Below are 67,951 nucleotides of genomic sequence, written 5' to 3' on the forward strand. Positions count from 1 at the left end.
AGTGAGATCACGTGGTATTTGTCCTTCTCTCACTGGTGTTTCACTTAGCATTATACTCTCTAAAACCATCCATGTGTTGCAAATGGCAAGATTTTCCTTTTTATGGCTGTGTAATATTCGTGTGTGTGTGTGTGACATTATCTTTATCCATTCACCTATCAATGGACATTCGGGTTTGCTTCTATATTTTGGCTATTGTAAATGATGCTATAGTAAACATAAAAGTGCATATATCTTTCTAAATCAGCATTTTTGTTTTATTTGGGTAAACACCCAGTAGTGGAATTACTGGGTCATAGAGTAATTCTATTGTTAAGTTTTTTGAGGAATTCTCAAACTCTTTTCTTTTTTCTTTTTAGAAGATTTTATTTATTTATCCTATTTGACACAGAGAGAAAGAAAGAGTGTGCAAGCAGGGAAAACAGCAGAAAGAGAAGGAGAAGCAGGCTGCCGCTGAGCAGGGAGGCTCTATCCTAGGACCCCAGGATCCTTTGACCAGCTAAACCTACCATTTGGAATAACAGCCAGAAGTAATTAATCAGCCCACCTATATATTTAGTTTTCTGGTGGTAACATGGAAATTAATACAAGTAAAGTAAAAAACAACACTATTTACCTATATGAAAGTTCATCTGTTGGATAATGTATATATTACCTTATATTAAGTGTATATACAGTTTTATTAAGTGTATAATTTCCTTGTTTTCTATTTATTTTTATCCACACTGTGTCATTGGTGTAGTATCATGTGTCTAGAGAGGAGAGGAAAAAAGAGGAGATATGTATAGCTACTGAGGGCCACCAGAAATTATTGCTGAGTTCCTGAAGATCCATAACATCAGGTCTATAATGAAACTTACAACTAACTTTTGTCATTCCTACAGATTCTTATAGAAACCGGGGCGGAAAATGGGCAAGTGGTCCTAAGAGGCCTTTAGAGGAGCTCTTTCACGTGTAACATATCCATGATCATGTCTGTTAACAGTCCAGTCAGTACTTTAGACCAAGCCTATCAATCCACTCCTTCTGTTGCAAGGAACTAGGCTGTTTCTCTCCTTTCTCATATACTCCTCATATTCTGTATTCTACATCAGCTAGAACTTAATACTAAGCCAGGGTTAATAAATAACTTTACCTTGGTAGATAAGCCGAGGCTCTCCTTTTATTTTCTTAACAACTTTCCCTCCTGTTGCAAATGCCTTATGTTTTGATTTGTACGGACAGACCAGAGAGACAGACAGACAGAGAGAAAGAAATCATTATTCTCAGATCAAATACATATAGCTGACTCGGGATATTTTTCAAGTGGTGTTTTAAAGCTGTCAAGATTAGTAAGGATGTGATAAGTGTTGACTTTTCTAACAGGAGTTTGAGTCATTCCAGCTGCCATTGGGGTGGGGATGTGGTTGGACAAGACCTAAATCTTGGATAGTAAAATATTTCAAAGCAGCCTATTTTCATTTTTAAAGCAATATCATAATGTAAACCACATATTCATGATATGAAAAACAATTTCACTTTATTTTGGAACTTGGATCCCAAGTAGTTGTGCTACGTTTTATGAGGAAGGTGTTCTTCTATTCAATAGTTTTAAAGTCATGAGGGGAGGAAACAATGTTACCTACTTCAATGTTTTGGGCTTATAGTGAGTTCTCAGTGAACAACTGTTCATTGATTGGATCCAAAGTAAAGGAATTAGAAATAGCAAACCAATAATAAAATACTCAAATATCCTTCTTGCCCTGTTGCCAAAATCATGTTAGTCATCAGTCACCTTATTTGTTTTTCGAGAAGAGCTGGTATGCTGTCTCCCACACGCACCCCACACTCCTATCATACAAAATATCAGTATCGGTATTAGAGGCAGCGATTATCGTTCAACATAACAAGAACTTTAAAATTTTTTCTCTAATCCTTATATTCACCTACAAGGCAGAAGTTACTTTCTTTTTTTAATCACAGAGTAAACACACAAAATTAACTAGCTTACAAGATTATACAGCTAGAGAAGCAGTACCGTACGGCATTTAAGTTCATGGACTGTAGCATCAATCACACAGTCATATATTTGAAATCTAAATCCTCTTTTTCCACTGTAAGTTGTTTCACCCCTCTAAGCTTTTTATCTTCCCTTTTGAGTTGTTTGGAGATTGAGTGAGATACTCAATGGAAAGACATTATTAAGTCTTTTTACTTTACTAATGGGGGGGACATATCGGGTGCAACCCCCCCTCCCCCACATACACACACACTCATGACCATTATGGCAAAGCCTGTTATCGCAATCATATTGTTCTCAGACATTTATGCTTCCCCTTGAGTACTATAGTCTCTCTACACTTCTCTGGTTTTGCTTATTTATCTGCCTTTCACCATCCAACTAATGTTTCTTTTCTCACACCATAATATGAGCAGAAATAATTATGTTCTCATTCACCCTGCAAGTCAAAGGATAGTTTCTTCAAAAATTATTCCTGCATCTCGAAACTAAGCTAGGTCCCTGTAGAATCCAATATATTATTCTCTTGTATTACTTACCATGTCCTGTAAATGTGCCTACCTGTCTGTGTCTGCCAACAGAGTGTGAGATCTCAAAGATAAGGACTATGCCCTTTTATTCAATATCCCTCAACCCCTAACACAGGACCGGAGCCATGAAACATAACAAATATTAGAAAAGTGGATGAATCACAGAGGGCTACCAAGGCTGTCATCCATGTGGACATTCCAAATTGGAGTGAGCTGGCACTGAATAAGAAGGTGAACCAGGGATTCAAGAAACATGTTGCCATTGCTGCAATTATGTGGTTTTTTCCCCTTTGGGGCGAGGTGCAAATTTAAAGGCCAAATGCTACCAAAGGAAATGCATAAGTGCAGAGAATTCAGAATTATTCCCTCTTTCCTTCCGAAGTCTTTGGGAGCCTAAATTTACCCGACAGCAGAGACGCTAGGCCCCTCCTAACACTAGAGTAGTAAGTGGCATTGCCATCCACAGGTCACTGGAAGTTCCTCGGAGAACAGAGCTCCTGGGAAGTGCTTCTCAAACTTTATGGACAAAGTTTATAACAGGTGATGTTCAAATGCAGGTTTTGATTCAGTTGTACTCTGTCTGGGAGGGAATTTCACAAAAGTTATGAACAGTGTTTAAAAGCAAACAAACAAACAAACAAAAAAGGGGACGCCTGGCTGGCTCAGTCAGTTAAGCATCTGCCTTCTGCTCAGGTCATGATCCCGGTCCCAGGATGGAGCCTCGGGGCCTCGGGTCAGGCACCTGCTCTCCCTCTGCCACCCCCCCTGTTTGTGCTCTCTCTCTATCAAATAAATAAATAAAATATTTTTTTAAAAAAATAAGAGGCATTTTATTCCAGATCAGCGTTTCTCAGCTTTGGCTGTGCATCATAAAGACCTGGGAGCTTCTTAAAAGTAGGACAGCAGACCAACTGCGGTGGCTGCCCCCACCCCCGTCTGTCACTGAAAACTGGGCGGGGGGGGGGGGGGCGTGTACTTCTTTGGGGTGATCCTGACGTGCCGTCTGTGTGGGGACCACTGCTGGCCGGTCTCCGTGCCTCTGCAAGTCTGGCCCAACCCCTGGGACAAAGTGTCTGCCACTGATCCGCGACAAGATACCGACCCAAGCTGAGAGTAAGCCTTTAGGAGCTTTTGCAGCAATATGACAAATCAAGTTTCTATCCAGTGACTCTAATGATGAAAAGAGATGGAGTCACCTGGAAAAACCACTGACATCTCAAGCAGCCTTTTGATTGCCGCTGGAGGAAAACTTCTGAATAACCAACGCCCACGGCTGGCGTGGGGCTCCGCGGCCCGTGGGCAGGCCGGGTGGGCAGGCCGTGGACGGGCGCATCCCGGGCGCGGCGGCCGCGGTCGGCGCAGGCGGGGGGCGGGCTGGGGGCGGCTCGGGGGGCCTCGGGGCGGGGGCTCAGCCCGCAAGCTCCCTTCCCTCCAGCTGCCCAGACACGCACAGTCTCGCGTAGCACAGCAGGTGCGGGCCCCACGGAGCGCGCGGGGGGGGGGGGGGCGCCAGGCGACCCGGGGCCGCGGGGGTCACGGGGGCGACTGGGCGGAGGCGGGGGCCCTTCCCGGACCCCGAGGGCGGCCGCGCGGGGCGACCCTGAGCTGCGGGGTGACGGGGCGGAGGCGGCCCCCCCTTCCCGGGCCCCGAGGGCGGCCGCGCGGGGCGCCAGGGAGCCGCGGGGCGGGGGCGGGGGCGGGGGCGGGGGCGGGGTCAGCCGGTGTCGCGGGCGCCCGCGGGGCCGGCCCGGGTCTCCCTCCGCCGCCAGGCGCCACGCAGGCAGCCGCGGCCCGGCCGTCGCAGCAGCGCCCCCAGCCCGCGGCGAGCTGCGGGGCGACGGGGCGGCCGGCGGGCGCGGGGCCGGGCCGGCGGGCGCGGGGAGCGGAGCGGCGGGCGGCGCCCCTGCACCATGAACAGGCTGCGCAAGTTCTTCCGAGGCAGCGGGCGGGCCCTGGCGTTCGTGTTCGCGGCGTCCGTCCTCTGGCTGCTCTTCGACATGGCAGCGCTGCGCCTGTCCTTCAGCGACGCCGGCTCCCGGCTGCTCCAGGCGCGCGGCGTCCGCAGGGAGCCGGTCGGATTCCAGGCGCGGCCCGGCCCGGCCCAGGCGGCGCCCCCGCACGGCGGCGGGGAGGGCGGGAGGCCCCCGGCGAGGCCGCGCGGGCGGGACCCGGGGCCCCGGGAGCGCCCTCGGGGGGCGGCGGGCACCGCGCTGCGGGCTGACGCCGCCCCGGCCGCGGCCCCGACGGACGGGAGGACGCGCCGCGCGGGAGGCCGGGTCGCCGCTCGGCGGCCCCCTGCGCCTCTGCAGCCCCGGGCGGGGGCTCGCGCCGGGCCGCGCACCGCCCAGCGGGACCTCGGGCCCGCGGCCGCGGGGGGCACGGCTCGGGGCACGGCCCGGGGCACGGCTCGGGGCACGGCTCGGGGCACGGCTCCGGGCACGGCTCGGGGCACGGCTCGCGGGGCTCCGCGCACCCCCCCCGCAGCCGCGCCCGGAGGCCGAGCGGCCGCGACCTCTGCGCGCGCGGGCCCCGTGGGCGCACCCGCCGAGGCCCCGACGGCTCCCGGGCTCCGCGCTGGCCCGCGGGCGCCGGCGGCCGGGCGAGCCCCGGGGGAGGGCGGCGGCCCCGGGGGGGGCGCGCGGCCCGGCAGCCCAGCGGTGCCCGAGCCCCGGGGAGCCGGCGCCCTCGACGCAACGGGGCCTCCGAGCCGAGACCTAGCCGCGAACCGAGGCGGAGCCGGCGAGACCCTCGCCGTTTCCCAGCCCGGGGCCAGTTCGGGAGGCCCCCGGGGGCGGCCAGCCGGGGAACCCGGGCGGGGAGCGGGGCCGGCGGGGGGCGCGGCCACAGCGGCTGCCGGGGGGGCGCCCGGTTCCTCCGCAGGCCACGTTGTGATCGTGAGCAAGGAGGAGCAGCCAAGGCCGGAGCCCAGGCAGGTGCCTGGAACAGAGGCGGGAACCGAGGCCGAGCCCCCCGCTGCCCTGGGGGACAAAGCCACCTCCGGGAAGGGAAGCCAGGCCGCCGCCGCCGCCGCCGCCGCCGCCCCCGCCCCGGCCGAGCCCCCGCGCGCAGGAGCGCCCCCTGCAGGCCTCCGCCCAGGTCGCCGAGGAGCGCCGTCACCTGCACAGCCCGCCGTGCGCCGGGTGTCGGGGATCGACGCCACACTTTCTCCCAGGGACCCCGAAGCCCCGGGCCAGTTTGGACGGCCCGTGGTCGTTCCCCGTGGGAAGGAGAAGGAGGCAGAAAGAAGGTGGAAAGAGGGAAACTTCAACGTCTACCTCAGCGACTTGATCCCCGTGGACAGAGCCATTGAAGATACAAGACCTGCTGGGTAAGATCCGTTCCTCTTCTCTTTCCTCCACCTGCAGTACTTGGGCCTTTATGTAGAGGAGAAGATTCGTGTCTAGATAACGTTGCGTGATTGTTGGTCACCTGGACAACTAGAGCAACACCACTCGCTGCACACGTCCAGGTAGTCCACGGAGAAAACTTGCGACCTCGCATACCCGCCGTGTTCCCCCTCCACCTCACTTCCCCGACAGTTGGGCTCTCACCCCTACTAGCTCAGGTTCCATTCCTTTCCTCTACTGAAAACCTATTAAAATTATTAGGCGGGCTTCATTCCTAATGAGGTATATATAAATGGCGGAGCTTAACATGCCATCCCATTAAAATAGTGACAATGAAGCGAATTCTCAATTTCGGGACTTTACATCATTAGCGAGTTTGGCAGGGATCTATTTGGGAAATGAGCACAGAGCAGGTGCCTTCTAGGCCTCCCCGGAATGGTAGCGTATGATGAGTGATCACCATAATGGCAAGTGAAGAAAGGACTCCAGGTCCCTAAAATTTAATACCCTTTGTAGGGGGGATGGTAGACATTTCAGGAGTTCAGTCATAGAGGAAAAATAATGTTGGTACAAGTCAATCAATTCCTAAACTGCGACACCGACAGGATGTATGAGAGGACATAAGTCACCACTTGTATGTTTAGAACTTCACCGTTTACAAAGAGCCTGCTTACACATCACACGAACCTCGTAAGAGCCCCGGAAGGGAGCCAGCAGATATTAGGGGTTCGAATTACTAGATGAGGGCACTCAGAAACTGTATCACTTTCCTAGCTGTCTCCTCTGAAGGTGCTCAGTGAGCCTTTCGTGAACCAGTTCATCAATGAACCAAACTCCTGTGACCACATGACCAGGAGGTGGCTCAAATCACAAATATCTCATCTGATTCTAACGTAGTTTGGTTCCTGGTTCTTTTTGGCCCACTCATAAGAGAGGGTACCTTGCAGCCATATGTTTACTATCCATTAGTTGATAATACAGTTCCCCGCATGCCCTGATATTCAATTCCTGAGCCAAACAATATTTGCCTAGAAGTTGGAATTAGGTAATGTCAAGATTTGAACTTAGCACCTGTGGGGTGCAGGCCAATGGCCTTGTCTGGCCTCTGTGGCAAACTCTTGTTTGTGGTCTGTGTGGTCAGCGTCACCGGGTGGAAGGCAGATGCAGATGTGCCTGTCCTGTTAGTGACAGGAGCCTCTTCACTGCGATGTCAGCTAAGGGAAGCCGTTTTCAGCTCTCTCCGTCATCGGCAGGCGGCTACCAGCTAAGCACCGTGCCACTCATGTCCCTTACCCTGATAAAACTCATAACCCGGGAGAACACAAATATGCCCAACATTAAGATGATGAAACTGAGGCCCTGGGAAGTGATAGTGTCGGTGGTCCTAGAGCAGTGAACGTAAAGGCGTTACTGAAATCCATGCTCAGAATTGTGCTGTGCTCTTTATCTCTGGCTGATTGCCCGTCAGAGGGACCCGAAAAGTTACATTGGACCAGCTCCGATTGAAATCCTGCACATCACATGTCACACCTATATTTACGTGTGCACACAGAAATCTGCCAGCTTTGCACACGAAATGCCAGAGAACGAAGCGGGGGTCACGGAGCTTCATTCCTGCTGCCTCCGGTGGCCTGGCCCACTGCTCAGGAGCCCGGGGAACAGTCAGCCACTGCCCAGGGCCCACAAAGGGCGACGTGTGAGGGCCAGCCGCCAGAATAATGATGCGAGTTCTGGAAGGCTCGACGCTGCCCAGGGCCTACTAGCTTCTGAAAATTGGTCTGTGGAAGATGAAGGTGGCAGGAACGGCACAGTCAGGCTCTGTCTTCTGAAGGAGGCTGTCCCGACTGAGGAGAAAGTGACACGTGTGCTTGAGAGAATGAGTCAGACAGCATGTGGCCAGGCCCCCTCCCTCTTATCACACAACCCACCTTGGCTAAACATAGGCGCTCTCGGCAAGCTGCCTCCCTGATGCTCCACGCCACCAGGATGGAGGTGACACTGTGGCCACCAGGGATCCTATGCACAGGCCCCGCTGAAGCATGTACAGCCCTGTGCGCCACTCTTCCTTGAGAGGGGGTAAATTAATTTTCTTTTCTTTTCCCCAAATCCTCTGACTCTAAATACATGCAAATTATGTATTCATATGGGTAAAGGTTGGGAGAAAAGGCAAATGAAAAACATTTGATTCATCAGGTTGGCACAATTTGAAGTTTCCTTACTTTGATTTTATTTATTTTCAGCCTTGCGCAAAAAGTAAATGAAATGCCTTCAAGAATGCACACTATAAGGTTTAAGAGTCAGCACGAGGGGGAGATTATCATAGAATATAATAACAGAACATGTGAGAGAGAGAGACGGGGAGAGACCGAGAGATCTATAAGAACACAGGCGGACAGGAGGGCTTGCCTTAAAATTAGCTACAGCAGCAGCCCACGAAAGCCCTTAAATTTTGAGAGTTCTGGGGCTATCTCCCTCACTGCTAGTTACATTTCCCAAAAATGCTCCACTATGGAATGATTAGCGCAGTAACTGGCATATGGCAACTGCTTATTGAATATACATTGAACCCCCAAAAAGACAAAAACCATAGATGTGCTAGTATGTTTATTTAAATTCAATTCCTGTGAGTAAAGATCTTAACTAGTTACCAGTTGATCTTCTTAGGAATGATTTAACCGGTAACACTAGGACGAGGTTGGCCCTGAGAAGGAGGGGCTCCGGGCATCAGGCCCAAGACCCTTTCACCTGCCCTGGTTCCAAAATCAAACACTTTTTTCTGAAACTGCTCTTCCCTCCTTTTCTCCTGAGCCCCAGAGAACCATTTCTAACTTCTGGAGGTGCAATCGTGGCCTCTGCCAAAAGCACAAGGACCCCTGGCTGTCATCCTTATTCTCACTCTCCTTTACAATGCCACCCTAAGTCTCTGTCCCTAGCAGCGTAGCTGGAGCTTTCTGCATATGACATTCTCTCTACTGTGGCCCCTTTGCATTAAGAAAGTATCTCATTGGGACGCCGGGGTGCCTCAGCAGTGGAGCATCTGCCTTCGGCTCAGGGGGTGATCCCAGGGTCCTGGGATCTAGTCCCGCACCAGGCTCCCTACAGGGAGCCTGCTTCTCCCTCTGCCTGTGTCTCTGCCTCTCTCTCTCTGTGTCTCTCATGAGTAAATAAATAAAATCTTAAAAAAAAAAAAAAAAAGAAAGAAAGAATCTCATTACCCTGTTCCTGTACATCATGTTTGGTACCATCCACTGATGTTCCTCTTAACTGGTGCCTTCCCACTGGCCCCACCATCCTGCCCTGCAGAATCCTCACCCTTTTCTCCCACACGTACTGGCCTGGCATTACTCAAAATCCAGCTGCAGCTTATCTCCTCCGGGACCATGATTCAACCGTGACCTCTCAATTCCAACAACCTTTAATGTGCTCACGGCTACTGAAACACTCCCCGTCGTGTGCTCTTCCTTCACCAGCGCCTCACGAATCTGTTTTGTGTCCTCAGTATCAGCTTCTCAGGAAACTCTGTCTTTCATTGTTTGCCCCCCGTTGCACTAAGCAATATGGCCTTAAAAGGTATGTTTCTCAGACATGCATTTTGAAAATCGATACTATTTTAAAACAGTAAATGAGAGGTAGCTATTCAAATATGGCATGCAGTAAGTCTTTTTATAAATTAGTAATGACTTCCTTATTTTTCATTTTGAATATATACAGTAGAATGGTATCTCGTGTAGGGTAAATACACCCTAACACTGTGATCTGTTCATTGATTCATACTTGTTCTTTAGTTCATTGTTTTGTTGCTTAGTTTTTCATTTTCATGTTTTGACTTTCAAGGGAGGAAAAATCTCATTTTATTTATAACAATGTTGGATGTCAGTAAGTAAAATACAGTTTTGCCTCTAAAATATGCTTCAAATACAAATTTTATAGTCATTTTGAAGTTCCATATTTAATCTCTTTTCTTTATAAAAAGCTAATCCTTACACTTCTTGCTCTTACTTATCGAACTCTGCTGCAGCCAGCAATAATCCATCAATATACACAGAGTTTGCTAAACCATGGTCCTAGCTATGGAAAATGCAGGGCCAGGGCGTGCTACGGAAGGGAGTCCTTCTCCTGGCCTGCCGCTATCTAGGGAAGATGAAACTCCAAAAATGAACTTATTTTAAGAGTGCACTTCTGGAATCTGTTTTAGAGAAAAATGACTCAAAAAATTTTTCACTGCCAGCATTTAGTTTTTAAAGTACAATGAGAGTTACAGCATGCTGTTCCACCACTGCTGCGTCGTCGTGAGGCTACTCGACTGCTTAATTTAATGCTTGGCTTTTCCTACAGAACTCTGGCAAGAGCCTCTCTAAAGCAATGAAAACCGATCTTTACTCTCTTGGCCCAGAGCTGGGGCTGTCAACCAATAATTTGATTCCTTCCTACACAGAGAGTTTTCTTCTGGCACATATGAAAAGCAAAGGAGAGCACCGTGCATTTGCCACAAACCAGTCTAAATTACCGAGGGGAAAGAAAAAACTTTGTAGGACCTTCATTTCCACCCCCTCCACCCCTCCCAATCCTACTGAGGTCAAAAACCATAACTAGTAAATTACTAGAGGAGGAGGAGGAGGAGTCAGGAGAGAAAAAATAAACTGACCACGTATCTTTCTGAAGTTCAGGCTCCTGAAAGTTTATCCGGCTGGGAGAAAAGAGAAACTTGAAAGTTAAATGAAGTTCAAATTATTTTGACACAGGACGGGTATTTCAATTGATGAAATGAGATGGCTTTTGTGACTAACAGTGAAGAGGGAGATTTATCTAAAACTGACCCAGAAGAGCTAGCTCCCTGGGAAACGGAACGGGAGCAGGAAAGAAATATCTGACAGGATGACCTAAAAAGGTTCTTTCTGGTGCTTCTGAATCATCTGTGTGTGCGTGTGTGTGTGCGCGTGTGCATGCACATTTGTGCGTCTGTGTGTGTTAGAGCACAGTGTGCTTTTTCACTGAAAAGTCACATCGGCGAGCAGGAAATAAAAAGCAAAATTTGTTTAGAAGGTACAGGCTAGGGCAGCCCCGGTGGCTCAGTGGTTTAGCGCCGCCTTCAGCCCAGGGCCTGATCCTGGAGACCGGGATCGAGTCCCCCGTCGGGCTCCCTGTGTGGAGCCTGCTCCTCCCTCTGTCTGTGTCTCTGCCTCTCTCTCTGTGTCTCTCTCTCTCTCTCTCTGTTTCTCCTGAATAAATAAATAAATAAAAAATAAAATAAAAAAGAAGGCACAGGCTAGCCCGTAGCGGAACAAAGGTTATATGTGGCCAAAAGATGACACAGAGCCTTCCAATAGGTTAGTTGACCGCAGTCTCCCCATCACTCGAGAGTAACGAGGAGGAAGATGATCAGAGGACATAAAGCACATTTCTGCTACTAACTCAAAGGGGAGAAAACAATTAAACAGGGTCTGCTTAATGTAAAACTGAGAAATGTTAAAGCAGGTCAGTGACTTTTTCTCGTGAATGCCCCCGAAGACCTAGAAATGTCTCTGGGACAGAGGAGTGAGTAAACGGAGGAATCGAAAACCTATGTTTGCTTCTCGTTTGCTCATCTAATCCCTGTGCTCATTTAACCGCCCGCCCAATTTGATCAAACCCTTGCTGCAGGGTTGCCCCGGGTCCCTTGGCCCCCACAGTAACTACCTGCGGGCCGGCCCGGGCCACCCACCGGGAGCTGCGCTTCTCAAGAAGGGAAACAGGGTTTGCTCGAGGGTCAGAAAATTGCGGATAAAGAACAGTGTGGGAAGCTGTGTTTTGTTGTTTGCTTTCAAAATGAAAGGAGCTTTGAGAGTCCCCTCTATGTTTAAAAAAAGTCTACATTATTCCAAACTAAGTCATCTCCTCCGCTGGCCCCGCTGCGAAATGCTGGTGCTGGTGTGGACGTGCGCGAGGGAGCGGGTCGGGAGCTCCGCCTTCGGAGCCCGGGGATGGGGGGCCGCAGCGCCCCGTGCCCCTCGGCCTCCTGTTGCTTGTCGCCCACGCGGGCCGGTCCCTCCGGGTGCCCCCCCCCGCCCCCCTCGTGGGCCCCGGCGCAGGAGGCCTGGCCGGCGGGCCCGTGTGCGCCCCAGGAACCCCAAGTGCGTGCGTGTGTAGTGTCGGGTGTACACGAGCTCCTGCACGAGCTCCTGCTCGAACCCGTCCTCGCGGCAGCAGCATGAGGGACCCGCTGTCGCTCTCTAGTTTGCAGCCAGGCTCGGAAGAGCAAGTGACCCGTCCGCTGTCCCCGCAGGCCGAAGCCGAGCTGTGGATTCCAAGGAAGGTTCCCGACTCCTCATTCCAGGCCCCTCTGCCCAGGCTGCGGCTCCTCCTTCCTTCCCCTCTGCTCCCTCACAGGCATTCAACTTCGCCAGAAATTAAAACCTCTCTCTCTTCCTTGCCCAGGGGCCAGCGGTCTGCGGAAGGCATTAGTTTTGCACTTGACGGGGTGCCTGGGCCGTGGTTTCCTATGTGGCGCTGAGCAGAGGGGAGCCTGAAATGCCGACCCCGCAGCTCCGGGGGAGCCAGGCCGAGCCCCCAGCCGGGTGTGGTGCCAGGGCCAGGGCCCTGGCTGCAGGGCCAGATCAGCAGGGTGTCCTGTGGGAGCACAGGGTACCCCCGGGGCAGGGAAGGGGGACCCCAGCCCTGCTCTGAGAGAAGGCCTGGACCTGATGGGTAGGGAGTCAGAGAAGTAGGGAGAAAGGGTAAAAACAAAATTGATCCACTAAGAAACTGAAGGAAATCCGACATGGGGTGGGGGGGGGACCAGGCCCGGGAGAGTCAGCAGAACCCGGACCCCTCAGGACCTGGTCGTGCCTCTTCTGAGGACCAGTGAGGGAATGTGGAAAGGTGTAAAGCCATAGGGAAAAAAAAATTAATTCACCTTTTCTCAAAGGTCTCATGATCCGGAGGGAAGCACTCATGGGTGAACCAGACTCAAGCTGCGTAGACAACACGAACGTTAGTACTAGATGAGGCGTCCATGTCCATCTAATCCAGTCCTTACACTACAGAGAAATCCGAGAAGGGAAGTGATTTGCTCCAGGTCAGAGCTACCCCCCAGGTGCCCTATCACCAGCCCAGAACCACTTCGGCCACATTACACCACCCCTGCTCTTTTCCCTTTCATCCTGACTTCGCTCTGACACCTGCCTACTCAAAATAGGCAGCTGGTCAAGTGGGGAATGTTGATCCTGGGCCCGGGAGCTTTGATGGCTATAGGGTGACCTCAGGACCCCCAGCCTCCGCTGGCTGAGCCCTTGGGATAGAGGGGGTGAGTGTGACTCAGGGTTGTCTACCCTAGAAAGAGCAAAACATAAAAGTAAACTTTTTGTACAGCTGTGCCCTGTTATCAGGGAAAGGCAAAGAAGCCCCAATATATTGAAAGTCTTGGAGAAAAGAATACAATTCTGGACGGAGCTCCGGCACTGGATTCTTGATTCCCCTTCTGATCCTCCCGAAGATAGCAGAGCTTGGGGAGGGTAGGCCCCTGAAGGCTCACCTCCAAGCACTCGTTGAATTGCAAATCGAGGTTGAGAAATAGTCTCCTCGACCTTCTGTTCACACCTGAGAAAACTGAGACTTGATCCACATAGTACATTTTGATGGTTTTGGAATAAAATGAAAAATTCATAAAAATGAGAGAATGTTATCATTCCCCAAATCTTATGATTTGAACCCTTCTTTACTGGATTAGACGACATTCAAATCAGGTGGGTGGCTGAGCATTCAGCACACACGAGCCAAAAAGGCGAAATGCATCGCTCCCTAAGTCTCTTGGTAAATGATGAGCCCTCGATAGATCTGAATTAAAGGGTTGCCTGAGGAAAGGTCAGTCCGCCCAGTCTAAACGTATGTGCTTGCATTGTGGATGACCGCAGGTCCTCACATGGGTTTTTACTATGGAACTTATGCGGTATTTTTATGCCCGTTATCATGTCAAATCTTCACAGACATTCTGCGATGAAGGCATTGTAATCTTGACCCTAAAAGTAAAACTGCAAGGTGTGCACGGTTACTCATGGTCACTCAGACACTAAGTGTCAGACAGGAATCAAAACTCAGTCCCTTGTCATCTTTCTCAAGTCTAGAGGAAGTCCAGAAAGCTGTTCCATGGCAGTGGCATCAACCGTGTGCCGGACGGTGGACCTCAAGACAGTCCCCGTTTGTGTTTAGTACTTGGATTGGCTGTCATGTCAGTCCAGGCTTTCCCCCAAACAAAACAGAACGGGTTTCATTTTTAGGTATAGCGTGGAGTCTGTGGACTCTAACCACCTAACTTATGGAATGGATGAGCATATAGAATAAAAATATGATTTCTTAACCTCAAAAAAGATTACAAACCCTGAAATAGCTTGCATTTAAATGAGACTTTATTTGAGCTGCAACTCCTCCCCTCCATCCAGCAGAAAGCAGGGTTTCCCATAGGCAAATTGGAAAAAAGGAAATTTGCTTTTAGTTGGGTCAGTGGAGGATAACTTGAAAAAATTTTTACAACCTGTAGTAATTAGATGACTGTCAGTACGTAAGAAGGGTGCAAAAGTGAACGTGGAAAGCCTTTCTGGTCTGATGCATGTCGCCTTCCAACAAAGCAAGCTTGCTAGTTCTTCTAGACACCTGGAAACATGTCTAACCTGCTTAGCTGTTCAGGAAACTAGATACATATAAATGTCACAGTGGCCTGACATCTCAGCCACCCAGAACAAGGCACGCTCTGCAACTTCATATTTCAAGCCTCTCTCACCTCCTTCTGTGCCCCTCTTCCCCATCCTTCAATGCTGCCCCTTTTTCCAGTGTGACCCGTATGATATAACCTGCCACAGAGTTGTCTTCAATGGATTATTTAAATGCATCTGAAATCCATGTCTGCCAATAAGTGGCACAGGTGCTGCTTATTTCTTGGGACACTGGCATCTAGTGGAATCCTTTGTGACCCTACCCATAAGGTAGGTACAACTAAGGCACGACAGGATGGGGAGGGTGGATGCTCAGCTATTTGGCGAAGCTTGGAACTTACCTCTAAAAGAGACCAAAAACCTACTCATTTATTATTATATAAGAAGATTCATCTGCATTAGCCCGCTTGGTTGACTCTCCAGTGCATTCTTGTTTGTAACTAGATTTTCGAAAGTCGACCAAATTTTAACAATAAAGTAATTCCCAGGACTTCACAGCAAGGCTTGTTGGTTCAGGTGACTCAGGCAGAATTTGAGGGGCTGACCCTTCCTTTTTAGAATTGGTTTATTTTTCTCAGCACCAAATAGTGTAAGGAATATTTGAGCATAAAGTGTGCATTTTCCATCCACTTATGTTATAAAGTTAGAGATGAGGAAGTCATAGGAAGTCACTGATGTCTTCATCAGGCTATTAAACTCCTCTTAGTTTTACTTTCTCTCTCCCACATACAGCCCACGATGGAACCTTTACCCATTTTATACCAGTATCTTTAAAATCCTCTACCATTTTTCTTTCCCTTTTGTTTGTTCTAACAACCCCTAGACTTGGATTAATTTACCAATCTGCTTTTATCTCCCCCTTTGCCCAAGCTGGCAGATCCTGGTAGAGCAAATCACACTGGTACTTTGACTAAAATTTTGAGATCTCCAAATTCAGTGAAGTACTTAGCGCCCCTCAGAAATCCTTTTATGTGTAGTTGGCCAGTTCTCTCCCCCATTACCCATGTGTCCGTTCCGGATATTATCTATTCTTCTCAAAGCCCCAGCCTATCACATTAACAAACAAACTTTCCTCCAATATGAGCTACAAATTATTTCAACTTCTCTGTGCACAAACTCATCTGTATATATTATCACCTTTTTTCTTTCTATCTGAAAGAAAAATATCTCTTCTTCCACCATTAATCTTTTGATTAAGCTTCATTCCATTTCCATTTTTTATCTACCCATTTAATACATATTTATCAAATATTAGTTATGTGCAACTGTGCTAGAAACTTGTGGCACATTGTACGAAGCAGGAGATTCTGGATGCAGCAGAAAAGAAATAAAATCAATAAATTAATGCTATGGCCTCCAGAACTGAGAAAGAAAGTTTCTGTTGTTTTAAGCCATAAAATTTGTTATGGTAGCTGCAGAAAACTAATATAATTTTGGTTTCAAGGAGTGGGTTGCTGCTGTAACAAATACCTAACAATGTGCCGGTATTATCCAAGTAATATTCAAAGAACTGAATGATAGATAAAATCTGGGAGAATTTTGAGAAGCATGATTGGCAAAGCCTAAGTTGCCCTGAAGAAACTGTTGGTAGAAACATGCATGTTAAAGATGCTACAGGTAAGGGCTTAGAAGAAAGTGAGAAGTACAGAAAAGAAAGCTTCTGTCCCCTTTAAGCATATATATGTCGTCTTGAACAGAATGTTGGTAAAAATAGGAGCATTGTGAGGGCTCAGAAGGAAATGCAGAACACATTAGTGGGAATTGGAGGGAAAATGATCCTCCAAGATAGTGGCAGAAACCTTGACGAAATTATGTCTGACAGCTGTATGGAAAGCAGAACTTGCAAGCCATCAACTTAGGTAGCTGAAGAGAATTTCAAGCCGACTGGTAAAGGTGTGGCCTGGTATTTCCTTTCTGTTCATAGTAAAATGTGAGAAAAAATAAATAAATTGAAGAAGAAACTGATAAGCAGTTTTTCTGGGTTTTATTTGTTTGGTTTTTGTAATTTGTTATAGTAGCCACAGGAAACTAATACAGACCCTAGTGAAGTCAGGGATATCTCATATTATTTACAAATGCCGATTTATGTTTCTAAACATGAATCTCTACTGTAGAATCAGATTAGTTTAGGCTGCCTGCTAGTTAACGTTAACAGGAAAATGTGTCATTTTGATTTTACATCAGGACATGTTCCTGTCAGCCCCCAATTTATCTATTTATTTTTTTAGGATTATCCACCAACGGTAAAAATAATTAAATCCATTTTGTCTTAGAGCTCAAGTTCCCAAACTGGCCTAATAACAACTTGTGGGTTGTCTTTTTGTTTGTAGAGTTTTATTTCTGTTGTTCGTTTTTTAAGACACAGATTCTCAGGGTCTATTCAGAATTGCTGAATTGATTTTCTGGGGCCGGTAATTGGATATGTATATTTTCATAAGGCTTTGCAGGTTGCTATCATAACCACCCACTTCAGGGAACCATTGAAATTACAGCTGGGTTTGCCTACCTTTTCTTAAGTATCTGCTTGTGTCTCAGATATATAGTAGGTGAGTTTTAGAAAATATTTGCATCTAATCTTACAATAAACTGATTCTTAATCTCTGCTAGGAGGCTCTTAATCTCTGGCAAACTGAGGTTCAAAGAAGTTACACACCTTACCTAAGCCAGTAGTTAGGGAATCTGGTATTTGACCACATATATATCTGATTCCAAAACCCATGCTTTCAGTGCAGAAAAATCAGCCTAGTGCAATGGAATGCCAACTGTTTGTTCACATTTCCATACATACCCTTTCTGGGTGAATCATGTTGAATAAGTCGTCTAACTTCTCCAGTTTTCAGTGTGCTCTATTATGATAGAGAAGAGGGTAATAATGTGGATCCCCAGCAGTCGTTACTACACAGTAGTAATTTATTAAGTACTGTTGGTAAATGGTGAACGTATGGAAGTGTGGTTTTGCTATGGGTTTGGCTCTTATCTATTTCTTTTTTTACAGACTAAGTGAAGTGTAGCTATATTGTCTAGCACAAGTGCCTGCTCCCACAAAATGCTACATATGCTGCCAGATTCTTTTATTCTTGAGAACTTAAGGCTTCCTGCATGGCTATTTCTGGAGCCAGACCGGACCAGAGTTTGAGTCCCAACCAACTCTGCCATTTACCAACAGTGTAATCCTGAACTAGCCTTGCCATGATTTGAATTATTCATCCTTAAAAGGGGAAGAGATGTTGTTGGCTTAAATTGAAATAATACAGAGTGCCTATAATATTTATTTATGATCACTGTAATTTAATTATGACATTACTAACAGTAGCTGTGTAGGAAGGATGGCAAATAGTCTTTGTGAAGTTACACTGGGCCTCCTCCTATGAAAAGTAACACAGACAGGGGATGGAAGGATGCCAGCAGTGAGGCAGTACATATTGCAGGGCATGGAAAAAAACCAAGACCAATTCCAACCCACCTGAATACCAACTCCCACTGTAGCCTTATCCTCCTCTCTATGCCTGAAAAATTATTTCAACTGTGGTTACTCTGTAGCACAGAGAGTCCCAGCAAGTAACCCCTAAATAGATAGGGAAGATGAAGAGTTTAATTATACATCTCCACATATATCCATAAATACACTCACATGTAGAGTGGGAGAAAGAATATTTCCTTTGGCACTTGGCAGGAGGCTAGTTGCAAGGGCAATCATAAACTACCTGGTAACGTTAAATAAGTCAGAGAGTTCTCTTGTGGCAAATGGTCTAATTAAGATAGCAATAACTACCATTTGGTGAATTCCTATGCCAGGAGCTGTGCTAGACATTTTATGTGCATTCTCACTAGGCTGTAAAGCTTTGTTAAATAAGAACCTTTACCTACTTTTAAAGATGAAGAACTGGAGACACAGAGAGATTAAGTATGGTATCAATGGATAAAGATCTGAAAAATATTGTGGTGAGATTCAAAATAGTGTCTAACCATCTGCAAAGCTTATGCCCTGTCTGCTACAGGAACTTCTCATGCCTTGCATCGCTAGTCCTTTTATAGCAGCTACTCTTACTGGCCATTTTTTTCTCTGCTTGTTTATGTTGCTTATACCCTTTCCTCAAGAAAAACACATGATAAAATCAGCGCTGATATATGTAGTAGATGATGGATGGATGGGTGGGTGGATAAACAGATGACACATGGACAGATAGAGCAGTGAGGATATGTGTATATACATACAATTGCACTCAGTGATTTTTAAAACCATCTCGTGGCTCTTTTTAGCACATCACTATGTCCTGCTTGTGTCCCGGCCCAGGTGTGCAGAGCAGCTCGTTCACAATAACCTCCCAACCACCAGTGTCATCATGTGCTTTGTGGATGAAGTGTGGTCTACTCTCCTGAGGTCTGTTCACAGTGTCCTTAATCGCTCTCCTCCGCACCTCATCAAGGAGATTCTGCTGGTGGATGACTTCAGTACCAAAGGTAAGGAAACCACGCCTGGAAAATTAAAGTTTGATGTGAGTCAATAGCAGGTTGGGTGGATGGCAAAAATGTCAAATCATTGTTTCACGTGGCCCTTTAGAGGCATAAAAGCAAGTATCTACAGGATGTAGAAAGTGAGCTGTATCTTCAGTCAGCTGTCTCAGACTTCCCTTCAGCTGTCCTCTCTCTGCCATGCAGAAATGATTTTCTAACCATAGCTTCTTGGAGCAATGGAGCACTCTGAAGTTCCAGAGACCAGAAGATGTTCAACCATTTTATAAAATCCAATAAGCAGAAATAGAAGGCCAACGGTTTCTTCTTTAAGAGCAAAGCACATTATGTGTTAAGTGTTGAGAAGACAAATTGCCAATAGAACTAGAGAGATGAGGATTCCACAGAGTGCAAAGGTGGAAGATTCTTCACTTCTCTTAGACCATGTGCTCCAAGAAGTGGCCTTGAAAGCATAAATAGAAATAGTATCCAGGCACCTAGCAAATAATAATCTTTTTATTTTAATTTTTTTAAAGATTTGATTATTTATACATGAAAGACACACATACAGGCAGGGAGAGAAAGGGGGGGGGGGGGGCAGAGATACAAGCCAAGGGAGAAGCAGGCTCCAGGCAGGGAGCCCGACGAGGAACTTGATCCGGGGTCTCCAGAATCACACCCTGGGCTGAAGGCAGCACTAAACCGCTGAGCCACCCAGGCTGCCCTAATAATCTTTTTATGCATGGGAGATCTAGGGACTTGAAAGACCCTTTGGAGGGACCTGAAGCTTATATCGTCTTCAGAGCCCTTTTTAAGAAAAAAAAAAAAAAAAAAAAACCCAAATCAGTAGGAAAGTGAGCAGCAGAAGTACTTCTGGGAGCCATTCCTATCTGATATACCTGACAATATCTTAATTACACATAGAAATGACTGCAAGTCATGTAAATATAACCCATAAAATATTTATTTTGAGGTATATTTGCCCCTGTCCTGATAAATACTCAGAAAAGCTGATCCCTCCTCTGTGTCACTTGGCAACACTGAAAAGAAGGATTTGGAACTTGAGAAACAGATACTTTGGAGTATTGAATACAGACAAAAATCCATCCAAGAAAATAAACCAGAAAATAAAATCATGGCCCAAGGAATAAAATTTAGTGACTACAGTAAATATCATAGTTTTTGGAATTTGATGTTGAGGAGTCACTGTTAGTATTACCCAGATCTAGTTACTTAAAGTGTTTCCTCATCTATTCTTATTCTGATATAGACTACCTAAAAGATGATTTGGATAAATACATGTCTCAGTTTCCAAAAGTTCGGATTCTTCGCCTCAAAGAGAGACATGGCTTAATAAGAGCCAGGCTGGCGGGAGCACAGAATGCAACAGGTAAGAAGCTGCTCAGTTTTTGTTTTAGTTATATTTTTGTTTTCATTCGTTTTCAAATACATATAATAAATTTGAAATAATACTGAAGTGAACACCCACAGAGCCATCATCATTCCACCAATTTTTAACTTTTTGCAAAATATCATCACACACATACACAGATGTTTAAATGTACACACTTTTGTCCTCAACTTTTGAACTTACAGACATGATGACACAACAACTCTGTGTACCTTAGTAGACATCTCTACAAAATACAGACATTCTCTTAGATTAGCACACTTTCATATTTAAATATCATCCGGTTTATGCTCTTTTCAGACTTCCTCATTGCTCTTAAAATGTTTCTAATAGCCGCTTCTCTCTGTTGAAATTTGAGATCTAATTAAGTTCCATGCACTGCATTTGGTTGTTTAGTCTCCTTAGTTCCTCAATCTAAAGTAGACAACACACTATTACCATTGACTGGTTTGGTTTTTTAGAGTATGGGTTATTTATTTTGTACATGTGACCACATTCTGAAATTTTCTCATTGTTTCCTCATGTTACACACAGAATAAATGTTTCCGGCGTGAGTAGTGTATAGTATTCTCCTACATAGGTGGTAGGAATTACATAATGTTTATGGCTTCAAATCAAGTGACACATGATGTCCAGTTGTCCCACTGTGGGTGATAGTAATTTTGAGCATTTGGTTAGAATGTTGACACCCAGATTTTTCTTTTGGGAGTAAGAATTAATTTGTGATGTGATACTTTGATCCATATAAATACTCTATTTTCCTTACATTTTACCCACTGGTTTTGCACCATTAATGATCTTTGCTTGAATCAGTTATTCCATTGAGAACTATCTCTCTGTCCTTCCCTCCCTCTTCTTTTTCTTCCTCCCTTCTTCTCCCTCCTTCCTCTTCCCTTCTTATGCCCCCATCACTACGGATTTATGCCCTAAAAAATTCAATGTGTCTATTATTAACTTCCTTCCTTCCATCTCTCCTTCATCTCTTTCTTTCTTTCTTTCTTTCTTTTTTCACTCAAATATTTCTAAATTTGACTACTTGGAGCCCTTTCAAACCTATGCCTTTTTTTGACCTGAATCCCATCAGTATTTGAGGACTTAGAATGGTTTACTTGTCTCTTCCTTGACCTATGGGTATGTCTGCTCTTCTCTCTTCCCAAAAAGCAATATACTTTCTTTTCTTCACCTCTTTTTAGTGTGTGGGTTTTGGTGAGTGAATGGGGGGATACAAATCTTTTCTGTCCATGAGAACTCTAAGAATAACGTCAAACATATTGGTTTATTTTTACACCTTTCTGTGGAAGGACCTGTACCCCATAATTGCTGAACTTACTTATGTACCAGGTTCCATTCTAAATACTGTCTACAGTAATTGATTTAATCCTCACAATAACTCTAGGAGTTAGGTACAATAATTCTCCTCATTTTCCAGATGAAAATATGGAGGCACTGTGAGGTTATGGCTTGCCCGAGTTCTCTCAGCAAATAAGTGCTACACAGAAGGATTGGAACCCAGAAACCTTGGTTCTGAATCTTCACTCTTATCTGCTACACTTTACTGCCCCTAGACATTTAGCCACCATTCTTCCCTATGAGCCATGGCATTGCAGATCTCTACCAGCTTGAATTTAAGTATTGTCTTATGGTAAATTATCTGCTCACGTAAGTTCATATCCTTATAACCAGACCCAAAATTCCAAACTTTTCTTATCCCATTGGTTTGATACCAAATTTCTTTAGCCTGTAATACAAATTTAAAATTTTCACACATTACACCAAAATTGACATTGTGGTGATAGCTAAGATTCTTAATAATAGACTGCATTTGGAACTTTTTTTTTTTTTTTTAGCATTTTTTTTTAAATTTTTATTTATTTATGATAGGCACACAGTGAGAGAGAGAGAGGCAGAGACACAGGCAGAGGGAGAAGCAGGCTCCATGCACCGGGAGCCTGACGTGGGATTTGATCCTGGGTCTCCAGGATCGCGCCCTGGGCCAAAGGCAGGCGCTAAACCGCTGCGCCACCCAGGGATCCCTGCATTTGGAACATTAAGTAAAAATCCATGTTTGATTTCTTTTGGGAAGTAATTACACACAAATGATACCAAAGTACTACTTTGGAAACAGTCCAAGTAGGCAAGTTTAGGATTAAGATCTAGATGAAGAACATTCCCAGGCAAGTGGAACAATAAGTGCAAGGTCCTGATGCAGAAATATGTTCTGTATATTAAAGTTAAGGAAAGAAGTTGGCTGATGGGTCTGACCATGGAGACAGTGGTATGAGATTCTTCTGGGGGCCAAGGCAAAGGAAGGCTTTTGTAAAGTCTTATGAGTCATTCAAGGAGTGCAGGCATTATTTTTGGTATAATATGAAACCAATGAAGTATGTGAAAGAGGAGAATAAAATTGTCTAACTTAATTCAAAGCTCATTCTGGCTGCCTTGTAGAGAATGGGTATTAGAGAGATGAGAGGAAATGGGCAGGCCAATTAGGAGTTTATCAAAGGGCCACCTGCGGGGCTCAGTTAATAGCATCCAACTCCTGGTTTTGGTTTAGGTCATGATCTCAGGTTCATGGGATTGAGCCCCGAGGCTGGCTCTGTACTCAGCAGGGAGTCTGTTTGAAGATTCTCTCTTCCTCTGTACTCCCCCTACTCATACACACTCTCTCTCTCTCAAATAAATAAATAAATCTCTTTAAAAAAAAAAAAAAGGAGGCTATTAGAGTTGTCCAAGTACCAGGGAAGTACTAGGGCAGATGGAGGAAGGGGTCAGAGTAAGAATATATTGTGGACATGGAGAGCACAGTACTTGTCATCAGATAGGATATGAAGAGAGTAATTATGAGAGGAGTCCAAAAAAAAAAAAAAACCACCTCAAAAACCAAAACAAAAAAACCCCTAGAATTGGCATCTGAGCAACTTGGTGGGCGGTGGGGCCATAACCAGAAGAACAGATTTGGGATTACAGTTGAGTTCCGATTTTGTCCATGTAAATTTAAGATGAAAATGAGACATCCATGCAGAGAAAGCTGACAAGTGCAGAACCAAAAATGTACTGCTTATAAAAAAACTTCTCTCTGCTTGCATGGAGCACAAAGCATGCTGGTGATGATCTCCAGAATAGTCTAAACTGTTAGACAACACGGGAGGCCTCTTGAGACTAAGTGCAATGAACTTGCTCAAAAAGTTGCCTAATTGGCCTGCTCAAGTACTTGCGGTTACACAGCCATAAAATAAACTCTTTGAATTTAGAAAATCCAAATGTAAAAATGTAAATTTGGCTCTCAGTCAGTCATTAACACCTTGAGCACATTAGCTCAGTTTTAGTTTGGTAACTCTCAAACTATTTTGACCATGACCCATTTAAGAAATAAATTTTACATCATAACCCAGTGTATACATATGATACACACATAACTACAGTGGACATCTAATGAAATAATATATGCAGTAGATTCTAATGCTTTATTTTTATTTGTTTTTTTAGATCCTGGCCAATCCCACTACATTGTTGTAATGACTTGCTAAGGGTCACAACTTTAGTCTGGAAAGGCCAGTTAGGTGCATCTTAATTGCTTGAGTTGCTTCTCAAACTATCATAGAAGAACTTTCTTTTTCCCATTTTCCAAATTTTGTGGACCTACCCTTTTTGTAAATTATAATAAAGATAAACTACCTAAGAAAGAAATGGGAAAAAATATAGATATATACACAATTATATATGCATACATCTATATTGTAGGTATATACATACAATGTGCATAATTTTATTATGTGTAATATACATGTATATGTGTGTATGTATATATATGTATGTGTTTATATATATATATACACACATATATATAACATAGATAAGATACAGATAACATAAATAATGATATATAGGACACCTGAGTGGCTCAGTGGTTGATCATCTGCCTTTGGCTCAGGGTGTGATCCCGGGGTCCTGGGATCATGTCCCACATCAATAAAATCTTAAAAAAAAAAATTACATATATGTCATATGCATACACATATATAAAATAGAGAACAAATTAATAAATTACTCCAGCAAACTGCTAGAGTTTTAAAGCATTCATTTTCAAGTTCTCTTTTTTAAAGATTTTATTTATTTACTCATGAAAGTCACAGAGAGAGAGTCAGAGACATGGGCAGAGGGAGAAGCAGGCTCCATGCAGGGAGCCTGATGCAGGACTCAATCCCAGGACCCTGGGATCACAACCTGAGCCAAAAGCAGATGCTCAACCACTGAGTCACCTAGGCGTCCCTCATTTTCAATTTCTGTTCCTATATCTGATGGCTGGGTCTAGGACCCACACTTTGAGCAGCATTAGTGGAAAGCCAGTTGCCTGAATTTGGAAAGAAGCTGAAAAGTGTGTTCTGTTGGGGTTAGTAACAGCCTTATCTAAGGGTACATCCAGAGGCCCTGAAGTGCACCTGACTCTTGTGGGAAGCTCAAAGGGATTCAGAAGCCTGTACCAGCTTTTGCTGAGGAAATCATTCAAGGACCATTCAGCTACGGTCCTAAGGGGGCGGCTGGCCAGCCTGTTAGTTCTCCAGGTCTCCTGCATCACAAGTAGAGCAAGGCAGGAGACATTCTGGGCCTGAGAAGTCTCTGTTTTCAGAGATCAGCAAAGATAGCAGAGCAGACATTTTCTTTAGATTGCCTCTGCCAAACAAAGAGACGAAAGACAAGAATCTGAATTCAGAATCTGACAGGCCTTGACACCTATGGTTTCCTAAAGATTTACCCTTTAGGATTCAGGGAAAAGGGACGGGAAGCCACAGGCAAGGATGAGATCAAAGATCCAAGGACCTGCAGAAATTGGTGAAGTGGCTTCATTTTGGTTCCAGGATATTATTAGACTCTCTGAAAGTATGTAATACGAAATAATAAGGGCAAAACAGTGACTCCTTGACTACTAACAAAGTTCACTACATATTCAGTTTCCAGGGTATAATAGGTTTTTCATCTGGATATGATTCAGGCAAAAAGATCGAGGCCAATCAGTTGTTTCCTGAGAATGAAGAGATAGGTCAAGTGGGATTTAAAAATTCCAAGGAAGGCCACAATCAATGGATCTCTAGGGAAAGTGTCCTATATGAAGCCAACAGAAGTAAAAGGAGATGCAGTAATTGAGGTACAAAGTGAACAAACCGACCACCCGGATGTCATGCTAGTATTGAACAAAAGAGCAAGTTATTTCCCTCCCAAGAGGAGTCTGCAGTCGGGCAGGTTCAATGGTACACTCTAGAGAGTCAGAGTAGAGATCAGATTCTTATTTCCTTTATAGAAAGGACATTTAGCAAAATATGTGGCATTGCTGTGAGTATTCCAAAGAATCAGTTGGCTAACTTTAAGTACGTGGACTAAAATGACATCTAACTCCTGGACAACTCTGAAGTTTCCTGAAAAACGATAGTCCTTCTGTAAATGTCTACAACTTGTTTCTGTTGCAGGTAAAACAGGTGGTTTCCTGAACATCACTTATAAATTACTATGTAAAATTCAGTGGCCAGCCAGGTCCACATCCCTTAAGGAACCCTAAACACAACACACCAACACTAATTGGTGCTGGCACCAATATCCCAAGCTGGTTGGCTAAATATAAATCAGGGTCTGTACTCAACAAGGAGCCAAAGCTTTTTGGCACATGGAGCATCTTTGGGCTGGTCAAAAAGTCAATAAATAAATAAATTACAATCAAACCCATCTACAAACTATCCAGCATTGCTGGGACCTACTCTTAGGAAAGCCTGTCAGGTAGCCATCGAGATAGGATTATTCTGAGATCTAGCTTAAACACTCATTGAAAAACAGTAACAACACCAGCCATTTATAAGGAATTTAGGTATTAGGTAGATCTTAGAAATATCCTTGTAAGGTAAATCCTAGAGAGGTTAAGTCATTTATCCAGTGTGGCTCAGGAAAGCAAAGCTGTGTGGCTTCGATCCTATGTTCATTTCACCATGACTCTTGGGGTTAGGAACAGTTTTTGAAATGTCCACAGACTATACCCATTACAAGTAGAAGTCCTAACAGGAGTCAGCTACATAAACAGCATCCTGGTCTAGTTCCTGAGATCTTATTTTAAATTAAAGTATCTGAAAGTAGAGCAATGACATTCATGCATGGGAGGATTCTCTTCTCACCCAAAATAAAACAGTATAAAATTCCGGTCTATGTTTTGGGCAGAAGCTGCTTCCTTTGGGTCCTGGCAACAAGTGAATGAAAATCTGTATGGGGATCTGGTCCAGGTAGGAAGTGAATATAGGATCAGGGCATCCATCCTGATGCCACCAGGGATTGAGAAAGTCAACTGAGGCCCCTTTGACCCTATAAGCTTACTCTAGGGATATGGAGAGGTGGTCCAGTAGAGATTGCTCTTTGGTTGAATGGACCAGCAGTGGAAGTAGTGAGAAAAAGGAGGTTGTCTTCTGCACATGCTATTCACTAGCCAAGTGGGACCTTAGCAGGCCATGCTTATGTATCCTACACACCCACATAATCCCTGTGAATCTTACCACACAGGGAGCAGGCTGGGCAAAAGGACACCTTTTGGAGGTAATGACCTTTCATTATCAAACAAGCCATAATCTCTGAAAATAGGACTTCACTAGCATGATCAGGAATTGTAACCACTGTTTTCCAAGAGTTGGGAATAAGTGAGTGATGGGGCTTCAGTCTAGCACAGCCTGGTTCTGCCTAGAGACTTCACAAGAACATTCCTCACCAAGACGTTGGCTAAGGTCAGTTTCTTCACTCTCATGCAAAAGTTCCATTGTCGATTGTTGAATCAATAATATACAAACCATTAATTAAGAGGAAGTTCAGTTTCTAGTGGATAATGATCTGTCACCCAGGTACATAACTTTACCTTGTCCTTTGACTCCTGCTATCTTCTGCTTTTACTCTAAGCCTTCCCATTCTCAAAGCCTTGCCTCTTTCTAACCATTTCTTCTTTCCTTTTTTTTTTCTTTTCTTTTTTTCTTTTTTTTTTTTTTTTTAAGGCAATGGAATAAACTGCGTTTTCTACTATCAGGCTGCCACTTAGCTGGACCAACTTGAAAAAGTTGCTTAAGTTCTTTGTTTCTCTTATATGGGAATAAAACTCAGACTTATACTTCAGGTTTGTTGTGTGGGTTGAACAAGACAACCACACAGAATGCTTAGAACAGTGTCTGGCACAGAGTAAGCACTCAATAGAAGGTAATTGATGTTACAGGTTTGTCAAGAGCTGAGGGGAGAAACCCATTGTCAGAGTGGTCGATTCAGACAATAAGCCAAAATGAAAGTAACGTTCAAGTCTTTAATCATTTCCTCTAATAATATGAGTAAGAAAAATAAGTAAGAATTGAAATAGAAGAAAGTGCTGACTCCCTGATTGTTCCATTTTTCCTTGTTGAGAAATGGGCTAGTGGATTGGGCAGATGTGAGGATCATCTCACTGCCTAAGGAGCCCAGAACAAAAGGCTCCTCCTGGTTTACAGGTGAGAGCTACGGTGAGGAAAATGTCTTGGAGACCTACCCACTTCCCATAAGGTGAGACCGAGGTCTTGGCCTGGAGGAGGCCTCCGAATGGAGGAACCTGAGCTAGGAATGAAGCTATGCTGAGAGCATGTCCACTGGCGGCGGGGGGAGGGGGGCTGAGCTCTTGCCTGCAACTCCCTTCAGAGGCTGTGGTACACTGGCTGCAGACCATGTCTGGTGTGAAAGGGCAGCCTTCCGCCATGACGACCTGTCAGGGAAAGCCTTTGCAATTTGCCTATGGTTGGGCCCAATAGGATTTTGGCCATAACCCAGATTCCTTGGGTTATTATTAATCTTACAAGCACACACACACACACACACACACACACACTCCATTTGTATAAAATCATTTGGAACAATGTAGAACCTACTGAGATTTTTATTGGGAAGAAAGTGTTACTTCCAGAAACTAACAGAAAAAATAATTTTTAATAAATATTTTTTGGCCTCCAAGTTTCTTTTTCTCTTGCAGATCTTTTATTTTTATTGTGGTAAAATACACAACATAAAATTTACCATCTTAATTATTTCTTCAGTACACAGTCCAGTACTCTGAAGTATGGTTCACACAGTTGTTCAACCAATCTCCAGAATGCTTCTCATCTTGCAAAACTAAAGATCTTTATTCATTAAACTATTCCCTATTCTCCCTCATCCATCCCAGGAATCTTTTTTACACTACCTTTTAGGCTTGCTGATTCTTCCTCTTTTATTTGTCCCCTGCCACCCCCCGTTATACAGAATGATTTCTCATCTTCATCATTCCCAAGACTGTCTTGGAATATCAAACTGCCTGGCCCACACAGCCCCACCCCAGGTCAATGAGATGCACTCTCCTTGAGGAGACAGGGCAGCCACCTTTACTACTACAGATTCCCTTTAACGTCTTGGCTATCCATTCATCCTATATCGCTTATCAGTCTTTCCACAAACAAAGATGATGCTTGCCCCACAGGACTTCTAGAAACAAAATTGATTTTATTTCATTATAAAATGAAATTATAGGGACCAGGAACTCAATGAGAAGACTACTGCCCTTATAATCATCCTTCTGGAACAATTCCCAAGACCTTTGACCATGAAGCACACACACTCAGTATATATATAGCATTTTCAAATAATTTTTTTTTTCTGGCTCTCTAGGTGATGTGTTGACATTCTTAGATTCTCACGTGGAATGTAACGTTGGTTGGTTGGAACCTCTTCTGGAAAGAGTTTATTTAAGTAGAAAGAAAGTAGCCTGTCCAGTAATTGAAGTCATCAATGATAAGGATATGAGGTAATACTGTCATATTCTACAAGATACTTATAAGTGAGTCTTTAACAGCATTAGAAAATACTGGTCATATTCCTATATGCAGATTTTTGCAAATCTAAGAAATCCACAGTTTATCCATTTAAATAAATGAAAACATATAATAGATATCTTGGGATCAGAGGTCAATCAAATAGTTTATTTGATCATCAAAATTCTTAACTCTTAATACCAATAAATCATAACACTCATTATCCAGTTCTTTCCTCTTTCTATTCAGCTGTGCCTAAACCCAGAAAATATTTATCTTCCTTAAGATTAGCTCATCTTTTTATGGGAAATATACATATGGTCCTAAATTGTTTTTTTTTCCCTCAAAAACTGTCAGAACATTATTAAAAGAAAAGTATAAGTTAAAAACTAGCAATCCAGCCAATTAGTCACTAATGCAAGTTGTACTCATAAAGTTGCTTGAAATGTCATTAAAAAGTTTGTGATAAAAAAAAAGTTTGTGATAATCTACAAACATTTGTATAAACACTTTATGTCATTTATTTGAACAAGACATGATATCGGGTTGATTAAGTATCTGTGAATGATCATCTCAGGTAGCACTTTTGTTTTTGTCCTGGATTAGTTACATGACAGTGGACAACTTTCAAAGAGGCATCTTTGTGTGGCCCATGAACTTTGGTTGGAGAACAATTCCTCCAGACGTTGTTGCAAAAAACAGAATTAAAGAAACAGATATAATAAGGTAAGTGTATGAAATTCAAGATTAGAGAGCAATCGTGGATCTTTTGATAAAGCTGTAGGAAGCAATTCCACAAATCAGATATTTCCTGTCATTCTGTAGACCATCAAGAATTATAGCTTTAACCAATAGATGATCAAAAGCAAGCAAAGTTTTCCTAAGATATTACTTTTCCACTACCAAAACTCATTTTTAAATGGTTAATTGCACTTTATTCAGCCCCAAACCCAGAGAAATTCACTAATACTATTCCTGCTCTCTGGGATTTACAACCTAAGAAATAGAAACTAATTGAATATGCTGCATAAATGTTATATAAACACACATAACGTTAAAGCCAACATGAGTAAAAATTAGAAGAGTAAATAATAGTAATAAAAATATTGTAATAATAGCTACTGTTAGGATTTTCTTTTCAATTCTAATCCTACCCCTTCCATGGGAGGGGTGCCAAATTCTATGAATGAACTGAGAAATAGACACAGAAGGCGGATACGAATTAAAAGTGGGGATATATTGCTGGAGAAGCTGAATTGAAGAACACAGCTTAGACCTAAAGCCAAGGTGGGGGCTTCTGAACACTTCTCCCAGTCTAGACCTGCAGGACAAGCACACAGCCAGCCTCAGGCAGAGCAACAGGAGTCCCAAAGCCTTCCCAGTGGGAGAGAGAACTTGAGCAGACAAGTGCTAAGAGAAAGCCCCAGCCCAGACTATGCACTGTAGCATTTTCTCAGAACTTAACCCTCAATAAAGCACGCCTTATCGCTTGCTAGGTGTGGTGGCTCCAGAATTGATATTCCTAGCAAGTCAGGTAGGAATGCTATCATTTATTTAGCACTATGCATTTAACCCTCTCTGTAACCCTAGGAGAGAGGTGGTATAATATTCCGATAGTAGAGATGAGGAAATTGAGCCTAAAAGAGTTAATCTACCCAGGGATATACAGCTTGTAAAATAACAAATTGGAATTCAAACCGGTATCTGCCTGAATTTAACACGCTTGCTCTGATCCCACACCTGGAGAACCTCTTTGTCTTTTTTTCAGACTCCCATTTTGAGGGTCAGTGCAATGATTGAGTTTAGATTATATTCCGCATGACATTCCAGACTGCATCTGGATGGACTAGAAAAGACATTTGGCATTCAGACGGCATATGTGTTTAAATGGTGGGAGAAGGGAAGTAGGTGTGGGGCAGGAGTTAGCTACCCTTGAGATTGCTTTATACCCTAAACACAAGACAGGCTCTCCACACAAACCTCTTTCGCCTGGCTCAATGGTAACCACCATGGAAAGTGACTCAAGTATAGCTGCTGATTGTCTTGGCTAGCTGCTGATGCAAGTGTAGTTCCTATCCCCCATACTCTATAACAGTCATGGAGGCTCTGGGGTCAGACTCTTTGGATTTAGATCTCAACTCTATGGTTGGCTGGTGGCTTAGTGGTTGAATGTCTGCCTTAGGTTCAAGTCCTGATTTCAGAATCCTGAGATTCTGAGGACTCCCTGTAGGGAGCTTGCTTCTCTCTCTGCCTGTGTCTCTGCCTCTCTTTCTGTGTCTCTCATGAATAAATAAATAGTCTTTTAATAAATATAAATATATAAATAAATCTCAACTCCATTACTTCCTAATGATGTGAGCTTTAGAAAGTTACTTAACCTCTTTGGATCTGTTTCTTCATTTTCCCATTAAGACTAATAGAAGGAGCTACTTCTGTTATCTAAGAATTAAATCTGATTACATATCATGCTTTACAAAATGTTTACCACATAATAAGCTGTCCTAAAGTCTGTCTGTAGTTGAGGCGTCTAGGGGAGTGAGAGATCCTCGAGTGAAATTGGACCACCTCAACTGAACCCCTGATGGATATCATACTAATCTGTGACTTTGGGAAAGTTTCTAACCATTTCTGTGCTTCAGTTTCTTAATGGTACATACCCACAGGATTTTGTAAAGTCTGAGCTGTTTATAATATTTACACAGTGCCTGGTACTCCCGTAGCACTATTAAATACGAGTTTAAAAATAATATATCTGGAGAGTTTGTGTCAGAGAGTAAAGGGCAAATAAGAATCCTACTTCCAGGCCCCTCCTTTACTGACCCTAATCAAGCTCTGCCACCATGAACCAGGGGACTGATGACTTCAGTGCTATTTATGACCCCTTTCCAAGACCTCCCCACACATGATAGCTATTTTGAAATGTCTCTTAACTCCATCACAACTGCACAGGGGACCCACTCTGAAAGTTGAATTCCCATGACATGAAAGTTTAAAAAAATAAACATTTCTTTTTGTAGGTGCCCCGTCATGGCAGGTGGATTATTTTCTATTGATAAAAATTACTTTTTTGAACTTGGAACATATGACCCTGGACTTGATGTCTGGGGTGGAGAAAATATGGAGCTCTCATTCAAGGTATTACCAAGTGGTCCTCAAATTCTCTCTACAGTTAAGAGTTTATCATTTGGTTTCATTTTACTAATATAATCAGATATGGGACTGCCTCCGGGAGCAAATTTCACAGAAATTTTAGGGCCTCTGGATTAATGTTTTAATATCCCAGATTAAATTTGGAAGAATCAATAGCTCTCATAAAATTTATTAGAATTCCCTAAAATTTTATGACACTGTTTCTACATGTGGCTATAGGGGAAATAATTGTCCACTATCCTGTATAAGTGCTGTGGGATTCATACTTCATACAAAATATCTCCAGGAACGTTTTTCTAGTATATCAGAAGTAATGAAATCATTCAGTAATGGGTCACCGTAGACAGCACAAGTAACAGAAGTAAGAATAGTACCTTTAGAGCAGGCCATCAACAGGCAATGGTGCAGCAACTTTGGTCATCTCAGACAGTTCTGGGTATTTATAGTTATTGATCAACAGCTAAGAAAACCCTGGCAGCAGTCAGAGTGAAGAGAATCCAAAAGACAACTGCTTTCTTGAGGAGTGGGGTAGTATATAGTAACAGGAGTATTACTTTGAGCTCATTTTCAGTTTGTATTCCATAAATCATACGGATCATCCCAAGATGTGAGAAGGGAAAGTTGAAAAAATGGAAATATATACTCCTTTCCCTGATCCAACTGAAACAGGAGTTCATATTTTATACTTTGGGAGTCAGTGAGAATTTCTTTATAAAATAAAAACATGTACACTGCAGAGTAAGGAAGAAAAAAATATATTTTACAAATCCTAACATGGTCCACAGCCATGTAAAAAACTAAATAAACCTGTTGAGTTCAATTTGAAACTATTGATAAAGATTTGAGAAGTTGAGAGTACTACTTCAAACTGGGGGGAGGAGGCAGTGGTCACCAGGTGGTTCCTTGTCAGTGTTAACTGCCCGTGATTTGTGTACATCATTTGATAATTACTGTTTTTTATCAAACTGTTCCAGGTGTGGATGTGTGGTGGTGAAATTGAGATCATTCCCTGCTCCCGAGTGGGCCACATATTCAGAAATGACAATCCATACTCCTTCCCCAAAGACCGGATGAAGACAGTAGAGCGGAACCTGGTGCGGGTTGCTGAGGTCTGGCTTGATGAGTACAAGGAGCTATTCTATGGCCATGGGGACCACCTCATAGACCAAGGGTTGGATGTCGGAAACCTCACTGAACAACGGGAACTTCGAAAGAAACTAAAGTGCAAAAGTTTCAAATGGTACTTGGAGAATGTTTTTCCTGATTTGAAGGCCCCCATTGTGAGGGCTAATGGTGTGGTAAGTTCAAGCAGCACTCTAAATCCTGACTCCATAAAAATAAATTTGTAAAACTCTTGAAAATATGTGGAAAAGAATGAAAGATTACATTATATGTAAATACCAAGTATGAGTGCAGATGGCACCGAGCATGGTTAAGAGTTAGATACAGGTGGACTTGAGGGAGCCTTTTAGGCAGCCATGTTCATTGATGACTTCATCAAATACCTACTGGTATCAATAAACCAGACAGCATTTCAGAACTGGATTATAGGGTGCTGTATAAAGCAGACTTGATTCCTATTTATGGAGCTTAAAGTTGAGTGGAGAAAACAATATACAACTATGTAACATTTAAGTAAAAAAATAGGATAGCTCTCACTTGGGAAGCGGTCACAGGTGATGAATCCTTCTAAGCTAGAGTATTCAACTCTGAGACGATACTGAAGCCTAGATCTGAAAGACAAGTGTCACCCAAGCTCTAAAGGAGAGAGTCTTAGGCAGAGGACTCCCTTTGTGCAAAAACTCTGAGATAGAGGACCGTCCAGGCACTCAAGAAGATGAATATTGTTAGGGTGTGAAGGAGAGAAGAATGACACCAGATGAGGAGGAGGAGGGAGGAAGAGTCATGTCACATAGGTCCTTGTGGGCAGAGTAAGGATCGATAGTCCGTCCTTCCTTCCTTCCTCCCTTCCTCCCTTCCTCCCTCCCCTCTTTCCTTCCTTCCTTCCTTCCTTCCTTCCTTTCTTTCTTTCTTTCTTTCTTTCTTTCTTTCTTTCTTTCTTTCTTTCTTTTTTTCTTTCTTCCCTCCCTTCCCTCTACTGATGTAACAGGAAGTTATTGAGTAACATTAAGCAATGAGATAACATGATTTAATTAGATTTTTACAGATCTCAAACATGGGTTAAAAATAAAAGAAAGCATCAGACAATGACAGAGGAAATTCGAGGCACAATATAATGTACCAAAAGGGATGAAACCAAGCTCAACAGGTTGGACAGAGTAGAAAGCTAAGAACTAAAGCAAGAAAGCAGAGAACTTGGTTAAAAGTCATTTCAAACCCATTCTAGGAGACAGGCTTCATTTGAAGAGGATGGCAAGTCATGAAGATATTTACCTTAGAATGGGTTTAGAAGGGATTAGTCAAGCCTTGACCTAGAGTGCTTCCCTAGTCATGAATATTTTTAATATCTTTTATTGTTTTCTCATTTATTTTTTATTTATAAATATTCCTGGCATTATTTCATTTTCTTTCAGTTTCCTTTTTCTTCATGAAAGAGATTCTCAGACTTGACCTCAGTAAGCCTGCCATTTGAGGCCATGTTTGTTCAGTTCTCCCTAGAAAATGAATTGTATGAACCAATCACTGTCTGCCTAGGAAATTTCCTGATGACAAGGACTTAGTAGAGCCTTTCTCCCTAATAGTATAGGGGAGATTCTGGAAGAGTGTAAAAGAGATGAAACACAAAAATTCAACTGAAAAATTAGTATAAGTGACCTGTTTGTATATAACATAATGTTGTATAAAATTGTTGTTTTTTATAGGTCGAAATAAGTAGCAGCTATTTCTGGTGTTTCAACCTGGTATCTTGTTCTAGGTAACTCATTAGGAAGAACACCCTGGATTTATGCACTGTTCAGATAATGTGTCTATAGAACGAACTCACTTTTTTTTTTTAATTCTAACCCCTGAGTAAGAAAAGAAATTCTCACCATAGTAATTTTTTTTCCTGCCCTAACAAATGTCAGCAAGAGCATTACTGAACTCTAACCACCAGAGGGAACTAAAAACCTACCTTTTGTATCCTCTGTGAGGCTAATTTGTATGAGTTCCCATGAAATTTTTGTAGCGCTGTCCTGTAACAGCCTTCTGCTGATGACTGAACTAGAATATATTAAAATGCAAAAAAAGATTTTTAAATTATTTTTTAAAATTCTATTTGTTGCCTTCCTTAGATAAATTATAACCAAAGATGCTGTTTGCTCTCTTCTGAAATAACCAGTAGGGAGCATTATTACCATTTAAAAAAAAAAAAAAAAAGATCGTTTTCAGACACTTCAGACTAAGATTAACTAGACCATTATTTTAGACAGACAATTTTGAAAAGTCCTGAGAAAATAAACTACAACATTTTGTTAGTTGCTCCTCATTTTCCTTTCTTTCAACCTATTTAGGAATTTAAATCCAGTGTAAGGTTTTTGTTTTCTTTTCTTTTTATAAGAACATATCGTATCATATTGAACCAAAAATATTTAAAGAATGAAACAACTGCACTAATAATTAGTCTTTATATTGCATTTTATGCTTAGCAAACAGCCTATAGCTCAATGTTCTGCAGTTCTGTGATAAACTGGGGGAACTCCACCTCCTAAATTGGAAAGTGAAATAATTCAAAATGGATAATTTAAAACTTATATACTGCCTGATTTTTTTTAAAGATTGAAATCATTTACAATAAAGGCATAAATACAATTCCTTACAAATCAATTTTTAAAACCGTTCATAATGAGATAAAGAATAACAACTGTTTAGGACTTCATAAATCAGTTCTGTGTGAAGAAAAGCAGTTTTTCCAGAAATTTTATTTTAAAGATTTTATTTGAGAGAGAGAGCACAGGCAGGGGGAGCAGCAGGCAGAGGGAGAAGCAGGCGCCCCGCTGAGCAGGGATCCTAATGCGGGGCTGGATCCCAGGACCCTGAGATCATGACCTGGGCCTAAGCCAGGTCAACTGAGCCACCCAGAAGCCCCCAGAAATTTCTGACTGGAAGGAAGGGAAACAAATCTTAGAGAAAGCAGGGGAGTGGGAAGCAAGGGAAAGAAAAATGTTCTCCTTCCATCTCATGCTTTTCTATGCTTGGCAGAAGGGACTGTACAAAATAAACACAAAGCAAACAGTTAAACCAGGGGTTCCCATACACTGTGCTGCCAGAAATAGGATCCCAGGGCCAAATGTATTTGGCAAACACTCCCACTGCATTCCCTCGTGTAGAGGAGAGCTAAACATTAACGTCCTGGAGGTTCTGTGAGGTTCTGGAGCAGTACAACCTGTTCAGCTGTATTGAGGCCAGAGTTTTCCAAGCCCGTGGGAAGATAGAATATTTTCTGAGTAGTCCACAAACACAGAAATTTATATTTATCTCTGTTAAAATCCAGAGAACAATTGGAGCACATTTCCTTTCTTTAATCTCCAGGATTATCCTGCTTTCATGCATGTCTATTAAATCTCTGAAGTTGATTTGTTCTGTGCGTCCTGACTGCTCCATTTACTAGCGGTGGTCGTCTCTTCCCATATTTGTCACTTTACATTGTGAACAGAGCTTTCTTTGAAGATTTCTTTTTTTTTTTTTAAAGATTTTATTTTATTTATTCATGAGAGGCGCAGAGAGAGAGAGCGAGGCAGAGACACAGGCAGAGGGAGAAGCAGGCTCCATACAGGGAGCCCGACGTGGGCCTTGATCCCTGGACCCCAGGATCATGCCCTGGGCTGAAGGTGGCACCAAACCGCTGGGCCACCGGGGCTGCCTAAAGATTTCTGATGGAAATTCTGTCCTTCTAGAGTAGTTTTACATGCCAGCCACCCCAGAAGTAATCACCCTGGTACTAGTTTTGGTTTTGTTTTGTTTTGTTTTGTTTTTTTAAGATTTTATTTATTTATTTGAAGGAGAGAGAGGGAGAGAGAGCATGAGCTGGGGGGCAGGGGAAGGGCAGAGGGAGAGGGAGAAGGACTTTCCACTGAGCAAGGAGCCCCACAGGGGGCCGGATCCCAGGACCCTGAGACATGTCCTGAGCCAAAGGCAGAGGTTTAACCACCTGAGCCACCCAGGCACCAACAACCTGGTGCTATTTTTATGTCGGTCTCAGTTCCTATCCAATGCAGGTACTGTAACCTTGCATCTCAAACCCAAATGAAGGTCCATGTAAAGGTCAGATTCCCAAGGGAGACTCTAGCTTCCTTGTTGTCTCCCTGTGCTACTGGGTACGTTGTTTTTCCCAGGACACCATTCTATTGAGGGTCTAATTCTTTAGTTGTCCATCTTTATACAGAAGACTGCCTGCCGTTCCAACTCTCTGGCTTATCCATACCCACATTTTTTCTCTTGTCCTTACAATCAATGTTGGTCCCTTGCCTACAAGTAGTTGCAATTTTTCCACTTGCTAAAGGGCTTTGTATTGTCTGATTTTGTTTCGTTTCCTGCATTTTTCTGGTCCCTGAAGATGCCCCTTACTTTCTTGCAAGCTAAGCTACGCATGTAAAAGTGAGGACCAACCCACTGAGCACCCTGTTATGAAGGCTTACAGCTCTGAGCCACGCAGCTGCATCATATACCATCCCAGAGTTAGAGCTCTGTGTTAGGCACCATGGAACAGGAAGGAGCACAAATAGTGTCCCTGCCAACAAAGACTTTACCACATCCCAGCTTGGAAGGCTTTCCTGAGGGTAGACTTGACTCTACGCAGCTCTTCTAGAAATCTAAGAAGTCTAAATTGCACTATTAACTCACCATCTCGTTAGCCTTGCCCAAGATGTCAAAGGGGGCAAGGGAATCAACATTTTTCTGCATTAAATGGTGACTTATAGAAAGCTGCCTCCATATTTGACCCTGCAAATCCATTAAAAACCTGGGGACCTGCCAGATAGTGCCTTTAAGGTTGGCTCTGTATTAGCTTTCATGACTTTCCTATAATGAATTGTAGCTTGCCTGAGTCATTAGGAAGATTCTGACAGGGAATCAGCCGGAATCTGCTGTTCTTTGAAGGACTCAATTTATCTATGACTCAGTGCCTAGGCACTGAAATCGCTTGAAGGGGTCAGCCAGGGAACAGAGCCCATAACTGTTGGTTTGATTAAATTGCAAGTCTGTGCATTGACTTTTAAAGTATGCATCAGGAAAACGTGAGACAAGAAAATAACTACTTTTCATGCTACCTTTCGCTCATTCCCTATTCAGCATTCCAGGCAAGGGTTAATTAAAAGCTTCTGTTTGTTGGCTCTGTGGCTGAATCATAGGCCTAAATTGACAGATTGAAGCTGTACTTTAGCAAGATTACATTATGTCTCTGTTAGAGATAGCAACCAATAAAATCGTACAGTGCTAAGTAATGCTAAGCTATCAACTTAACTATCTTTTAACCTTATTAGAGTTTTATAGTCTGTGTTTTCTGAATGTCTTGTTCTACTTTAAAGTATGTTTTCCCTTAATGCATATTTTATATTTTGTTTCCTAGCTTATTAACGTGGCCTTGGGCAAATGCATTTCCATTGAAAACACCACAGCCACTTTGGAAGACTGCGATGGGAGCAGCGAGGTACGCCGGGCTGGGTTTTCTCTCTCATCATGGGCGCAGTTGATAGATGATGCAGGTGTACCTGAGAAGTGCAGAGTATGGCACATTTACCGCTCACTTGAGAAATTTATTTTTGCTGTACAAACAATAATCAACTTATAAATTTCTGCATGATCATAAGGTTGGTGATAAGAGGGCCTGCTGCCACTGAATGTAAAGATGGTGACCAAGGGAGAAAAAATGTGAGTACTGAAGTCAACCCACCAGGGACCCAGTTCTGGCTTCATCACTTTCAAAAGTGTGTTAACTTTGCCAATCCTTTAACCTTTAGGTAAATACCAGTTATAACAGTACCTACCCCAAAATCAGGTTTTAGGATCAAATTATGTAATACAGATGAAGCATGTAGAACAATATTTAACACTTAGTGCTCCACAAATGTTCACTGTTACAATAAGAAAGACAAAAAAAAAGTGAAAAATAAAAAATTACATCTAAAGATAAAATAAAGGAAATACAGGCAGAGCATATTTTTAAATAATCTAAGGGAGCAATTTTATTCTGATTCAGCCCCCTCCTCCCCTCTCTCCTACATGTTGAGGGAGTAATGCAAATTACATAATCCGTGATCCATGGTGGAAAACCCTTCAGCAAATCTCTGACAGACTCAGAACACAAGGGTTAGGGGTGTAAGGAAGGCCAGAGACAACAGGGGAGACTCAGCAGTGCTGGAGGTGAGCTCAGAGTGATGGTACCACTCTCTTCAGCATATGTTCCCCACCCATTCTCATTCTGTGTGGATATTACCGTTTTGGATGCTAAATAAAACTCACAGAAACATCAATCCATGAGTAGACCTCAACTTCCTAAAATTGTAGATCAATCTTTGGTAGAGAAATTATTTTGTTATAAGATTCTAGGCTCCCCAGACTTACCTGTTTGCTTTGACTGGGAGATATTGCCTATATTTCTGAGCACATCCCCTCTCTACCTCTAATTCAAAGCTGAAAAGACATTTTTGTTCTTCTGTTGCTATAATTCAGCTATGGATTGTAAACTTGAGGCTGAGGGAGCTCTTTCTTAATTAGGAAAGAAAGGCAGAGAGGGAAGAGAAAAGTGTCAATAATCATTTGAAAGATACAACTCACATATTAATAAATATGTGAGGAAATAGTCATAAGTTATAAAATAAAACCACAAGTAATGCAAATTACATGAAAGTAAAATATTATTTCATTCCATCCTTCAAGACTCATTCTTCTAGTGATTTTCTGTGCTGATTAACCACTGTTTTATCCGAAGACCCCAGTTGTGGTCTGGATAACCAGTGAGGCTCTCAAGGGGATGCTGGGAGGTGGAGGTATGAATATGCAGCCCCTACTTTCCATCTCCCTTCTTATCCTGTTGCTCCTTTTAAGCTTGCAGTTCGTTTGAATAGTAAAAAGTAAAGGAACTTGGAGGAAGTTAACTTATTTTGGCAGATTAATGAAGCTTAACACCAAGCCATTTTATAACTTTCATCCAAAAAAGGCTCGAAAGGAATAAAGTCCTATGATTGAACCACCAAGCCTTATCCTTCACCTTACCTAAAAAGTCCCCCAAGCTATTAATTTTCAACCAGTTGAGATGTCTATTTTAAAGGTAATGTCTAGCTTCTCTTAGTAGCCACATAACTTCTCTGTATTATGACGTAAGACCCATCTTCTCAAATTTTAATGGGCACACAAATCACCTGGAAAGTTTGTTACAATACAGATTTCTGATTCAATAGGTTCATGGTGGAGCTGAGGTTCAGCAGTTCCAACTAGCCCCCAGGTGATGCTGGTGTTGGTCCAGGGACTACCCTTTGAGCGGAGAGGTCTCACCCAAGGACTGACTTGATAACCTAAATTACATCTCAGTTACATTACAAAGGATTCCCTAGGTAAAAGCATTTAGATAGATTTTACCAGCAGTCTTGTGTGTGTGTGTGTGTGTGTGTGTGTGTGTGTGTTTGTATTTTTAATGTTCGCATTGGTGCAAAACAAAAAACTTCCTGCAGACCCACAGACTTAGAATAAATTGACCAGGAAGATAGTACTAGGTTGTAAATAACTGGAAAAAGTACTTAGAAAAATTGAAAACATGGTTCCATTACCTGAATCGGAATTTATTTTAGATATTGGCAACTCCCCAAAACGGAACTTCTCCAAGAGTGGTTCTTATTGAATGCTTATGGACGCTAAGAGAGCAGAACCTGATGATTCTTTCTGCTATCAGAAGAAAGATTTTTAACCTTTCTTATAATGGAAACGTTTTTAGCCTTAAGAAAGATTTTTAACCTTTCCTGCAAAGCCTCTAGGAGTCCAGTTATCTAGATAGGCTTAAACAAAGAAGCATAATAATTTCCACCAAAGTAATTTAGGACTGTGACCTGGATCTCATAGCCCTAAAGGCTATGAAATGATTTGAATGTTCCCCTACTTAAGCACCAGGCTTGTCTGGGGTTCCTGAACGCCTGAAATGACCTCCACTTCCAGATATATACTAACTGTACTAAATAGTTTTTATTTTTATTTCATTTTTTTAAGATTTTATTTATTTATTCATGAGACACACAGAGAGAGAGAGAGAGGCAGAGACATGGGCAGAGGGAGAAGCAGGCTCCATGCAGAAAGCCCGATGTGGGACTCAATCCCACGATTCCAGGATCATGCCCTGAGCCAAAGGGAAATGCTTAACCACTGAGCCACTCAGGTGTCCCCTAAATAATTCTTATTATTGCAACTCACATTTATTGAGGGCTTGCTGTGTGCGGAACACTTACCAGTCATTCCCTCAACTCTCTGAGATACACCGTATTGCTATCCAACTTAAAAATGATAAAAATGAAATGAGATATGGTAGTCATATGCCCATGTGTCAGAACTAAAAGTGCTAATACTAGGATTTGGGTACAAAACATTTGATCAAAGTGCCTATATCCGTCACCATTGCTAACCCAAATGTTTGGCAAAACCCCTACCTGTACATGCTGTGTGAAGTGACCTTTTCCTTGTTCATTTCCTGACAGCTTCAACAATTTAATTACACCTGGCTAAGACTTATTAAACATGAAGAGTGGTGCTTAGCTCCCATCCCTGATACTGGGGCCCTGAGGCTGCACCCTTGCGATAACAGAAACAAAGGGCTAAAATGGCTACATAAATCAGCGTCAGTCTTTCACCCAGAACTGGTAAGCAAAATATTTGTAACTCTCCTTTATCGCAAATCTAACTTCTGATTAAATGGGACATGAAATTCTCATTGTCTGCGCCCTCAATCAGAAGCTTTAAATGTGTTTGGGACAATAGAGGCAGTGTAAAAGTTCATACAGAAAAAAAAAGTTCATACAGAGAGATAAACGGGTGTTTTTGTAAATTGTCAAGTCCTTTTTTCCTTTTAAAAAATTTATTTCAGATCTGTGATTTTAAACCTAAGTCACCAGGTTTTTTGGTTATATTTCTATCAGCATCTTTGTTTCTGTAAGTCATTTGCTTCAGTCAACTAACAATGCCAAAAATAATGCTTACAGGCTAGAACTGGTTCTCACTGATTACCAGAGAAGCCTGTAGGGAGAGTATATGGGGAAAGCAAGAAGCAGTTTGTTTCCTACGAGCTTTGCACTTTAGTACGAATCTGCTTTTCAGCATTCTGTCTCCTTTCCATAAAGGGAGACTTTTTCTCATCATTGCACCCCCAGCCCCTGATTCCCAGAGACCTGGCCTCTCAACAGGTATTGAAGGCAGTTCCTACCAGCTTATAGGAGCTGATGGTTGCTGCTGGAACTTACCAACATCACATTTGGTGACATCACACTGGTAGCATGAAACCAGCCATGATGGGAATATTTAAAGAAACTCATGCTACTAATCCAGGAGTTTAGCTGTTAATATTTACCAGACCACCCTGCTATATCCTATTCACTCCCAAAATGATAAATATCAAAATCCTGATAGGCTCCCACAATTTTATTTTTACAAGATACAAAGTCATAAGCTTTGGTGTGAGATCTTGGAGGGGCAACAATTTTTTCAGACTGATCTTAAATTTTCTATTATCTCACTAGCAAGTAGTCACCAAATCCACAAAATGCACTGGGTAAATGAAGACTATCATTTTCCTCAGGGTTGTCCCGAAAGTAAGCACGTTTTTCCCCCTGGAGTGCCTCCATTTCTTTTGATGTTGCAGTAAGTGACAACCATGCTCCCTTCACAACATTTTTCTTCCTACTCGGGTCAAAATCAGGGCCTGAGCAATACATTTCCCAATCTTCCTCCCTTTCAATCATCTCTGTTATATTTTAGTTCCTTCTGGACATTTTTTTCTCTTTAGTGATAAAAACTATTATAGAGTTATTTAGAAAAAAATAGGAATTACTAGTGTACAAGTTACTAATTTTATGTTGCATAGTGTTGGAAAAATCCATAAACATCTATCAAATACTACCTTCTGCTTCCTTAATCCTATGCCTAAAAAAGCTGGAGGTGGGACCAGGGGTGAGAAAGGATGGGAATGAGAACACATTTTTCATCTCCAGAAGTGAATCTGTTACCAGGAAAAAAATTATCACTAGTGAGAAGATACTTAGGAACGCGCAGCCCTTAAATCACACAGGTCTTATTTACAAACTGGGTTGGCCCCACTGAGAACTTAAGCCTTCGTTAGCTGATTTTTATATAGGTTTAATTTCAGTCCCTCTAAATGGTAAGCCAATTTGTAAATAAGGTAATTGAATTAAGATGGCAAAAATTAGATGTTTTCCAACGCTGTCTATGCCTGTGACTTCGTAGCATGTCACATCGCTGCCTTCTGCCTTTTTTTTTTTTTTTTTTTTTATGATAGTCACACAGAGAGAGAGAGAGGCAGAGACATAGGCAGAGGGAGAAGCAGGCTCCATGCACCAGGAGCCCGATGTGGGATTCGATCCCGGGTCTCCAGGATCGCGCCCTGGGCCAAAGGCAGGCGCTAAACCGCTGCACCACCCAGGGATCCCGCCTTCTCCCTTAAGTTCCTTTATCCATACATCTCTTTCCATGGAGATGAGTATCATGACAATAGTCTTCTTTTTTCAGTATTTTGGTAATTTTCTTACTAAGCCTCCGGAGTCCTCCAAAGCATGTTAAGTATTTAAAAATAAAATGGAGAATAAGACTAAATAGCAGGAACATGTCTCTCCCTTTAGCATTAGGAGTTGAGAGCTTCATAGAAGGAAATAGGGTAATAGTGAGTTTGACCCTGAATACCAATGAATTGTTAAAATTATACATTTCTAACCTGCATTTAGAATATGCTCCAGGCCAGCCCACCCCAAATGCTGTGGATTATAGACACCTAAAAGAAAATCGTTTCTAGGTACTGGAATGACCCTCTACCACTGTTCCCCTCATCAAGCGTCTAGTTTGGGAACAAGTTATCCAGTCACCTCTTTACAATCCACTCACAGAACACTGTAGATAATCTAGGATGATTTTGTTCAAGGCCAACTCCTTTACAAAATCTTTAGCATACTCAAGCATCATATTTCCAAAGTCCTACAAGGATGACCATGTTTTTATAGGAACATCTTTAAAATAAACTATAACAAAGTCACCACTGTTTGGTATATTTTTTAAAAATATTCCAAAACAATATACATATAATTAAGATTATCTTTGTCATAATCATGGAAAATTGAAAGAATTAATAGGTGAAAAAAATTGTAAAGCCATAAATAAGTTCTAAGTTGGTTATCTATTAGTTCTAAGATATTCAGTAAATATTAACCAGTAACAGAACTCCTCTGAAATACCTTTGACTTTTTTATAATTACATCTGGATTTTCTGGACATCAGGCATTATGTACTTTTGGAGATTGTGGTGGGTAGCTTATAAATAAGTACATCATTTCTAGCACTTTGAAATATAAAAAACGAACTAACTCACTTTTTGTGATGGTTATTTTTTCATGATCACCATCAATTAGAAAGCCATCATCCATCAAATATAGTAAATGCCATATGGAATTATTTCCTTTAAATAATACAGTTATCAGACCTATCATCAGAAAATAAATTTTTTGTTTCCTTCCTGAGGAAGTCGTAAAAGTCTTAAAAAGCCTTGTAGCTTGAATAAGTAAGAAGTTAGATTGAGATGGAGACAAATTTATTAGTCCAAAGTTCATGTTTGTTAATCTAGTTCAGAAGAATTTCTAAGGAATCAAAAATATAATTATCTTTTTAAAATTAGTTTTTATTTCTTTATACTTTGGTTGTCAGATTCATTCTGTGGCTCATTCCCAGATCCCCTTTCTTTCCAGGTGAATCACATTGTTTTTGGAAATTATCATCAGTTGCTATGCTTAGAAGGAAATGTTTCTCAGAAGACCTTGAAAGTTGCTGCTTGTGATCCAATGAAGCAACACCAAAAGTGGAAATTTGAGAAATATTATGAAGACTAAAGAATAACTAATATTTTAATCTACTAAACCCATTAGACACTGTGAAAATGACAGTGGATGTGGGGACTGTATTTCTCCGTGGTAGTTTACATTTTCAAAATTAATAGCTTTGAACAGGAGATTTAAAAACCCACAATATTTGAGAAACCAAAAGTGAGCTCAGGGAAACAACCTAACGTTGAATTAGAGTCCTTCTTCAGTTCTTTGTGGCCTTATGAATTGCCTGCTTCCTGCCTGTGCTGGAAGGACCTCAGCCTGCAAGCTTCCCCCATGCAATCAAACAGGTAACGGGAAATGAAGCTAAAAGCATTTGAGAAAGTACAGTGATATTCATGATTGAGTTTGATAATAACCAGCTCTTTTGGCCCACAAGTAGGTATAATCAATGGGAACCTATTCTTTTATTTGCTTTTTTTTTTTAATTAAAAAAGTTACTTGAGTTCCTATGATGAAAAGACCTCAGAAACACACAGCTGTCATCTTGGTGAAGTCCCTCCCAGCTACACACATGTTCACCTAACAGTATGAAAGAGTATCATATTCCTCAATGATAGAACTTTGATCTGGATGACTACATAATGGTTTTTTGTTTTTGGTTTTTCGCAATCTGAGTCAGTGGAAAAACTTTTAAGTGAGGAAGTCAAATGCTTATTCAGTTCTAGATATGGACATTGTTTCAATTCATTCTGTGCCTTTAAAACTACACTTTAAAGAAACAATCATACTAGTAACTTCCTAGACTTAGGTAGATATTTAAAAAGAAAGAAAAAAAGACAAAGAAAAAGGGGCTGGGTCACAGTGCGCTGTAGTCACCAAAAATACACTTAATTGTTGAACACGCTGCAATGTAAAACAAAGCAGAAATGAACCACTGAAAAAAATTAAAGATTTATATAAAATACTACTTTAGATGTAACAGCATTCACAGGGATGAAGCATACTAAAAATAGCTCTAAAAGATTCCAAAGCAGAAATAAAATGAAGTAAATATGATGAAAGGGGAAGAAAATGAGGTAAACAACCCTCTGGAAGACAGTTAAGAAAAAATTGACCTAGGCTTGACCAGAAAAGAAAAGGAATCTCGTACCTCTATGGGGTGGAGGTGGGGGATAAGGCCATAGATGTGGACCTAATGGTAACACTGATGAATTTGAGGAAGAGTCCATGAGAAAGAGTCCAATATTTCTTCCATCCAAATTGAGTTCCTAATCTTAGGTATGACAATACTTAGGCATATCACAAGAGATTCTAGAAATCCAAATATCCTTTGTATTGATTTTTGATAAGAAAATTCATGCCCAGAAAACACATTACCTGCCTAAGAGTCCCACTCCAGATAGTGAGAGATGAAGATTAGAATTTGGATCTCCAGAGACAGGGCTCATTACACTGCCCCAGGACTCCAGCCTAAACAAATCCGCTCCACAGCATTCTTAAAAAGGAGTTACATAAACCTTGCTGGGATTGGGTCTCTGGAGCCATGCTATACGCTTGTTAATATAAAAAAACAAAGCTTTGTTCAGTTGAGCTGATGGTAAAAGTGGGCATCTTTAGTTTTGACTTCCTATTTAAAATTTAATTTTATCTCCCAATTAATTACACAAAAGCAGAGCTATAACTATGACTCAGAAGGGGAAACAGCTCTGCCTATTTGCATCATACTTAAGATGTTTTATTCAGATAATTGACATTGCAGATGAGATAAGAGAATGACTAGAAAATGAGATAATTCTTTTCAAAACAGAGCCATATGGGGGATAAAACACAAGTCAGTTGCCAAAGGATTAACTGAATTGCTGACCAAACTGAATGTGCTGAGTGCCTCATGCAATTCTTTGTGTAACTGCAAAAATGTTGAAAGGTTTTTTTGCCCCCAGTCTGAAGACTCTTTTTATTCAAAAACAGTTTCCACAAAACACATCAAGTCTGTTCAGAAAAAGATGAGTTATGGTTTGGCTACACGTACCTTTGGGCATACCAATGAAAGAAATTTGAATGTTTTTCACCAAGACCTTCTACAGTCTGTTTATGGTCTTCCTGACTTCACCTTGATATAATATGAAGCTCTCTTGGAATCTATCTTGTCAATGTAGCAAAGGATTGTTTTCATACATGGTATGTTTGTTCTTGGGAAGAATTTTAAAAACAGCTTTTACCATGTATTTGCTCCATTACCCTAAGATGTGAGGAACAAATCACTAATTAGAAATCTTACAGGCCTAAACTTAAGAGTATTGGCTAATTGTGAAATCTTCTACCAACATTTTTTAAGCATTATCCTCTAAATTTTGTTTTCAGAAGCTGTAATAAAGGTGTAAATGCTACTCTATCTCTCTGGTACTTCTAGTGAGAAATCCCTGAGTGTGACACATTCAGGGTCCTATTCAGCCCTAAATTCTTCAGTAGGAGGCTGTGTTATGGGAGACCTCAGAGTTTTGCCTGGATTGCCTTGAGTCATTGCTTTTTCTTAGACAAGTGTCTGTATATCTTGTTACCTTAAACACAAGCATAGTTTTGATAATATTATGCAGGATCCATGCAATCAAAAACTAACTTACCAGAGCATCTGAGACCTTCTGAACCTTCTGGTTTGCACAGTTCCTTTCCCTTTTTCAACTGTTACCCAGAGCTTCTCCCTGAAGGATGACACAGCTGTTGTTGGTACAACCATGTTTTATCACCAGCATCAAATTTGCTCAGTTCTGCTTGCTGACATTCAATCAGCTGTCATTCACAGGGCCAAAAACCACCATTTGCCATAATCACAATGGATTGTTTCTCCACAGCTAATTTGGAAATATTCTCTTAGACAAAAAACAAAAACAAAAACAAAAACAAAAAAACCTTCCTTATAGTATTACCTTACAGATTGTGGAGGGGCAAAGATACCAGTTAGAGTGCATAAGAATTCAATTTCTCCAGTCAACCTTGAATTTATGAACATCTTAGGATGATTTTCAAGGGGCTCTCACGCAAAAGAGTGGGGTTGAGGCTGGCCAGAGAGTTACCATCTTTATTTAACAACTCTAACTTCTATGTTCAAACACAGAAAATAAATGATGCCTCAGATAAGGATCCCAATATCTGGGATAAAAACAAGAATTTATAGTGAATAAAGGGAAACAGATGAGAATTGATTCTCTTAGAGTACTCACCGTGTGCTAGGTGCTGACAGTGCCCCATCTCACCATTGTGCCCAACTCAGTGAGTTAGGTTCTTACTCTTTCCATTATGCAGACAAGGAGGATGGCTGAGAGGAACTGTCTAAGAGCATTCCACCAGCAAGAGATTAAAATCTAGTTTCCATTCTATCTAGCTGGGAAAAAAAAAAAGAAAAAAACGAGTCTCTTTAAAGACAACATGCTGCTATGAATTGTCGGGTTTTTTTTTTTTTCCCTTTAAGTAGGGCCATCAACTCAGGTGGGCTCAGTTGAAATCCCTTCATTATGAAGTCAAATGTCTTTGGTCTTCCTTGGCTGCTTTATAGATAGATAGGCTATAGAAGCTACACCCTTTCTGCTAACCAACTGAAATGTAGGCTTAAGGTTAGCTATCCCCACAGGTTTTGCAATGGTCTATCTCCTTGACTTCTTGCAGGACATATTCTTTTCCATTTCCTATAACAAATATGAGAAGGAGAAGCAGACATAGAGAAATTGCTTCTCTATAAATGATACTGCCAACTCTTTCTGCCCCCAACCGTTAATCAAAGCCAACAGATTGCCCAACTTGAACAGAGTTGGGAAGTAAAACATTGAAGACTCCTTTAATTTAAAATACAAACTAAAACTCCTTTTACTTAATTTTGTAGATTGTCACCATGGTGCTTTCCCAACAACTTTTGTGTAGGTTATTCAAAAATTGCTATGAGCCACATGACGAAGTGAGAAAAGGAAACCAACCAAAGTTAATGTACAAAATATTTATTTTTCATAAACAGCCATTCCACGGACAAGTTTGAGTAAGCAATGTAAAGTGTTAAATACTCCTGATGAGGTTTAATGGATGGTATTTCAGGTGTTGGTGATGCCTGTACCTAAAAGGAAGGAAAAAAATCCCATCACAATAAGCAGATTCAGTGCCTCTGTTTTCAACCTAATGGGTCAACTAGTAGTTACCATTCCAATTAGGGTTTCTTTGCAAGCTTATGTGAACCATTGCTTTGCAAAAACATACAGGAAAGTTCTCATTTTTCAGCAAATACAACTTCTAATACAGCGAGGTTCTAATGATGATAGTTGCCAACAATAAGTAACAAATAATTTCTTTTAAAACAGGCTATTTTATTGCTGATTGATTAGTATTTGCTAGTTCAAGGATATTAGTCAAAAATACCTATATAAAATAAATTGTTTATATAGATACAAACCTAATTTTTTGAAAGCCTAAACTATCTTTACTTGACCAAAAGCAAATTGATCTTCGTAAATATATATGTATATATACATATATATTCATATAGATAAATGTGTGTATATATTCATATATTATGTCTGTATATATAATTATATATGTGAGTCTATATTTTATGCTTTGAAGCAGGAGAGAATAAGACCAAGAGTTTCTACATACAAGTATAAAGAAAACTATGAAATGCTTTTGGATATTTTTAATTCTTTTAAGTGCACAGCTTTGTCTACATCTGACCTTCTGGACAAAAGTATCTCCAATGGACTTTCACTCTGGGTGTTGTTTTCCATACTTGAAGGGAGTATGCAAGCTCTAAATTATCAAGATATTTGTTATTCACTTAGGATTATGCACATGCCTTAATTCTCTTCCTTCAAACAACTGCTCAAATGTTGCTAGTTTTATACAAATTAGCTGTAAGAAACGGACAGAAAAAGAAGAGAAGGCAAAGGTCAAATTAGTGAGTTTTCTTATTAATTACCTAAAAACTTCTGTTGATGGGAGAACAAGATTGGAACTATGGAATTTAAAGGGATTTGGAGTTAATTTGAACATTTTGAAGTACCCAATTTTTCTGCCTCTCCCAACTTAAGTTATTGTAAAGAAGGACTCAAATATGTAATTTTAAGTTGCTAACTAAAAATTCAGATTACTTTCCAAATTCATCTCCAAAATTCTCCCACACTGGCAGTTAATTACTAGGTATTGTCCTTTGGTTTTGTAGTTTGCCATGTATCTGTTGGGTCATTTCTGCTGTTGATCACTACCCGTGTCGCTGTGTTTATGTGGATTGTATGGCTTAGTCACTCGTGTTCCTCATGAGCTGTATACACATTTTGGTATTCATATTTACTATGTTACTGTCTGATATTTTAATATTGGCAAATGTTTGCTATAACTTTTGACATTACTTTTTATAGCCTTCTTGTTTTTATAGAGCAATGAAAGTTAAGCCTTTAAAAGTAGTTGCCTTTTACATGTGGTCAAACATATTTCTTCTTTATGATACTCTGGTGCTTCATCTTTTTCCATAATTCTCTATTATTACTTATTTTAAATGTTTTTCCTATCACTCTGAAAAACTTAAATGTCCGTTCTTCATTTGAAAATGCGCCAGAAGTACTACCCCATGTAAATATGCAGAAACAATTATTATAAAAGTGTCACCATGGTTTAAATGGCTATAAAGACATATATATTTTTATCAAGTTGTTGGAGTTAAGATGTATCTAAAACAAGAGCTCAGTTCCTATAAAAATATTACAAATTTTTCATGAACATTACATATCTACCTGCCAGAAATCTTTTTTTTGCAATGGTGTACATAATCATTTTAAGACCTTTTTGAAATAAATAATGCCTTTTTGAATTTAAATAAGGTGTTCTCTTGATTTCTGAAGCCACATTTACTAATGGTCTTTAATAGCTGCTGATAGGCAAGGGTTCTTCCTAAATTTTAAAGTGCAGTGAAAGAGAATAAATTCTAGACACCAAAAACAAGGACACAAACCTTTATTGAGAGCAAGTCAGACATAGCAGTTCTTTATTTAAATTGTAGACAGATGATAGATAGATTCTGACATATTCCATGTCTTCAAATGTAGCATTATATGAAAGGTAAATTTTATATTGACAAAGAAATAGAGCTTTTATTAATTCCTGTTCACCCCAAAACCAAGAAAAATTAAAAGTCATGTAAGAAATATCAACATTCTCACAATAAATCAATTCTCCCTCCTACCAGGTACCAGAGCCTTTCTTCTACCCCGACCCTGGAATCGTAAAAGCAGCGAATCTTCCAGTATGGTTACCAATTTGTGTTCTAACTTGTCCTATAAGAGGGTCTAATATGTTAAATATCCCTCATGAAATTAGAACCATTCCCTTGCCTTTCCTAGGTTACAAAAAATCAGTCACCTAACCTCATCGTGTTACTTATGATCACTTAACTCTGTGGCCTTAGTGTAAGATGGCAGCCCAGGGCAATGGGAATTAATGTCAAAGAGTAGTTTCAGTGCTCTTCTGTAGCTACACTGCCTCATCCCCTAAGCACTAGGCATTGACTCATTGAACATACCCCAAAAAAGTCATGGTTGACAAAATCTTTCATGGTTGGTTAACTATATGGTAAGAGCCACAAAACTGACAAGGCCGGGGTCACTATGTGTTGGATCCCCATTAGAGCCAGTTGCTTGGCCATATGACACGGCAGACTGTGGCCACAGACCACCCAGTCACTCAACCTCCACAGGAATTCAATGCTTCTGCTGGAACAATTAAAAATGCAGGCACTGCTGATGGCAGGCTTACTGTTCCATGACAGGTAACACAACACCGTGTTTTGAAGTTAGGTAGAAAATTGTAGGGGTCATCAGTAATCCAGAAAAGAAAATAGGTTGTCCAGGTGAAATGATTTAGAGGATTTAAATAAATAGGAAATTGTCATAATGCACCAATCTTTTACCTAAATTTATCAGTAGACACCTGATTTCCCTAGCTTTATTCTGAAAACTTGCATGATCAAGAATGAAATCTATAGGTTCCGCAGATGAAGAGTGACAGACCTTTTATAGGATCAAGTTGCAAAATATCTGTTTGAAAGAATAAAAGGAGTGCTTTAATCTTGAATTCAAAATTGAGTCTTGTAAACAGTAAATAATAGTATATGATACCATGGAAATATATTATATGACCAGGAGGAACTGAAGAACTTTCTATTAGAATGTGTGGGATTTGTTACACATAAATAAGCAATAATCTAAGAAGGCCTAACCCGGGTTTTTTTCACAAAATGAAAAAAGAAATAAACAAAGGGTTGAATAGTACAATGAAGACTGTATTACATTCAGACAATAAGGAATTGTCTTTTTATTTGCAGAGCCAAAAATATCCTTATTGGTGGTGACAGAAAGTTCAGGATGATATATATGGAAGCCTGAAATGAAAAATTATGAAACTATCTAAGAATATAAATATAGACTCTCCCTTTCATAAATATTCAATAGATTATTTGACATACTGGCTTGAGTGAAGCTCCACAGGCACAATTTTAAGCATCTTGATTTGGGCTGAGGTCCAGTAAATTATATATTCTCAACCACTATCAGAGCTTTCTTACTAAAAATACATGCTCACACTCTACTTTGAAAATATCCTAAGATAATTATTTCTATTTTCATAGTAACTAGTATAGTTATGACTAGAGTCGTCTTGGGCTTCTAAGGAAACAAAATTATTCTGAGATACTGTTAATAAGAGAAAGGGTGGTAATAGGGATATTTTCTTAAAATTGTGCTAAAGCTGTCATTTTTGCTTTTAATGACTTTAACTGTGCTAGACGAGGTTTATATTTTCAGTCACAGAAATAAACTATCTGACTCTTTAGTCTATTGCCCACCAATCTTCTAGCCCCTCCCTGTATCAACCTCACAATGGATTTTATTCATCTTGAGCACATAAAGCCAACAATTAGTCAACAGAATTTTCCTGACAATTGCTCAGCCCCTCTAGTGAGAAAATTCAGTGAATGGTAACACCTAGGAAGGAGGCCTATACAGACTTTTCACTCTGTACATGCCAAGGAAAACCACTTAAAATCTTTTTCTGAAGATAATAGGAAAGGCAAAGCATTTTGGACAGCTTATTGCCAAGGTCTATAAAAACATGTTTAAAAGAAAGAGAGGTTTAATACCAGACTTTTAGCACCCTCAGTGTACAAGAAGAAAGACACCAGAAGAAATACAGGTCACTTCTAATAGTCCTCTTTCATTTAATGACTGTATTTCCCAGTGTTGCGACTTTTAAAGCTAAATCATGCCAGATTCTCCAGGGGTGCTTGCTGTTTGCTGTTTAGTGCTTATCACACAAGGCTGTATTAGTGAAATTTTAAAAAGCAAATGCCCACGAATGAATCTAAAGCTTTTTGATTACCAGACTGAATTTTGTCTAGGATTATTTCCATATTATTCTGCAGTGAAACAGAGATTAAGCTTTCACGTCTTTAAAGGGGACGACTCAAATAAGACCTGCAAAGACGCATTTCGGGAAAATAGAATTAGCTTTTGCTTTAGTGGGCAGGAGAATTTCTCAGTTCCATTTAGTTTATAAGTGCATCATAGACTCAAATTCATCAATTCTTTGCTTCGTGTTCCCCTTCCTGATTTTTCGATAGGATATTGTATTGTATCTTGAATAAGCATTTCTAGAGATATCACCCTTCTTCCCAAAGGTTGGCTGCTCCTCAGGTGTCACAGGCTGGGAATTGGGGCTGCTCAGTGGGGAGTCCTCATTTGCATCACCTTCCTCTTTTAATTGAGAACCCTCTTCATTTTTTTTCTTAAATTCTATCACTCGAACTTCATCTTCATCATCATTGCAATCGTCATCATCATCATTAATTTCTTCATCCCAAACCTCTTGCTCCTCCTCATGTTTGGAATGGAACACCTCAACCTGGCTAGGTTTCCGAAATCCCAACCATTCAATTTCAGTTGCCTGGTCAGCTTTGTTCTTCCCATCCTCCTCTTCTTTCTCTTCTAGAGGTTGTTCAGGCAATCCTTTCTTTTTTTCTACTTATTTCCTGGTTACTGATACTCAGAGGAATCTTCTCCCATTGGTGGCCTGTAGCAAAATCAAATTGGTAATTGAGATACCCAACTCTTATTTTTTAATTATTTTTCTGGACAATCATTTTCCCACACATGATTTATAGGCTATTATTCTGTGGGTTAATAATATGTTCCGTCTACACAATAAAATGGATTTGTACTATCAAATTAGGTTTGTAAAATACTGCACTAAACACAGTTAAGTAAGCTTCAGAATTTACCCAACTCTTTAAAATGCCAATGAGGGCAGCCCCAGTGGCTCAGCAGTTTAGTGCCGCCTTCAGCCCAGGGCATGATCCTGGAGATCCGGGATCGAGTCCCACGTCAGGCTCCCTGCATGGAGCCTGCTTCTCCCTCTGCCTAGGTCTCTGCCTCTCTCTCTCTCTGTGTCTCTCATGAATAAATAAATAAAATCTTTTAAAAAATAAAATAAAATAAAATGCCAATGAATATTGTAAACCTCAAAGAAGTTGACGCCTCAACCTCATTTGACCATGCAATTTTTTTGTCATTGTTGTAGACTATTGTATCTTAGTGAAACTGGTATTCCTTAGACAGACTTTTAAAAATCCTGTCTAACCTGTGGTGACTGGAAATGTGAACATAGAAAATAAAATATATTTGGACCTATCTCTTACACACACACACACACACACACACACACACACATTCCCCAAGAAAAATTTTAAAATATCTCACAGGAGAAAAAAGGCTTTCTTCTAGTAGTTAAAACAATGACTTCCTACATCTGGGCATGCTCAGAGTAACACAGTCAGTTTTTGCCACCAAGGTTTTGCCACCAAGCTTCTCAGAGTTGTGCTAAAGTACCAGTTACAGAAAGAGGAGCTGGAAGCCATGGGTGGAAGCCAGGTGTCATACGCTGGGCTAACTGTGACACCAAGCCCGCCAAAGCACCGACAACTGTAGTCTAAGACTTGTCATTGAGCCAACCTTTAAAAATCATGCTGAGGTCACTGCTATAGGGCTAGATTAGCTGTCACATTAGACATACCCCTAATAACAACTAATTAACTCAAGTTGTTTGACACCATGTGGTGACTTTTACAAGGCTTAATTCATTTCAAATTTTACTTTTCAAATAGATCACATCAGCATATCCTTAACAATATTTATTGAGCATGCTAAAAAGAATTAATCAGAGTGGAGGTTGTTCTCTGGGCTTTCGCCTCTAAAGAGACTTCTGTGGGAAGCTTTAGTCTATGCGTGACTCCAAAATATTGTCTAGATTGTATCCTTTGTCACTATTCCTTTTCAACACCGTAAGAGTCTTTAAATAAAATGAGAGGCCATGTTCCTCTTTGTCTTTCCCCACCAGTTTTCTACTTTCACTGAAAGTATCCACAAGTCCATTTCCAGTCAAGATTTTTCATTCTCTTTTCATTTTTTTTTTTTGTTTTCCCAGCTACAGGAATCAGATTGTAAACTTAGAAAAAGAGATAGAGGCAAGGATGGACTATTATTCCTAACTAGTTGTACCAGTTCCTATCTGCTTGTTGGTACCCGGTTAATGTTCTTTACATTATAAATAAATGTATGTTAGAATATTTTCCATAATTATAAGCTTTCTTTTATTCTTATTTTTCCACAAGAACCAAAGAAGCTGATCTTTTTGCTCACATCATGACTCAGGCATGGAGTTGTCATGCATAAAATTACATCTTGAATTTAAATTATAGCTTTCCCTCAATATTTTTAGCATCTTGCTATTTTTCAACCCAGGAGTATTCTCTTTGGAGACTTTATAGCTGTTTGTCATTGTGAAAACAGAAGACACCAACATGTGTCTTACAGGAAAAACATATGTTCCACCAAACACAAAAGGATTCATTCAGGGAAAAATTCACCCTGACACCATCTACTTAGAAAATCCAGACTGCTTTCATTCTCTTGATAAAAATGAAAGATCCTAGCAAACTGGTGTCTCCAGTGGACTTGCTGATTGGAAATTTGAAAGGGTCTCAGGGTGCCTAGGTGACTCAGTTGGTGAAGTGTCTGACTTTTGGTTTCAGCTCAGGTTGTGATCTCCGGGTCATGAGGTGGAGCCCCAGGCAGGCTCTGCATCCAGCCCAGAGTTTGCTTGAGACTCCCTCTCCCTCTACCTGCCCTTCCTCCTGCTCTCTCTCTCTCTCTCTGTCTCTCTCTCAAATAAATAAATCCTAAAAAAAGAATTTGAAGGAGTCTCTAGATGGACTTGGAGATCTCTGTCTCTGAGAACTTGCTACATTGGAAACAGAAAGACTAGGGCAAAGCAGTTATTCAGTTCATTTCATGGGACTTAAGGCTTAAGTTTTATAAATTACCTGTGATAATGTAAAAGCTTAATAATGGTTGTTCCTTATGACATTACTACAATAATGGCTGTTCTATCACTACGTAGGGACAGCAGGTAGTCTTAGAGGTGTCCAGGCACAGTGGACAAACCCAAGAAACTGCCATTCACATCTCTGTCTCCCTTGGCATCTACTATTTTATGTGATGTTCTAATACTTTTTTAAAAAATAATCCCTTCCATATTTTGCCTATTAAGGTCCTAACTAAGCTAAATTGCTCAGGTCTAATGAACCGACTTCAATTTTGAGATAAGATGTTTATGGTTGCAAAAGAGGAAATGAGTGATTAATTAATACGTGTTTATCCTGCACTTGATTTGGAAATTGCTTCAACATAGATAACTTCTTAGAAGTGAAATCTAAAAGATCTTGTGTTTCTTAATCTCTTGAGTTTATTTAAAATATAAGTCACTTAAAAATCAATGTTCCTTTTATTCCCTCATTTTCTAAAAGAACAGAATTAAAATTAGCTTCATGACCTGGGAGATTTCTTTAACAAGAATTAGGTAACCATTTTCTGCTTACATCAGAGGCCTAGAATTTTTCTATAGGTCAAATAAATGTTTAATATTATTTTAAAATGTACGTAAATGGTCAGCTTTTAGGATAAACCCATTTTTGAAACATTCACATTTCACAAATGCCTGACACAGATTTAAAGATGCTAAACAAATTTTACAAATGGATTGATTTAGTGGCCTAACTCATTAAGAGGCTGATATCATATTGTCATGTCAAGGCTTGCCAATCAGTTATACCAATCCATGCAGTCTCAGGCTTGATGCTTCTGGAATACATTTTAAGGTGAAACCTACAGATAATCAGGACGACTCCCTTATCTGCCTATAGCAGCTTTAAGCTTTTGAAGGCATTGCCTGGATTGCTTTTTCAACATCACGCTCACACAACATCCCATGTAAAAACTGCCATCCGTATTCAGTCAGACAGTGTCTGTGTACAAAATGGAAGTTCCTCTTACCTTCTCTGAATGTCATTTCATCAATACTTGTTTCTTGGAGAGAAAGATCGGTGATAGCCTTATGAACAATAAAGAGATTCTCTTCTGGTTTTTCTGGGGGGGAAAACCCACAAGATTGACACTGTAATATTTAAGCAGTTTGAGTTTAAATAAATTATCAATTTAGATTCCAGCTAGGTAGATCTATTTGATTTGCAATTGTGATCACTAAAATCAACTATTTCATGCTCCCAACTCATTTCTTCATTGGTTCCCATTTATAAACATAAGTATAATATCTCTTTTTCCATCTATATAAGATATAGAACCATGAATTCAGATACATTTAGATATATTTCAGAAGGAAAACCTGAAATGCTGAATTCCCTTTGCTTAAATAATAATGGGGCTGTTCATCATCATCATCATCATCATCATCATCAATAGTAGTTAACATTTAAGAAACACTTAGTAATCCTCATGACAACCCTACAAATGTCAGCACCAATATTTCCATCTCCTGCTAACTGAGAAAGCTAAGGCTTTAGGAAACTCGGGAAGTTGTCCAGGGTCATAAATCTATCAAATAAATAAGCCTGGATTTGACCTGAGGCAGAGGTTTGGTCCTTAGCTATCCAGCCCCTTAGAATAAGAGGCCACATTTGGCCAGGGACAGACAGAGGTGAGAGGATGGACAGCACATTCCTGTCATAACAGTTTATCAAAAGAATCACACGTGAGTTTACAAATTAAATTAAGCAAATCAAAGAGAAGGAAAATATTTTACCTTTTAGAATCTTCTCATCGGTGGACCAGTTGACTAGCGTGTTCCCTTGTAATTTCTCACTTTTCTCCTGATTTCCCTCTGTGGGTAGGTCTTCAAGATGGGGCTCTACCCTGTAGTATGGTCGGGTACCAGCCACATCACTGGCTCCCTCATTTGTTTTAGTGATGGGTTGTTGACCATTCTCAGGTGGTGTATCCCCATTGCACTCCGCCTGGCTGAGTGTCCCTGGAACATCTGTCATGCTGTACAGTTGAGTCCGAAGACGCGGAGACAGCTTTGGGGAAACTGAGCAAAAAGATCCTTGATAAGTATGTTCTTACCCCTTCAGGTTCTACTGTTCCAACTCCTACTCTAAGAATACAAAGTATCTACTTCAGTACATAATAACAAGCTGCTTTTCCCAAAGGTGTCCAGATAGAGCTTACAACAAAAGCAATAGGATTTGTCAGATTTGCCAGGAGCAAAGCACCCAGCCAATCACCACCTTCTTTGTCACTGGGCAGCTCCATTGGTTGAATTAATGGCAGCCTTTTGATTTACATAAACAAACAATCTGAGGCAATCAGGCTTTTGTGTTGGCAAGGCGAGGGGGACTTTCAGCTTGTCAGTCCCCCTCTGGGAACAGAGATTTTTGTCCATTTTCATAATGGCCCTTTGTCATTTTCCTTGTAACAGGAGACACAATTGTTCCACAGCTTTAATCCAGAGAGAATGACCACCTTGAGGCATATTAGTTCTGTGTAACCAGCTTAACGCTTCCAAACGGATTTTGTTCAAGTAAAACCCCAGCTATTTTGTAAGGGATAATGGCATCGTTTCTTATTCATTAAAGAATAAACAGCGTATCAAAAAACCTGTAAATAGGACAACTTTATTGTAAGTGGTTCTGGCAGCAGATTCCACGGTGTATTTTCAGAAGCCCAGAGAAAAGACCTAAGGAAAAATTCAACAACAACAACAAAAATGCTTCCATCTTGCTAATACCAAAACTTTTCATTTTAGAATAACTCATCTGGTCTGTAGCTTCTTATTCTCTAATTTATTTATGTTTATTGAAGTCCAAATCATCCTTTGAAGCCCTAATATCACTTCCTCCATGAACTTTCCCCTTTGTCCAATCAGATTTATTTTCAATATTCCCTATTGATGTTGCATGATGCCTATAAAGTTATATAGCACCAACACAGTCTGCCCTTGGGAAAAAACAGGTAATCATGGAAAACATGTGCAACTTACCAACCTTTCCCTTTTATTTTTTTTTCCCTTTTATTTTTTTATTTTTGTTTTTTTAATTTAAGAATTTGTTTTATGACACAATGAAAACTCATTAAGTTTCGATGAAATACATTTAAAAGTCACATGATATTTTCCTTGTGACATTGAAAATGTGAATTCAAATGCATGCACATTCACAAACATGATATACAAAAAATTTTTCATGGCAGTGAATGATTCACTAACTGGCTTTCTGTTAGAAACAACATGAAAACAAGCTTCCTTAAAGTTTAGATTCTTTAAAAAAAAAAATTACATTCTTTTCCATATGACAATTTGACTCATTGTACTCCAGTAATTTAAAAATTGGAAAAAAAATCCTTCAAGACCTAAAGGAGCCAGGTAGGGCAATAGCATCGAATACAACTGAAAAAATAAGTGTCAGTTTGAGAACAGACTATAATTAAAAGATGTATGATTCTTTGTAATGTAGATTAGCATTTTCTAGGGATTAGTCATCTAGATCCAATCTAGATAAATCTAGATTAAAACCATATGAAATGCTCTGACAAACGGAAACAGAAAGGGGTTAGTTTAATGTAGCCAAATGCTTTTAAAAATAATAATAATTGCTGTATTAATTTCTCAGAATATCATAGTGACCACTGAATTAAGAGGTCAGTTTTTTTCTTACTTAAATTCAAGGTACTAAACATATAGTGTAATATTAGTTTCAGGAGTAGAATTTAGTGATTCATCACCTACATGTAACACCCAATGCTCATCTCAGGTGCCCTTCTTAATGCCCATCACCCATTTAGCTCATCCCCCCACACTCCTCCCCTCCAGTAACCCTCAATTTGTCTTATATAGTTAAAGCTCTTATGGTTTGCCTCTCTGTGTTTATCTTATTTTATTTTTCCATCTCTTCTACTATATTCTATTTCTTAAATTCCACATATGAGTGAAATCATATAGTATTATCTTTCTCTGACTGACTTATTTTGCTTAGCATAAAACTAAGAGAAAATATGCATAAAACAACATACCCATGTTGTTACAAATGGCAAGATGTCATTATTTTTGGTCACTGAGTATTAATATTCCATTATATATAAATATAATACAATACATGATTTTTATATATGACACAATACATGATCTATGGACACATGTGCTCTTTCCATAATTTGGCTACTATTGATAGTGCTGCTATAAGCATCAGGGTGCAAGTGCCCCTTTGAATCAACGTTTTTGTTTCCTTTGGATAAATACCTAGTAGTGCAATTACTGGGTTGTAGGGTAGTTCTATTTGTAACTTTTTGAGGAACCTCCTCCATACTGTTCTCCAGGGTTGCTGCACCAGTTTGTGTTCCCACCAACAGTGCAAATGGGTTCCCCTTTCTCTGCATCCTCATCAGCCTTTTTTGTTTCCTTAGTTGTTAATTTTAGCCATTCTGACAGGTGTGAAGTGATATCTCATTGTGGTTTTGATTTGCATTTCCCTGATGATGACTGAGGTTGACTATTTTCTTATATGTTTATTAGCCATTTGAATGTCTTCTTTGGAAAAAATATCTATTCATGTCTTCTGTGCATTTCTTAACTGGAATATTTTGGGGGAGTTGAGTTTGATATGTTCTTTATAGATTTGGGGTACTAGCCCTTTAACAGATATGTCATTTGCAAATATTTTCTCCCATTTCATCTATTGCCTTTTAGTTTTGTTGATTGTTTTCTTCACTGTGCAGAAGCTTTTTATCTTGATGAAGCCCCAATAGTTCATTTTTGCTTTTGTTTCCCTTGCCTCTGGAGAAGTATCTAGAAATTGCTGCAGATGAGGTCAAAGAAGTTGTTGCCTGTTTTCTCCTCTTGGACTTTGATAGTTTCCTGTCTTACATTTCGGTCTTTCATCCATTTTGAATTTATTTTTATATGTTGTGGAGGAAAGCTGTCCAGTTTCATTCTTCTGCATGCGGCTGTCCAGTTTTCCCATTTGTTGAAGAAACTATCTTTTTTCCATTGGATATTCTTTCCTGCTTTGTTACAGATCAGTTGACCATATAGTTGTGGGTCCATTTCTGGGTTTTCTATTCTGTTCCATTGATCTTTGTGTCTGTTTTTGTGCCAGGACCACACTGTTGTGATGATTACAGCTTTGTAATACAGTTTGAAGTCTGGGGTTGTGATGCCTCCAGCTTTGTTTTTGTTTTTCAGTATTAGGCTATTCAGGGTCTTTTCTGGTTCCATACAAATTTTAGGATTATTTGTTCTTGTTCTGTGAAAAATGCTGTTTTGTTTTTTTTTAATCTGGACTGCATTGAATGTATAGATTGCTCTAGGTAGTATAGACATTTCAACAATATTTGTTCTTCCAATCCATGAGCATGGAACATTTTTCCATTTCTTTGTGTCATCTTCAATTTCTTTCATCACTATTCTATAGTTATCAACGTACAGACCTTTTACCTCTTTGGTTAGGTTTATTCCTAGGTATCTTATGGTTTTGGTGCAATTGTAAGTGGAACTGATTCCTTGATTTCTCTTTCTGTTGCTTCATTAATGGTGTATAGAAATGCACCAGATTTCTGTGCTTTGATTTTATATGTTGTGACTTTACTGAATTCATGTATCAATTCTAGCAATTCTTTTTGGGGGTGGGGGAGGCCTTTCCAGTTTTCTATATAGAGTATCATGCTGTCTGCAAACAGTGAAAGTTTGACCTCTCCTTGCTGATTTGGATGTTTTTCATTTCTTCTTGCCTGATTGCTGAGACTAGGATTGCCAATACTATGCTGAACAACAGTGAAGAGAGTGGACATCTCTGTCCTCTTTCTTAGGGGAAAAGTTTCAATTTTTCCCCATTGAGGATGACATTATTTGTGGGTCTTTCATTTACAGCCTTTATGATGTTGAAGTGTGATTCTTCTTCCCTATTTTCTTGAGGGTTTTTACCAAGAAAGGATATTCAATTTTGTGAATGCTTTTTCTACATCTATTGAGAGGATCATATGGGTCTTAACCTTTCTTTTATTGATGTGCTGTATCACCCTGATTGATTTGCAGATATCAAACCACCCCGGGAGCCGAGAAATAAATCCCACTTGATCATGGTGAATAATCCTTTTAATGTACTGTTGGATTTGATCAGCCAGTATTTTGTTGAGAATTTGTTTGCATCCATGTTCATCAGGGATATTGGTCTGTAGTTCTCCTTTTTAGTAGAGTGTTTCTCTGGTTTGGGGCTCAAGGTAATACTGGCATCACAGAATGAATTTGGAAATTTTCCTTCCATTTCTATTTCTTGGAACAGCTTCATAAGAATAGGTATTAAATCTTCTTTAGATGTTTAGTAGAATTCCCCCTGGGAAGCCATCCAGCCCTCGGACTCTTGTTTGTCTGTTGGAAGATTTTTGAATACTGATTCCATTTCTTTGCTGGTGATGGGTCTGTTCAAATTTTCTATTTCTTCCTGTTTCAGTTTTGGTAGTTTATATGTTTCTAGGAATGCATCCATTTCTTCCAGATTGCCCAATTTGTTGGCATACAATTGCTCATAATAGTCTCTTGTAATTGTTTCTATTTCTGTGGTGTTGATTGTAATCTCTCCTCTTTCATTTGAGACTTTATTTATTTGGGTCCTTTCTCTTTTCTTTTTGATAAGTCTGGCCAGGGGGTCATCAGTTTTGCTAATTCTTTCAGAGAACCAGCTCCTATTTTTGTTGATCTGTTCTAGTGTTGTTGTTTTTTACATTTCTGTTTCATTTATTTCTTTTCCGATTTTAATTATTTCCCTTCTTCTGCTGGTTTTAGGCTTTATTTGCTGTTCTTTTTCCAACTCCTTTAAATGTAAGGCTAGTTTGTGTCGTTGGACACTTTTTGCTTTTTGAGGAAGGCTTCTGTTACTATATACTTCCCTCTTTACACTACCTTTGCTGTGTCTAAAGGTTTTAGACTATTGTTTTTCATTTTCATTTGCTCCCTTGTATTTTTTTTTTAATTTCTTCTGTAATTTCTGGGTTAACCCATTCATTCTTTAGTAGGATGTTCTTTAACTTCCATATATTTGTGGTCTTTCCAATTTTTTTCTTGTGGTTGACTTCAAGCATTGTGGTCTGGAAATATGCATGGTAGGACCTCCATCTTTTTGTACTGGTTGAAGTCTGATTTGTGAGCCAGGATGTGATCTATTCTGGAGGATGTTCCATGTGCACTCGAAAAGAATGTGTATTCTGCTGCTTTAGGATGAAATGCTCAGAATATATCTGTTAAGTCTTTCTGGTCCAGGATGTCATTAAAAACGATTGTTTCCTTATTATTATCTTCTGCTAAGATGATCTATCCATTGCTATGAATGGAGTGTTAAAGACCCTACTATTATTATATTATTATCAAGCAGTTTCTTAAAGTGTGTTATTAATAGATTTATATATTTGGATGCTCCCAATTTGGGGTCATAAATATTTACAATTGTTGCATATTCTTTTTGGGCAGACCACTTTATTATCATATAGTGCCTATCTTCATTTCTTATTACAGACTTTGGCTTAGAATCCAATTTGTCTGATATAGGGATGTCTATTCCAGCTTTCTTTGATGTCCATTAGTATGATAGATGGTTCTCCACCCCCTCACTTTCAATCTGGAGGTGTCTTTGTGTCTAAAATATGTCTCTTTAAACCAGCATATCGATGTTTTTTTTTTTTTTTCCTAATCCATTCTGATATCCTATGTCTTTCTATTGGAGCACTTAGTACATTTATACTCAGAGTAATTATTGATAGATATGAATTTAATGCCAGTTTATTACCTGTAAAGTCACTGTTTCTATAGACTGTGTCTGTTCCTTCCTAGTCTTTATTGTTTTTGGTCTCTTTTTCCCACTCATAATCCCTTTTATTGTTTCTTGCAAAAATGGATTAGTGCCCATAAGCTAAAGTTTTTAAACTAAAGCCTTTAGCTTTTCTTGCTTTTGAAATTCTTTCTCTCTCCTTCTATTCTGAATGTCTTCCTTGCTAAATAAAGTATTCTTGGCTGCACATTTTTGCCATTTAGCACAGTTGAATATATTGTGCCAATATCTTCTGGCCTGATAAGTTTCTGTGGTTAGGTCTGCTGCTAACCTTATGAGTCTACCCTTGTAGGTTAAGAACTTTTTGTCCCTAGCTTCTTTCAGAATTCCTCCTTTTTCTTTGTATTTTGCAAGTTTCACTATAATATATCTTGGTGTTGACCTGTTTTTGTTGACTCTGAGGGGAGTCCTCTGTGCCCCTTGGACTTCAATGCCTGTTTCCTTCCCCAGATTAGGAAAATTCTAAGCTATAATTTATTCAAATAAACTTTCTGCCCCTTTTTCCCACTTTTCTTCTTCTGAGACTCCTATGATATAAATATTATTCCACTTTGTGGAATCACTGAATATATATATATATTCCACTTTGTGGAATCACTGAATATATATATATATATATATATATATATATATATATATTCATGATTTAATACTTTAATAGCTTCCTTTCCCTCTTCTTTTCAGCTTCATTGTTTTTCATAATTTTATCTTCTGTATCACCTATTCAATCCTCTGCTTCTTCCATCTTTGTCATGATTATATCCAGTCAGCTTTGCATCGCAGTTATAGCATTTTTTATTTTGGCCTTATTATTTTTTAGGTCTTTTATCTCTGCAGCCAGGGTTTCTCTGGTGGCTTCTATGCTTCTTTCAAGCCCAGTTAGTATTCTTATGACTATTGTTTTAAATTCTTATTCAGATATATTGCTTATATCTGGGTTGAGCAAATACCTGGCTGTGATTTCTTCTTGATCTTTCTTTTGGAGAGAATTCCTTCATCTTTTCATTATATCTAGGTTTCTATCTTTTGTGTGTTATGAAAGCATGTTATGTTTCTTTCCCCTGAGAGTTATACTGTATAAATAAGGGGTCCTACACTTTCCAGAGCCTGGTGCTTCAGGAAGTGTTTCTGGTGTTTCTGAGACACTGGTTCTGGTGTTTCAGAGTGTTTCTCCAAATCACTCTGGTTTCTTTGAAATGCCAGTGCAGGGAGGAGAGTGAGGAATGATGGGTGGGCTGCTGCCTGCTTCTGTACAGAGGACCCTCCACCTTCCAGCTGCTTGGGAATCTCGTTGCTGAGGAGGGAGGCGGGTATTTGGGGTGCGGGGTGGGGATGGGGGCGGCCGGCAGACAGTATCTTCTCCAAAATCTTCCTCCACAGTAAACACTGCTAACTACCAACTCATAAAACATATCAGCTGGGTTTATTACTTTTAACCATCTTTCCAATTGTACTATAAAATAAAGGCAGATGCCATTTTAAGATCTTATTATTGTCAAGGGCCAGCTTTCCCAGCAGCACCTGCTTAGCAGCAGTCTGCTTGTTTATGGCCCCTTTTTTTATAGGTGACAGTTTAAGGTAACTCCTCTCCGGTGCTGTGTGCACTTCTGCTGTGTTTTAACTATTCTTTCCCACAGGTCAGTTCTCTGCAGAGTCCTCTTTGCTTACCATGGGGAGTGTTTGGACCTGAACTAGATGTGCTTTGAATTGTTTGTTAAGATAAGCGTGGTTTAAAAAAAAAAAAGAAAAAGAAAAAAAGACCTGATCCAAGAGAAGAGAAAAGGAAAAGGAATAAAAAAGCAAGCAAGCAAGCAAACAAACAAACAACTATAGGCCTGATTCCAAAGAATAGAGAGAAAGAAGGGAGAAAAAGGAGAAAGAAAAAGAAAGAAAGAAAAAAAGAAGCTTGATCCAAAAAAGGAGAAAAGGAAAAAAACCAAAAAATGAACAAAAAACTATAAATCTGATTCCAAGGAAAAAATAAATAAAATAAAAATAAAAGTTGAAAAATTTTTCAAAAAGAAAGCATGGTCCTATTTCTACCAGAAGTAAAGTTAACACACTGTGGAGCACTCTATGATCAGTAGTGTTGGTACATGTCAGGAGTTGGTCTTCTGAGAGCTAGGCTGGCTGGGTTGGTTTACAGTCAGACCTGTCCTAGTAAAGAAACCCCTGCCCAGTGCATGGGAATGGGGTTTTGTGTAAGTGACTCTATCCTCCAGTGGATGTGCTTGTTTCTCTCTGGAGTTCTACAGTGCTGGTTGACTGGGTGTTGAGGAGGGAGGGGTGGTGGTGATGGAAGATGGCATCGTCCTGCCATCTTGTCCCCAGGGAGGGGAATGGGGAACCCATGGCCACTACTGTTCAGGAGGCCCTCACAGATAATTGAACAATTTCCCGGGGTTTGGTCAGATCCTTGCCCTCTACCTGTCTGCCCAGCTGTGGGCAGTTCTGTATTTTATCTCTGGCAGGTAGCTGGTATTCAAAACTCCAAATCTTATAGGACCCGCAAGGCAAGGACCCACTCTCCTCTCCAGAAGAGAGCCTTACAACACTGCACTGGCACCATCCTGTCCCAGAAATGCAGTCGCAGGGCTGTGTAGGTGCCTGGAATCTATGATTCAGCAAAAAGCACCAGATTTTCTGCCCTCTGTGTGTACCTGTGTCCCCTGCTGCTGAACGGCTGCTCAGTGGCTCCCAGCTGGCCTTTTTTCCTTGGAGAGGCAATATGTGCTCTTCCAAATGTATTCCAAGAAGAGGAGTGATCTCTCCCAGTGTGACCCAGGGGATCCTCACGCCACAATATCTACTCAGTGCTTTCTCTCCCACTCCCTCCCTACCTCCCTGACTTCTTTCCCCAAAAAGGGGTCTCTCCCTTCCGGGGCACTGCAGCTTTTGTCTTCCCCAATTCATGTGTCCAAACTTCATATCTGCCATGTTTTTTCCCTCCAATTGTGCCACTTGTTATCTTACTCTTCAGATCCATTTCCTAGTTGTTTCGAATGATTTGATGTTGATCTAGCTGTGGGTTTGAGGGATGAGGCAAGCCCAGGGTCCCCCTACTATGCCACCATCTTAATTCTGAAGACTCACCAATCTTTTATTTTTTAAAGGAAGACATTAATTATTTTTCTTTTTTGGATCTCATATAGTGCAAAATGATTCCAGAACCTTTTGCCCATGCTGCTGCCTCTGTGTGGAATGTTTTTCTTCTCCTCAAGGCAAAAACCCCTTCCTATCCAGCTCCATTAAATTATCAGCTCTTCAGATGAAATATCATGTCTTCAATGGCACTTTCCCTGACCCACCAGATTAGGATGGGAATCCTGTTTCACATTATCTTTGTCCTTCAGAGTA

General features: G+C 40.8%; 2 protein-coding genes across 2 annotated transcripts; one reads left to right on the top strand and one right to left on the bottom strand.

Moving 5' to 3' along the window:
* The first annotated feature begins 4,400 nt into the window (after nt 1-4,400).
* On the top strand, nt 4,401-51,202 carry GALNT5 (polypeptide N-acetylgalactosaminyltransferase 5). Its single transcript, XM_035696959.2, has 10 exons — nt 4,401-5,857; nt 18,855-19,021; nt 20,283-20,402; nt 29,100-29,235; nt 29,849-29,968; nt 32,260-32,377; nt 33,367-33,690; nt 38,898-38,978; nt 42,010-42,171; nt 45,274-51,202. Exons 1-10 carry the CDS (start codon nt 4,440-4,442, stop codon nt 45,412-45,414), a joined length of 2,787 nt encoding a protein of 928 aa, XP_035552852.2. The 5' UTR covers nt 4,401-4,439; the 3' UTR covers nt 45,415-51,202.
* A 117-nt stretch (nt 51,203-51,319) lies between these two features.
* On the bottom strand, nt 51,320-59,011 carry ERMN (ermin). Its single transcript, XM_025471149.3, is given in 4 exon segments — nt 51,320-54,372; nt 54,374-54,444; nt 57,762-57,854; nt 58,528-59,011. Coding segments are annotated over 4 exon segments (852 nt in total). The 5' UTR covers nt 58,769-59,011; the 3' UTR covers nt 51,320-53,925.
* Between the last annotated feature and the right edge of the window lie 8,940 nt (nt 59,012-67,951).

This window comes from Canis lupus, chromosome 36, assembly GCF_003254725.2.
Source record: "Canis lupus dingo isolate Sandy chromosome 36, ASM325472v2, whole genome shotgun sequence".
In the NCBI taxonomy this organism is placed as follows: Eukaryota; Metazoa; Chordata; class Mammalia; order Carnivora; family Canidae; genus Canis; species Canis lupus.

What these genes read in the sequence shown, in the direction of transcription:
- GALNT5 (XM_035696959.2), top strand. Translation starts at nt 4,440, where the DNA reads ATGAACAGGCTGCGCAAGTTCTTCCGAGGCAGCGGGCGGGCCCTGGCG. An exon ending in GAAGATACAAGACCTGCTGG is followed by an intron (nt 5,858 to 18,854) that starts GTAAGATCCGTT and finishes GTCCCGGCCCAG; the next exon opens with GTGTGCAGAGCAGCTCGTTC. An exon ending in GGATGACTTCAGTACCAAAG is followed by an intron (nt 19,022 to 20,282) that starts GTAAGGAAACCA and finishes ATTCTGATATAG; the next exon opens with ACTACCTAAAAGATGATTTG.